Below are 72089 nucleotides of genomic sequence, written 5' to 3'. Positions count from 1 at the left end.
AAAATCAATATTACTCCCTTTCCTTAGTTGGACCTCTAAAATTGATTTGTAGTTAAGGTATGAAATTGCTACATGATCGATTTGAAATTCCCCAATAGATGAGTTGGTGTCTGCCAAATCTTTTGTTTAGAGCTCTTTTTGAAAATCATCAGTTTAAAAGAAAGAAAGAATAAGAAGCTAAACTGCCACAGTGATTTATTTTACATGCTCATTTGTAGTTAAGCCAGAGCGGAGGTATCCATTGCAAGGCAAGAATTAGTTGTAAGGCATTTTTGACAGAATATTATGAATATTTTTCAATTAGTCAATTTCCATGTAAATTCCAGAGATTCATTTTGCAATAGAGCACATTTAAATTAAGTAAAAATTTTAGTAATCTTGTGAATCATTGTTTTATGCAATCTAATTTACAGGTAGGTGCATTTCAGACTAGTTAAAATCACATTAATAAAAAGTAATTTGATTAAATAAGCTTTTGTTCAAAAGTAGGGCAGCTATGCCGATCCTAAATCTGAATCTGTAATCGCCATTTGAAAATCCAGACAGTTTTTAGATAATTCGCGAGAAATTCTGTTACAGTTTCAGCGCACAACTCGCAACAGTACAGATTACATTCAAATATTAGTGTCCATTTGTAGCTGCAGGCGCATCGCCGTCTCGCCCCACCTCAGCCCTTGGACAGGCATTTAACCCGTTAAATGTTATAATTGGAATAGTATGACATTATTTTTGATTTCAGCACAGTACGCCAGGATCCACATAGATCCGTTGTGGCAATACAAAAGTTTAATGCAGCCGTATTGAAACTTATAAACTACCCCAAACCAAAAAAAAAAAAAAAAAATACGATAAACTTACCCAAGTCAGTTCTCTCAAAATCTAAAGTCATAGAGACGATGTACCGAGCTTGTGTAAAACTTACATATGTGCGTATTACAGTAAATATTGCAAAGATGTTAGCAGTGGTAGGAAAATAGTACCTATATGTGAATGAAGACTCCCCTCCTAGAAATGTCACGCTCTCTTTACACTGCCGCCTGGATGGAAGTACAAGAGACTTTCACCAAAGAATTCAAAACTAATATTCAAACCCAATTGATGTATCATATTCCAGTGGGATCTCTTAGGTTGCGTTTGCAGTCTGTTTTAAGCCGATAAATGAGCAGACCTGGGGAGGAGGATGAAAGCGTCTTCCTTATGAATGACCCTCACCTTGCGCAGCCAAGCTTCTTGCTGTGAGTGTGTGATGGACGTCAGCTTGATCGGCAACGATATTCCAGTCAGCTCGTCACAGCTGTACTCACTTCAACTTACACTGCAGTAAAGCTAAATTCCAAAGCATATTTATGAAGAACACTGTAACAGCGGTTACTCTTGGGAGCATCAATTGTCAATCACTAACGCCCTCACTAAAATGTTTATAGATAACGTTTAGTCCAAGTGAAACAGTAATTATGGTGGAAACAGCACTTCGCCAAAATACAAACAATTAAGGTAAAGTTGTAAAATAGGTCTTTAATTCAATTGTACTATTCACATATTTTGCTTATTTGCGAAACACGGTCAGATGGTGGGAGTAAGGTCCTTGGCTATATCTGTCAAGGATTTCACAAATAGACGTATTTTTTCATTACATTTTAATTGAATAGTATTAAACGTAATATCCGTAGCAATGACAGTGAAAGGATTATAGCGATAAAATAGAGTACACTTCTGTATCAATGTATACCTACAAGAACCGTCAATGTCTTGTGTATTAAGAAATTTTATTCCAAAAGCTTACTGCTCCATCCACATTTTCATCGTCACAAGTGATCAGTCACATTGTCATTGGGTATTCTGTCGGGTGGTAAAATATAGTTGACTCATTTAATACCTTCCAACTTGTCTGGTGTTCGTACGAGAGACACCAGCGAAAAATTATGACCATAAAAAGGCATTTCAATATGCTGATTCAACCATCAATACCGTTATTTGACTGCTGTTCAAACTCGTAAATGTGTTATATTTAAAGAAGCACCACAGATATTGAATATCAATTTAAATCACGTAAAGCGAGCAAGGCGCAAACCCCTTTTACATAGCAACACAGTAACGCTGCAGAGTCAGCCAGCCCCATTCGTAGCTTACAACAGTAATGAACTTTTCACTCATTATACAGCCGACCCAGATTTGTAAGAAGAACAAAATAACAGGTGCGCAGAATAACAGACCAATATCTCTGTGCTCACCATTTGCAAGAGGTGAGACATTCAGGGAGGAAAGAAATTTTCCTTCAGAAAATCAACACGAAACTTGTTTATCGCTCGTAAATTAGCTCAGGCGTCTTTCTAGCTCTCATAATCTTTCAATTACTAGGTGCAAGAAAACAAGTTCCGTCTTCTAAGATTACCAAGATCGTTCGACAATGATCTACACTGCCGAATCATAATGAAGAATCCATTCATAGCACCTATCAGAGTAACGTCACTAATATTAAGCAATTTTGGCCAATAGAAAGTATTGTGTTATAACAACGATTAACGTTCAATACACGCCAGTTATTTCCATGAAGACAGTTTAGACTGAGTGTTGCCGATTCTATTATTTCCACAAACTTACTTTGGCTGAGTGGTTGGGAAGACGTTCAAAGTAAGTAAATAGTATGTTGACCTTTTGTGAGGTGCCAGCATAGACGGATGGTGTGTTGTAAGAACCTGCCGGACGGTCGATGGAGGCAGCTGTCGGCCGCGGAGTCGCTATTCGTTATAAACAGTGGTGACCCTTTGGAAACTGCTACAAGCTGCCTGACTTCGTGCTGAAGTAAACATTGGTGGCTGCAGCGATGTACAGTGTAGTTTCTAATAAACAATTCGCTGCTACAGGCTTGAGTCTGTGACAACTGGCAACAATTGCCAGCGGAAAGAAATCAATTTGTAGTGTTAATGAACTCGAAGGCCTGTGCCTTAGAAGCTAAATCATGTCTAATCTTGCTGCCACTAACCTGTATGTTTATATTGTTTACACTGTCAACCATATCGTAACTAATGTATTATCAAATTGTTCGTTTCTCTAAATAACTATTTTTTTATCTCTAATTATTTATTCTCGGGTAATATTTGTTATTATTTGTATTATCAACTTTTCGTTTCTCCACATAACTATTTTCATTTTTAATTGTTTTTCTCATGTAATTTTGTTAATTATTGCATAAGGCAGTCTCACTTCCATCCTTAATTAGCAACCCACCATCATACTTTAGTTGTTATCCTCATAAGTGCAATTAATATCACACTCTGTCATAACGTGCAGATTACTCCCGTTGTATTTAGCGAAATTCCTTCCCCTGCCAGCCCACGGCTACTTCCATAACCGTTGCAGACCTCGCTGACCTTGGCCGCAGATCCCGTTGTCTCCCTGGGGACCTACCCCCTCCCCCTCCCGGCCGCTTTCACTGCACAGAACTGGGAGGACACTCCCTCACCCCCCCCCCCTCCCTTCACACGCCTTCCGCATTCCTCATGCCAGACCCTCTTGTCACCGCTAACCACGACCCGCAAACACCGGTCGGCAGCCTCCTCGGGCAATCAGCACCCGAACGCACCAAGCTGCATATTGCAAATGCAAATGTCCAGTCTCTGCCAGCTCACTTCGACGAGTTCAAATATATATTTCAAACTGCTGATATACACGTAATACTTTTGTCAGAGACTTGGATCAAACCAAGTATTCCTACAACTTCCGTAAACCTAGATGGCTATATCTTTCTCAGGCACGACAGATGCAACAGACGAGGGGGAGGAGTAGGGGCGTACATACGCTCTGATTTGTCACCTACAGTACTACACACATCCGACAACAATGCAGATAAACAAGTGGAATATATGTTCATAGAGATCAAATCACTTAACAGAAAGTGCTTAATATGTGTCCTTTACGAACCTCCTAAAGTAGGTGGGTTCACCTGCTTTGAAACTGCCCTCTCTAGTCTCGAATCGTCATATGAACATGTAATTATAGCTGGTGACACTAACATTAATTTTCTGTGCAATAGTCCTTCCACTGGGAAATTTAAGAGGATGCTTTCGTCCTCAAATATGACGCTACTTCAGCTGGCACCTACTCATCACACTTTCATAGATATATTCGCAACGAAATCTCTGAACAGAATAATCCGCACCTCTCAAATATCTGCGCCTGGCATGTCTGCCCATGACATCATTTCCATGACGTATTCACTAGAATGCCCTAGAAAGAAACAAAAACTGTCTACATACCGAGACCTCAAACGCATAAAACTGAGGCACAAGAAATAGTTTGGGGGATGACCTCTACTCCCCTCATGGACATAAACGACAAACTCCACGATTTCACTAACAAAATTACTCAACTATATGACAAATATGCTCCAATAAAGACCAGAAAAGTAAAAAGGCAACCTGCACCTTTGCTGACTGATGAACTAAAACAGCTCATGAATCTCAGAAATGCTGCACATCGAGCATACAAGATACACCCTACAAGTGAAAATCACGCTGTATACAAGCAGAAACGAAACAAAGTCAGTCAAGCGGTGAGAAACGTTAAGCTCAGATATGCCCGTACATTAGCTGACAATAGATGTAGACCAGCTATCCTGTGGAAAAATCTCCGTAGTCTCGGTTTAGGCAAAATAAAAGTTGCAGAAAATCCCATGGTCCCAGCTGAAGAGCTAAACCGATTCTTCACATTACCTGCAACCAAAATTGATCCGCAAAAAAACAGAGAATCATTGATTACTTCTTTGGGATGAACGACTGTAGCAAAGAAAAATTCTATCTACAGCACGTCACTTGCAGTACTGTCAAGAAAGCCATAATGCGGATTAGATCAGCATCTACTGGACATGATGGTATCACTATCCAGATGGTAAAACTTATTATTGACCAACTACTGCCCTCTATAACAGACATTTTCAACGATTCATTAATCACAAGTGTTTTCCCTGAGGCCTGGAAACTGGGACAAATTAAGCCACTGCCTAGAAAGGACATCGCCACAGCAGCCTCTGACTACTGCCCCATCTGCCTTCTTCCTACACTATCAAAGGCCTTAGAATATATAGTTCATGACCAGCTCACCAACTACCTAACTACTAACAACCTACTAGACGAATACCAATCAGGTTTCCGTAAACATCGAAGCACAACATCCGCTCTGATAAAGGTGACAGATGACCTGAAACTTGCCATGGACAGACAAGAAGCGACTATCATTTGCTTCTTAGATTTCAGCAAAGCATTTGATACTGTCGACTTCGACATCTTACTACCCAAACTTAGCGGTCTAAATTTCTCACCAAGCGCAGTGCAATGGTTTCGCTCACACATGACGTCTCGTCAGCAACGCGTCCTGTCTGGGGATATAAAATCACAATGGCGGCAGGTAGTGTCAGGCGTTCCCCAAGGCTCAGTATTAGGTCCTATACTCTTCTCTCTTTACGTCAATGATGTGTCATCAGTCCTGACCTATTGCAAATACCATATGTATGCTGATGACCTTCAGTTGTATCTAAGTGCGAAATGAAGCAATCTCAAGAAAGCTATTGAAAATTTCAATACTGACCTCGATGCACTGTCAAAATGGGCACAGGACATAGGTCTAAAACTAAACCCATCTAAAACCCAAGCGGTACTTGTTGGTCACTCTAAGCTCATTAGCCCAAAACATCGGGAATCCGTACCACCTCTTATCCTAAATGGAACAAATATTAACTTCTCGCCCTCAGCAAAGAGTTTGGGAGTAATAATAGATGAAAATCTAAATTTGACAGACCACGTAACTGCAGTGTGCAAAAAAGCATCAGCATCCCTTCATGTCCTACGAAAATATAAAAAACTCTTCCCTTTCGATCTGAAAAAGAAATTAGTACAAACGCTTATACTCCCAATCATTGACTACAGCGATATTATCCTACAAGGCTCTCTCAGGAAAATTCCCGACGTCTAGAACTGGTCAAGAATGCCTGCGTCCGATATATCTGTGACGTTCGACTTTTTGATCACATTTCACCAGCATATGCAAAATTGTCCTGGCTGCGTGCAGACAAACGCAGAGATTTCCATACACTCTGTCTCATCTACTCCCTTATAAATGTACACTGTCCCTCATATCTCTCCTCGTCCCTAACACTCATGTCGGAACAACATGACAGAAACACACGTTCCCATCATAATAAAATCCTCTCCGTTCCACTGCATCGCTGAGTCACCTTCTCCAAGTCCTTTACAGTAGCGGGAACCCGACTCTGGAATAACCTCCCTCGTTATGTTAGAGAACTTAAAAACATGACCGGCTTCAAAAGACAGTTAATGACGTATCTACTTAAGCAACAGCAATGCCTTCCTCTGTACATGAGTGCACTTCACCTCATTACTTCCCTCTCTCCCCCTCCTTAAACCTCCCTTACCCAAAACTCGCTATACTAGTAAACATCTACTTTACACACCAAAATATTAATGTACATCTGCACAAACCTTCATTACTATTGCCAATTTTTCTCATGTCTGTCATTATTATTTGAATTTTTTTTACTGTTATTATTATTGCTTTCACCATAATCTGTATGTATAGCACCTGATGTAAAAATACTGCCAGCATTTGCTTTATTAGGTCTTAGTCATGTTTATCATTATTATTTGATTTTTTGTTATACTGTTATTATTATTGCTTTTATCATAATCTGTATGTATAGCAACTGTTGTAAAAATACTTCCGCATTTACTTTATTAGGTCTTAGTCACTACTCTTTATTCATATTGTCACTAGAGTAAGCTAATTTTCTCATTTAAACTATGTTCATGATGTAACTCTGATGTGTGAAATGCTGCATGTGTGGAACACTGGTCCAATGTAAGACAGGGCCTGATGGCCCTAATCTGATCAGGTTAAATAAATAAATAAATAAATATAAATAAATATATTTTGTTCACGGACAGGAGTTAAAAGTTATTTATATAAGTGACACTCCCTGAATCCGCATCCGAATTGTTATCTCCAACGAAAGACGGCTATCCTAATGACCACGGAAACCTGACGTCTGGCGACCGTAACAATGTAGACACTGTCAACAAAAAAGACTTGCGTCACAAAGGACTTCAAGGTTGCTACATGAAATATGTCAGCAAATGGGAGGAAACGTTTCTTTTGAGAGTCCATGTGGCACCCTCAAACTTCACTCACATTTTTTCTGAAGTATTCTCTCTTCTTCGTCTTTCTGAAAAATTTCTGGATTTGCTGGTCATTCACAGATCATCTGCCAAGCTTCTCTTGTCTCCCATAGTCTTTCATTTAGCATATCCTCCCGTTGCTGTTCTCTTAGAATTGCACCATACTTTACCTGACCCCTCCACCTTATTTGTGGTCTTGCAACAGTCCTTCGTCCAGATTCTGTCCATTCTAGTGCTCTTCTCAGCAGTCTTCCTGCCTCCAATCATTTAACATGGCCAAACCACGTAAGTCCATTACCCTTCATACTTTGTTCCAGGGGTTTGATCTGCAGAGTATTACATATTATTTCATTCCTTATCTTGTCCCTTCTCGTTTTACCAGGTATGCCTCGAAAGTACACGTCTGTTTCTTGTATTCTGCCAAGATCAAATCAAACATTCTGATCCGTTGGTCAGAATTGGCAGGTAGTATGACTTTTAAATTATGAGCTTCTCTCAACAGTGCACCTCTGTTCCTTGTGTTCTGCTTCGATCTCTCTTTGTCCAAGTCCACCGGCCGAAGTGGCCGTGCGGTTAAAGGCGCTGCAGTCTGGAACCGCAAGACCGCTACGGTTGCAGGTTCGAATCCTGCCTCAGGCATGAATGTTTGTGATGTCCTTAGGTTAGTTAGGTTTAACTAGTTCTAAGTTCTAGGGGACTAATGACCTCAGCAGTTGAGTCCCATAGTGCTCAGAGCCATTTGAACCATTTTTTGTCCAAGTCCAACATTCTGATCCACTGGCCAAAATTCGTGGATAATCTGGCTTTACACGTATTTTCCAATTTGTAATTATGTCTGTTAAACAATTACAGAATTTCGAATAATATCCTGTCCTCTCTGAAATTCCATCCACGATGTTTCCTTTCTTGGTTAATATACTTCACATATGAAATCAGTGAAAAAACCGTCTTGGTCGTGGGGTTATTTTATAAAAATGACCAGTTTCGGCCTAGGCTTAGACCATCTTCAGACAGCACGATTAGCTGAAGGTGACGATTTGTAGAACAGTCAATTGACCTCAGTCGCTGAAACTGTTCAACTTCAACTTCAGCTGATGGTGCTTTCTGAAGATGGCCTAAGCCTAGACCAAAACCGATCATATTAATAAAATAAACATCGCATCAAAACTGTTTTTTCGCTGATTTTATATAGATTTCCCAAACATATTACCAAAAATTTTGAATACTTCCTAGATACTTGAAAGCATCCATTTGTTCAATAGTTCCTCCATCCAAAGTACAGCCTACATTTTTTCGTTTTACCTATAGATCTTCATTACTTCACTTTTTGATATGCTTATTTCAGTGAATGCTTCTTTAGTCACTCTCTGCCAGGTGTGTAGATGTTCTTCCAATTTTTACTCATTTTCTTCCAACTCATCCCATCATCTGCATATGCTATGAGCTTCACATCATCTGATGGTGATCCTTGGCGAAATTTCGTTATGATGTTGCCCACAACATTATTAAAAAGCATTGTGAAAGCACTGTTCATTGCCTAAGCACTCTGTACGAAGGAAGCACTCCTCTTCTTTGGACCGTTAGCTATGGGGTCCACTGAAGTGTAGCACCACTAGTATTTTGGGGGATAACCTAAGGGAATATGCCTAGGTTGGGAGGAGGGATCTAGAGGTCCCAGGCACGTTGCAACACAGCTGAAACAGGTGCCCCTGCGTCTCCCACCACACTCCGCTATGCAGTCAGCCATCCGGGGGCTGGCTATCACGGCGAGAATACTAGCAGCCTGTGTCCTCAGCTCATGCCGTGTGCATCCTGGGTCCGTGTCTCATACTGGGCTCTGGGGTGAGCAACCCGGTGCTTGTGTGTTGCAACCAGCTTGCCAAGAGGGGTGTGTCTGATATGCTGTATCGGCACACTGCACATATCTGAGCATGATAATGTTGTACATGTCAGGATGTGCCTGAGGTGGAAGTGGGGTCTAAAAAAGAACAAGAGTTAATTTTTCAACTCCGGTCGGCAAACTGCCTCCCGTCCATTGAAAAAAAAAATTACTGATGACCTAGATGGGGTACATTAATGTGAGTCTAGCAGCCCTAAGGCGCAAACAGATTGTGCCGGGGCTCGAAAAGTGCACGGAGGCAACCGGCCAATGCGTCTGATCTCGTCGGGGGCCTGTCAATAAAAGAGAGCGATCCACACGCCTCGTTCACGCAGCTCGGCGCGGTGGGCGCCCACACGTGATCTCCTGGACCTTTCTGATTGCCTGCTGTAGGAGCTCTGACTAGGCAAGCGACGGTTCCCTAAGCGTCACCCCGTCAGCAGAAAGGTTGTTTTTCGTCGAGCACGTGAACAAGCCGTGGGATAGCGGCACATACTGGAAAAATCTTATGTGTCCCCAACCCAGGGCCCGTGCACGGCTTTGTGAAGATCCATTGCCATTCATAGCTCACGCATTTAGGAAAAAAAAAATCCCTTTTCTTTTATTGAAAATAAAGGACTCCCGTACTCAATCTGTCAGCACCTGTACATCTCCTTCCCCTTCTGCGGGAGCGAGGTTTTATGGTGAAAATTAGTTGTTGCTCATTGATAAAAGAAAACAATTTGCTCCCTTGGTCGGGTGTGCTAATATTTCCAAAAATGGGCGTGGGGTGAATATAAGTTTTAAAAAAACATCCATTTATACTGGAGTGATTTTACAACAACATAAAAAGAAAGTCCCTTTAAAAAAAAAGATATTATACAGGAAGATTGTTGATCAAAATCATAAAACATTTAGAGACATTGATCTTATCACATATAATTCATTATGATAATTTCCCATCATCATTACTGTATCAGAATGCAGATCTTAGCACTAAAAGTTAAAAGTATGTCAAAAGTTTCACAACATTGGAATGAAGTATTACAGATTCTGTTACTCATATATACTTCCAACGCTAAACGCGGTGTAGCAGAAGTGTAGATGCTGGCCGAACTGAATCAGCACTGATCGTTTGAAGGTTACAGGCGCCTCTAGAAATGTGTAATTGTTTGTGTTGTTTGGCAAACGTTAAATTCGTTGCTACATAGTGGAATCAGTTTCAGAATATAAACTAAAATATGAAAGTAGTAATTGTAACAAATTAGTTAATTCTACCAAATAAAAGTATTCAACTGACAAACGTAGTTAACATAAATAGAATGTGAAGATAGTAAATAATGAGATAAAACATTTAAATTCTCAAACTGTGAGGTTGTTTCTATGGTCAATAGTTTCAAAATAATAATTAAAGACTTATTGAAACACTGACAATCTAAAAGATTGCATCATATACAGATAATAGAAAGTTAAAACATGTTCATAATGTTACATAAAAGACATTTGCTTCTGTGTAGGGACACTGATTGCAGTTGGTTAAACACAAAGTTCTAACTGTTGATGGTATATCTTCCACATATAATACAGACAATCATTGAAAAATAAACAAAGTTAGAATCTTTGGTTCAGATGTGGTGCTGTGATAGGGTGGCCCATGTGCCACTGACGGAGAGTGGGGCAGCACAGGGCGCCGCGCAGCGTTGGATACACTGTCGTTCACTCAGGTGGGGATGGCGGCAAGGAGGGACATGGTGGCAGCTGCTTATTGTGTAGGCAGGTACTGAAACACTCCCCCCAGGGATTGTATCAGTAAAGTTTGCAGAGGTGGGCTTCAGTAGTAAATAGACTAAGGTTTCCTACATTCAGTGGTCATCTCTAGTACCTTTACCCATAGTTTACGTGATTAGATACATTGATACATGATAAAAATAAGAGTAAATGAACATAAGACAATACAAACTTTATTTCAGTTAAAGAGTGTATTTCACTACGGTAGACCATGCCTGACATTACTCTTGTCGAAATTCACCCTCGGGCCGTGCCTCGGGGACAGTTGGTTGTGTTGACTTAATGTGTTTACAATATCCTTTCTTATACAGGCACCAGAGAACGGCTCCTCCGACAATCAGGATTGGAACAGTCAGGGCACTAGGCAGAGTAACTGTATACAATTGTTTCTGTGTCCGGCAGGTAGCTATGTGTGCAACAGCTCGATCCAGGGCGACTTGGCCCTTTTCGTGAGCTAGTAATTCGTCAATTGACTGAACTAATCGAGCATCGGACTCGTTGGGTAGCCTGGGTACATTACTGGGTGATGGTGGTACCACCGGTACCTCAGGTAAATAAAGTAAAAGGGGTCCGAGGCTCAAATTTTTCACTTGTGTTAGGTGTGCTGACAGTTTGACAGTAGGTGTTATTAACTCACAGGTGGACATATTGAACAGTAATCCACTGTTATCTAGTGCGAAAAGATACGTCCGAGATAAGAAAACATGGTCATAGGAGGTACAAAATATAATAAACTATCCCCTACTGGTTTAAACCAAGGCTCACGCAAAGTCGATAACATACGAGGACAGGGGGGGGGGGGGGGTTGTTTCCTCTAAGAACAAGGCCACCTCACAGTCTTTAGTTCCAGTATGAATGGATAAGTTTGAACACATATAGTAATTAGAGTGATGGCACTGATGGAGGTCAATCAGCTGCATGACAGAATGTCTTTGGTGATCTTTGCTACTAGCTAAGATATCATTAGTTTGCACAAGTCACTTGCTTTCGTAGGGCAACCGAAGTAACCGGAAAGGTGTGTGATCGGTAGCATTCAAACTCGCAGTTGACGCATGTGATGGGTAGAGAAATCCGTGCCCACTGTCCTTGAGAAGTTCGCACAAGATGTACTGTAGCCGTCGCATAATAATGAGGTAGCGAAGATTCCTATACAAGGTCCCGTTGCATAACATTCCTAAATGTTTCGTACCGGTGTACAAGGTCAGTTGCCACGACACGAATTTGCCTAGTAGCAGCTAATAAACTGTCTTCAATATGAGTGAGGCGTAATTGATGGTGGACCAGTACGTCCCGATTTTGGTTAGTAGTAAAAGTTACTTGGCGTAGGGTTTGGTCCCAGCGGTTAGCGTCAGCATGGTCGGGGGTACCAAAGACAGTTTTGAGTATCGCACCTCCGGCATTGAACCAGGCTCTCTTAACCCGAGTTAGGGGCACAGTGTCGAAGATGCTTCATAATTGTTCTTGAGTGTTTAGCAGTGCTTGTTTTAAATCCCACAGAGTGCGTAACGTGGAAGTCTGCCCTGCTTGTTCGAGTAAAGGTTCACAGGCCAACAGGCGATTGATAAGTTGTTGTAAAGCTAGCTCTTCTCCCTTAATGGAGCTTAGTTGTACATCGACACGTATTACCGCTTGATTGGGGGTATATAGCAAGTTGTCCAAACGTTCAAACATGATGCCTGACGATGACGGATGATTACTAAAGGGTGGGAGACTGACAGCTCCAGTAAAAAGAATCAATAAAGCACAGCATCTCATCGTGTGATGTCTGGTCGATATTCTCCTGGTAGTTATTCAACAACTCCAATAGATGAGTGACACCGCCGAAGTGACTGGTGAAAGGACAGAGTGCATTCAGAAGAGAGAGAAGGCGTGAGAGTATCTCTATGCGACTGTATGTAGTAATGACGACAAAATATATCACAGCAGTGCGTAATAGTGTTTGGTTAATATTTACCATGCAACGGAGTCGGAGAGTAGTACGTTCCGATGAGGCGGATGCAGCTTCACTGTTAATACTGAACCGGCCAGTAAGTGAGCGGTCACGGGTCTTTATACAATAGCAAGTAGCCAAAAGAGGGTTGTCAGCATTGCTGACAAGTACTCGTAGTCAGCGATCACGTGTAGAAGACTGACACGGCAACTTCACAATCTGACTGAGTGAATTAGTCAGCGGAATAAACCCGCGGCTATGTAAGAAGTGTGACTGAAAGGGGATCAGCAGCGCCTACGTGTTATTTGTGTGTGTTTTTGTTTCATATATTAATATTTATGGATCTTCACCCTGGATATTGGTGCGATATCAATGAAAGTCCATTTGTTGAGGTGGAAGGTTTCTTAGCCACTAGATGCAGATAAACGGTTAAGCATGTTCATGGAAGTACTTGACCATGCGATAAAATACATGACTGCTTGTTTCCTTTACAGAGAAGGTTACACACAGGTAGAGAATGGCGGTAATTACATTTTGTAAGTGACAACAATTTTCAGAAAATTCCGTAGGCCTTTTATCTACGGAGCTTTTATTCCCGGGGTCACTGTTCAGATCGCTACAGCTACCCTAGACAACACATTGCGCATTATGTTGAAAAGCGTGTTCTGCGCGAACTGTAACAGGTTTTCGTGGTGAGAAATATCTAACGAATAATTTTCTCCAAATAAAGTGAGTAGATGCAAAAGCAATAACCAGATAGAGGGTTTAGCCGCCAGAAATGCAAACAAAACAAGTGCAGCTGAACCCTTTTAATACGTCTCCTGTAGTAGAGTTTATACTCTCCCTTTCAGGGGGTGGTGACTATGACTGTGTATACGTATCATGTGGATGAGGTGTCCGTGAATGTGTAAGGAACGCTGTGCGGGTGTTCATGAAGCGGTAACATGTAGTTCATACACTACGTCTGACAATATGTGGCTATTCTTCACTATGGGTTGCCAAAGCGAGATGGGACTTCATCATCATATATGCACCAGAGGTAGTGAGAGGAAAAACCGATGAGAGCGGCCGTAAAAGAGATTCTGTTGTACAAGGTTAGCGATTGCCAGATGGGCTAAGTAGTAACTAACTTGAAGAAGGACTTGTTACTGCTGTTATTCAGTGGTCGAGATTCGTGGATTAAGCAAACCAGTGCATATTTACGAGGAAAACAAAATGTTTCCTGGCATCAGGTAAAAGTAAGGCAGAGCATGGCAGAAAAGGATGAAATAGCAAGCATTTGCGGAGACATGGTTACGTGAGAAACATTGGCAACAACCAAGGACCACACTCGTTATGATATCAAGGCATTAAGCAATTAACAGCAAGACTGAAGTGGTGACAACACCCCAATTGCTTCAGGCAAATTGGGAACAGCAACTTAACAAGACAGATACTTCAGCTCTTTACTTCTATGAAAACTCGAGATTCGCTGACGTGACTGTTGGAGAAATGTGCCAACATCTGGCATAATACTCGGGTTCTAAGAAGGCAGCGAAATGACGCAGTATGTAATGACTGTAGTACAAGAAAGGCAGATCAACATTTTATTACTGTATAGCATTTTAAAGCTCAGAGTGACTTACTGTCCATTCTATGGATAAAGATTCTGAGAGGTGAAGCGTAGCTGCACAGTAAAGTTTACCGGTTACAATACGTACGCGCGTGGCTGCTGATCAGGCAGCTCGTGCCCGTACGCACACGTGTGTTGCGTGCTGCACTGCTTCACAGTAGTACGCTCGGGGAATAAAACGTCCCTCTTACACGACCGAGTATTGGCGTACTTAGTTTAACGAGTTACGCTGAGAGATAATTTATGTTGGCACTAAGAACTGTGTGGTGGCTCTTCCAAGTACGTATCGTATCGTTGCTACGACGCAAATTACGCGTCGCACTTGTGTTTAGTGTCACGAAAAGTCACGAGCAGCAAGGAAAAGTGAAAATGCGAACACGATGATTGTATTTATGTACTTTAAGGGAGGGATAAAGCTCTCCTTAGGAACAACCAAGTAAGCCCATGGTTACGTCTTTAAAATTTCCAACGCAGGTTTTCGCCTACTGTTGAAGGACACTGATTCTTCGCTTGGCTAGATAGCAGAGACACGATTCTCACTTCACTATAGATCGTCGGAGAATAGCTCAAACATGGACACTGCAACAAGGGAGGAGCGATACCTCGATGAGAAAAATGGCTGGAAAGACGGATAGGACCGGTATTGTTGGAGTAATTTACAGTACCACTGCATACTCATTAACAAAAGAAGAAAGACAGGATGGATCCGAGGGCTCGGCAGTAGAGTAAGTAATAAAAGGGGAGGGCTCCAAAAATTAACTGCAATCACAGGCGACTGCAGGTATCCACTGATTCGGCAGCACGGAATTGAGCATGTCGTGAGTTGTCAGTAGCGTGAAAAAACCGAGCCAACGAAATAGTTGTCCCTATTATTCGTTGTCCATTGTGAGTGCGAATCTCTCTCTCGCTGAACTAACCAGTTGGGATTCAGGCCAACTCAGCAGGCGTTCCTTTACCCTTGGCCAATTACTACGTAGCGCTTGGGCCCATTCCTGAGTAGTTCCCATAATTTACTGAGTCCAACCTATCAATATGACACGTCAGTGACTGTCAGATAGTCTTCCATCGCTGCGGTGGCAGCGAAACATTCCCACAGACAAACAGGTGTATTAGTCTTTATCGCGGAGCCGCTCCTTGTTATGCAAGATAGCAGAGTGACCGGCATGGCTTGGATACTATTTGATTCATAAAGGAAAGATAATAGTAAGTAACTATCTCATAATACAGTGAGGGGAGGGGGAGGGTTGAGACATGCCCCCGTGTTCCCTGCGTATACAAACTGAAGGTATACAACATAAAACGACAAAAAAATGCACTTATACAATATAATAAACTCACATGAGGCATAATGCAATTAGCAGCACAATAAAATAATACAAAACAATAAAATGAAATACACAGCATAAATTAGCTTATGACTTGGATCGGTGAGCAAGCATTGCAAAGCGACTGGAAGGCAGTATAATCGTCTCAGGACTAACAGATGTGCAATCTCCTACGAGTTGGCATTAAGACATTTAATTCCGGACGAATTACGTCACTTGAAAGGAGACTGTCATGGTCCATGGCTATTAACACTAAGGACATCCATTACTGGGTGTGTGAAAACATAACTTGTAATGCAAGGCGGCGTGATCGGTACAAAGTGCGTAAATGACGGTAATAGCAAATAGGAGCGAGTGGGACTGTGGTGATGTGAGTCAAATGTAATTCTTTGAGGTGTTAAATTGTAATAAAATCGTGGCAGTGAAATGATGAGATTCTCTCTCTTGTTTTTACCACCTATAACCCATGTCACACTCTCTAATGAATGGTTCTTTCTTTAAATCTACTTACTCTGTTATGGTAAAGTATGCATATTTTGTCTATAGCTATGCTATTCAATGCTGAATAACGACGGCTGTGAGGATACGTGAGCGTCTCGTCTTTTAATTAGTGACGCACTTGAATGGATTGACGAGATCCTCGCTTCCTATCCACTATCTAGCGAGACCACTGCTAAAGGAACAGACTGGAAAACGTTAGTGAAGAAAGAATACCCTATTGAGCTTGACTCGAAGTATAGACTTGCATGAGTAATTGCGCTGACCAGCTGTTATTAACTCTGCCTCTATTATGGTCAGTAGGTGTGTGTCTTTCTATCACGTATCTGCCTAGTCCTGGAGGCTTACCTGAGCACGTACTGTAGCACCACAGCGACATCTCGACGATCCATGACTTACCTGTGGCGCCTGTTCGGTGAGCCGCTGTTGCGATCAGTAAGACATAATTTTATGGGTATCGTATGTAAACAGTGAATAATTGTCTGAGTTAGCCTTCTATAATGATCACTTGTATGATAGCTAATGTGTTCTCTTGTTCATTAGCTAAGATAAATGATTATCTGCATTGTAGAAGACCGCAAATGTGTATATGTGAGACGTATTTACACTAGTAGTGCAGAATCCGTTTCATGGTGTATCACGGTAGTTGTGTATCCTGTAATTCTCATACGTTCTTGTTGAACGCCCTAGGTTGCATTTAAGACAGCATAAGAGTGTGAATTAGTTACAAGGCTGTAGATAAGGTAGGAATAATTTCGTTTACTAGTGTGTTTTATGTAAATTGCGTTTGATTAGGTATAAGATACTTCGTGTAGAAGTGTAATTCATCAACTAGGACGTGTGTATTTCATTAGATAACGTAACAAATGACAAAATGTGGCACAGTGATTCATTCGACGTAGTGTGTACTGGTGTGTGGGTGTGCGTGCGGCTGCGTGTCCAACGGAATGCGCTGCTCTGGCGCCTCCAGCAAGGACGCTCTATCAGTCAGCTGTGCGCTTCTTCGTACGCTTAGTTAGGTTTTATTTTTGCCTACGATGGCGTGGCCTGTTGTTTGTCACTATGTGGGTGAATGGCTTTAGTACACTAGTGTTTGACTATGCCAAACTAGTGAAGTTGCGCTACTCAATACTTCAACTCTAACTACGATTCAGATTCTATTCTTTTTAAAGTACTGCTCTCTATCGGACGATTCCGAGCCCAGCTCCCTTCAGTACATAGCCAGGTTGGATACAGAAATGCACATCGTAGTGGCCGGCTACACTAAGTTATGTATATCCGCCAATTCCTGAATGTGTATGTCGAAGGAGTACGCCCGAAGACGCCCAAGAGCGGCACTACTTCCTTTAACTTGCAACCGCGAATACCAATAGTCTCTTTAACGGCGGAACACAAAAACTTTTAATCCCTGTTTTCCAAGATAGCGGAGAAATATTATTGGACGCTATACTAACTGAGATGCATTACATTAGAAATGATTGAGTCCTCTACCAATTGCGTACTAGTGCCAGTATAGACAACGATCTTTCTATGTGGACTTGGACTATATAAGTTACTTTTTCATCACATAGTATTCAAGAATTTACGTTGAATATTCACTTGGTTTGTAACCTGGGAAAAGTTTTCACTAGCTTCTGCTAGGCAATCAATAAAAGTTCCTTTTAAAAGATAGCAATTTGTGTTGTGTACGTCGGCAGCCATCATTATGAAAAGGTGTACTTTATTTGAGCATTAGACAAAATGATTTGTGGTTAATAGCTATTGCAGCGATATTCAAAAGGGAAGTTACCAGTACTGTCGTATGGAGGATGACTGGCATAAATACTACAAGTGTAGTTCCCATAACCAGGTACCATAACACAGATCACTCCTCTTCACAGAACACTGTCCTTTCTACGTTCTTTTGCATACTCTCCAGCATTTCAGTGTAGGCATATGACTCGCTAAAACTTCGGTGCAGCTACCAACTCTCTTTCATTACAGTGGCACTAGTAGGTGTATTTTGTTACTGATAGTCATACGTACTTTGCATAGGTGTAGATGGACAGTGCAACGTGTGAAAAGAAATATCATTAAAATTGCTGTGGCCTTCCCGGCTGAATGTTAGGTTTGTACGTACTGCGTAATTATTTCTTTCGGTAATAAATGATTCCAAAGCCTCACTATTCTCGTCCTGTTACCTTATTGATACATAAATTAAACTCTGGGGTAAACTCCATAGTTCAAACATGGATTTGTACTCTCAGGGTGGGAAACAGAGAGAGAGATGTGGTGTGATATTTACGACGAGGCAGATGAAGGTAGTATGAGGGTGACCCAGCGATTACAAGCATTGGGTCTGATATCCTCTAGTGTGATACACAGGAACTGCAGAAAATGTGGGCAGTTGTAATCATTCCGTAACCTTAAGCTCTCGAGAATTTAATTACATGGGAGATACAAACAGTGGCTATAACTGATCTAATATCCCAGGATTGAGTTTTAAACTCGTGTTAGCGTAGGACCATGATAGTCTCGTATTATTTGTCAATTACTTTTTCCATTCAGGAAGTGGTTAGGAGCCCTTGCGACAAATTATCGTACTGTTTGAGCAGATATCTCCTCATCGAATAAAATTATACTGCCGTTCCAGCCCATACTTCCAGCACTTTGCTTGCTCACTACTTACTCTACACTTTGCACTTGCATATTAGTAAGCTACACTTAAGGCTGCAGCAGCGCATGCAACTGAACAAGTATTACATGAAACTTCAAATAAATATGAGTTAACAGCTACGCTTGACACACTACAAAACAAGATACAAACTTAGTCTCTTGACCTCAATGCATAAGGATGCTTGTTTCTTAAGGAATATGTAGGTCTGGCAGGTAATGGTTTTACCTTCTTTTTCTTTACTTTACTCACTGTAGGTCCTAGCATAGTTGATACACTACTAGGCGATGGATCAGGCAAAACGGTCGTAATGGAAGGTGCTTTTCCATAAAAGGGTTTCAGATGATCAAAATGTACTATCACTAACCGATCTGGCAACTGGATTTCAGCATTTACTGGAGAGGTTAACCGAATGATAGGATACGGTCCCTCACATTGAGGTGCCAACTTCTTTGTTCTTCCTCGTCTTACTGTTGGGTTGTGCAACAAGATTAAATCTCCAGGCTTGTAAAGGGGCATTACTGCATTCTTATTACTCAGCTGTAATTGTTTTTTGGTGGCTTTGGAATTATTGGTTTGAACTTGTTTCCAAATTGACTTAAAACGGCGAGCTAACCTCTTGACTTCAGTTATGTCCACACCTGGCGGCAGTTTGTCCAATTCAAAAGGTGAATTCATGGGTTTGCCAAAAACTATCTCATAAGGACTATAGCCTGTTGACTCATGGACACTGCTATTATAGGCTGAAGCGACTATATTGATATAACGATCTCAATCTGAATGCGTTTTGTTTACATAGTAACTTAACATTTTCTTAATTGTCCTGTGGACACATTCCAGGCGGCCATTTGCCTTTGGATGAAAGGGGGTGGTTCTCCACTTTTTGATTCCTAGAAGCTTGCACACTTGAACAAATAAAGCCGACATAAAGTTCGTCCCTTGGTCTGTTAGAACAGCGTCAGGGCTGCCGAAAGGCAAAACTAAGTGATTGACAAATTCTCTAGCAATTGTCTCTGCTGTCATATCAGCGAGAGGTACCAAAACAAGGTATCGAGAAACGTGGTCCATAATGGACAGGATATATTTATTGTTTTGATTGCTTTGTGGAAAAGGACCGACGAAATCGAGGGCAATATTCTGAAATGTTCTCGTCGTCTCTGGAAGGCTTTGCAAAGGTATTTTGGTCCTCGGAGGGGGTGCTCTTTGAGCGCAAGGTAAACAATTTTGAATATACTTTCGACATCTTTTTTTCTGTTTTTGCACCAATACCGTGCAGCTATCCTTGCATTTGTTGCTCTTCGCCCATTATGGCATACTTGCAAACTGTCATGGCATTGAGGTATTATTCTGGACAACAGTTCCTTAGGAATTACAACTCTATTACCACCCGGAGTCTTTCGGTATAAAATACCATCTTCAGTAATGAAATCTACACAGGTAATATACCTATGACACTCAACTTCTCGGCTTTGTGCCTCTTTCAGTTCCTCAATCAAAACGTCACTTATTTGAACTACCCTTACTTTACGACTCATGGCGTCAGGATTAGAATGCAGTCTACCAGGTTTATACTTAACCTCGTAGTCATATTCGGCAAGATTTAAAGCCTATCTAGTTAAACGGCTGCTAGGATCTTTCAAATTCAACATCCAAGTTAGTGCCGCGTGATCTGTAATTACTGTGAACTTTCTACCATACAAATAACATTTAAAATAGTTTATCCCGAACATAAGAGCAAGCAATTCCTTTTCAGTAGTACTTTAATTTATTTCAGCCTGATTCATCTGGTGGGAGGCATACCCAACAGGCCTTTCCTCTCCGTTATATGCTTGGCTAAGGACTGCACCCAGAGCAAAATCTGAGGCATCGGTTGCAAGAATAAAAGGTTTTTCAAAATATGGGTAGACTAACAGAAGTGAGCTTGTTAGTACTTCTTTAATCTTCTTTTCCGCTACTTCACATTCCTCTGACCACTCGAAAACTGCACCTTTTTTCAACAACTTGGTTAGTGGTTTAGCTATGGTGGCATAATCTTTCACAAGCCGGCGATAGTAATTATATAGGCCAAGCAGTGACTGTAACTCTTTTACATTGGTTGGCGTGGGAAAATCTCTCACAGCCTCAGTCAACCGAGGATCTGGTTTGACACCTTCAGCACTAATGACATGTCCCAAGTACTGGACTTGTGACTGTGCAAATGAACATTTTTCTATCTTCAGACTTTAATGGGCACTCTGCAAACGTGACAAAACACACCTCAATGTTTCTGCATGTTCTTCAATAGTTCTAGAAAATACAATAATATCGTCTAAATAAACTAAACATGTAGTGGGCTTTAAACCACGTAACAATAAATCAGCAAATCTTTGAAAGTTTGCAGGAGCATTCCTGAGACCAAATGGCATGCGTAAAACCTCATACAAACCCGAAGGCACAATAAAGGCGGTTTTAGGTCTGTCCTTGGGAGCTATAGGAATCTGATGATACCCTGATCGCATATCTAAAGTGGTGAAATACTTGCAGTTTCCTAATTGATCAAGGGTTTCGTCAATACGAGGCAAAGGATAAGTATCAGGTGTTGTTACTTTATTCACCGCTCTCATATCAACACAGAGCCTATAATTCCTCTCGAAATTGATTGGTTTCTTACAAAACAGAACGATTGGGGACGACCAGGGGCTGGCAGAGGGTTGAATAATCCCTGCTGCTAGCTGCTGTTGAACTGTGTCTTCCACTATTGGTTGTAAATGATAAGGGATCCTATATGCCTTTTGAGATATAGGTCTAGCATCCCCGGTGGGAATCTCGTGCTGTATGAAGTCAGTAGCAGGCAAATATTGCCTTTCCTCAAACAACCACGCAAATTCTTCCAATACGGGCCATATTAGCCTCTGCTCTGCTTTACGCAAATGCTCTAACGTTTCATTAAATTGCTTTTGCAAAGAGGGTATCAGGGTACGCACACTTCTAATAGGGAACTGCTCCCTATTTTGACTCATACCTTCATTTATCACTGAAAAATCATCATCTCCTCTTTTGACCACTTGCTAAAACTGTTCCACGTGCAATCACTATCTTTCTCAAACCAAAATTATCGACACGTATAGGTACACAAAACTTCTTTCCTTTTCTCTCTACAGCACATAAATATCTCTTCACATGAACTTGTAACATGTCCTACTCATCATTTTGACGGAGCGGATCCACAAAAACGATTGTACTAGTAGGCAGTGGAGCTTTGATATCAATCCATAGAACCTTGCCTGTCCCACTCTCACTGGTAACTGGGCGTAACAATTTAATGGGCCATGTACGCGGCTCTGTCGGATCCTGTGAGAGCGGCCGTCCCTCATAGTTTCCTTGCACGTTTTCGGTCGAACGCCGCCGAAAAAGTGAGTTTCCTCACCAAATCGGACGGTGTGCCTCCTATAATCGATTACCCCTTGGTACTCACTGAGGAAATCATTGCCTAGAATGATATCAAAGTCCCTCCTACGTTTCCGTTCAACCTTCATATTAAAACCATATGATTTTTTACTTAACTTAAAACTAACGAAAGATGACCCGGCAGGAATGATCAGTCCCTCACCCAATCCAGCAATGTGATAGCGGGGCGGTTTCTACCTCCGCTTATCGTGATAGGGGACAAACAGCACGCTAGTTTGTGCTCCCGTATCTACTAACACTCTAATTGTTCTACCCCTGAGTTTACCCTCTAGCAAAACATTTGCCACCTCATCGTTCTGCTGTTTTTTATACACCGGTTTCATTACTTTTATCGGGGGCGAGAGTTGGTGGCTGAGCCTGCCCCCCGACCTTTTCCCTGTTGGTAACTACCCCGTTGCCTATTTGTCTGTGGAACATTTTGCTGCCTTTGTCTCGTTACATAGTTTTGGGGGCATGTAGCATTAGTGTGCCCAATCTTGTGGCATCTGCCACAATACGGTGCGCGGCAGCCCGCGGCAGTATGATTAAACTTCCCGCAACGCTGACATTTTGCATCATTAAGAAACACGCGCCGCGACTCGTTACTTCGCGAGGGGTTACGAACAAATCTCCCTGCTTCCTCACGTAGCAGTGCAATTCGCACAGCCGGCCGCGGTGGTCTCGCGGTTCTAGGCACGCAGTCCGGAACCGTGCGACTGCTACGGTCGCAGGCTCGAATCCTGCCTCGGGCATGGATGTGTGTGATGTCCTTAGGTTAGTTAGGTTTAAGTAGTTCTAAGTTCTAGGGGACTGATGACCACTGCAGTTGAGTCCCATCGTGCTCAGAGCCATTTGAACCAGCAAAATCGCACAGCTTCGTGCAATGTAGTAGGGGAAGCCATTTTCACTTCTGTCCCGGTTTGCGGGTTAATCCCTCGAATGAACACATCTATAGCCCTTGCTTCTGCTCCCTCTATTAAAACTTCATTACAAGCCTGCCAGTTGCTAAGCACGTAAATGCGACACGATACCGTGCGTATTCGATCAGCAAATACTTCTAAATCTTCATTGGTTTTCTGTCGTAAGGTAGACAGCAAATCCCGATAATAACTGACACCTCTCTTATCGGAATAGCGCTCTGCTAACCCTTTAGCCAAGGCTTCAAAAGTGATAGCATCTCGCAGAGCGTCGACTGACTCAACATATAATCGAGCGCCTCCTGCTAGTTTCAGCTTCAGCACACTCAAAAGGAAACTATCAGGCCAGCCACAAGTCCTACCTACATCTTTGACACACTGCAAAAATGTCGTTACATTTTCGTTAGTTTTACCCGCGAAAGTCGGGATGAAATTTACGGCAGGAAAACTGCCAACAAGAGTGGACATAGGCGGAACTGTGCTAACTGCAGAGGCGCGACTAGTGCTTGCAGCTGCTTGTTCAATTGTAACTTTTTTGTTGCTTTCCGCCGCTAGCGCATTGCACTGCTCTTACAATTCCATCTTTTGCTCGGTTAACTGTCTTATCTGTTCCTCTAACATAATGACAGGGTCTGCGCCAGGAATTTCGGCAGCAGCTCCTGCCTGCTTATTTGAACGGGTGTCAGGCATGTTTACAAAATGGCTTCACAAACAACTCAAGGAATTGCTACAAAGATAGCGAGGCCAGCCTACTGAAATTGCTCGCGACTTACACTACTTCATTATGCTGGAGGCGGCGACGTTGGCAGCGGCGGCGAAGGCGACGTTGGCGGCGGCTGCGAAGGCAGACGAAGCGCCAGCCGGGCGTTGACTGCAGGCTGCGCAGCGACGCTACAGCGGTGGTGAGAAGTGCTGCCCCGGCAGCATCTGATACAGTGGCATCCGGCTGACCGCGGCTCAGCTGGCGGCGTGATGGTCAACGCGCGGCGATGTCGCTGTATCGCGTGCGTTAATGCTGAAATAAAAGGGACCACCAGGGCCGACGCGACGGCAACAGGGACAGCTGCACGTAATAATGCAGTGTCGTATCGGTGCTTCCAGCACCACAAGAAGCTAATTTACTGCGTGGCCCCAGGTCAAAGAAAATGTCCCGGCATCTAGCCGTAATTTCAATACTTGTTAGACCGCATGGTGGGTCAGATTCCACTTCACTGACACCAGTTGTACATGTCAGGATGTGGCTGAGGTGGAAGTGGGGTCTAAAAAAGAACAAGAGTTAATTTTTCAACTCCAGTCGGCAAACTGCCTCCCGTTTATTGAAAAAAAAAAAAAAAATTACTGATGACCTAGCTGGGGTACATTAATGTGAGTTTAGCGGCCCTAAGGCGCAAGCAGATTGAGCCGGGGCTCGAAAAGTGCACGGAGGCAACGGGCCAATGCGTCTCATCTCGTCGGGGGCCTGTCAGTAAAAGGGAGCGATCCACACGCCTCGTTCGCGCAGTTCGGCGCGGTGGGCGCCCACACGTGATCTCCTGGACCTTTCTGATTGGCTGCTGTAGGGGCTCTGACTAGGCAAGCGACGCTTCCCTAAGCGTCACCCCGTCAGCTGAAAGGTTGTTTTTCATCGAGCACGTGAACAAGCCGTGGGATAGCGGCACATACTGGAAAAATCTGATGTGTCGCCAACCCAGGGCCCGTGCACGGCTTTGTGAAGATCCATTGCCATCCATAGCTCAGGCATTTAGGAAAAAAAATCCCTTTTCTTTTATTGAAAATAAAGGACTCCCGTACTCAAACTGTCAGCACCTGTACAACGTGTTTATTTTGATAGACGTGTTTCCGTGGGCATTCGCTAGCAAGCAACCCTACCATAACAGAGAACGTTTGTAGCATTATGGGGAGGTCCCTCAAACCATTTAGGGATTTTGACGATGTAATGCACCAATTGGACAGAATTTAGTACGAAACGCCTCAAGAAAACATGCAGCAACTCTGTCAGTTAACGCTAAGCCGTAAACTTCTTCCATAATGCCAGAAGTGGACTAACACATTTTTGAATTGCTCAATTTGTGAAGCTCTTTCTCTAGAATAATTCACCCAAATCTCCTGATACTGTAATCATTCGTTTGTCTGTATATGTAATCACATCTACTGATTTCCGTCGCAGTCAGATAATTCCTTCCTCGCGCGATTTTTTGAGTGTGTGTCTGTGTTTGTATGTTTGTGTTTTTGTCTGTGTGTGCAATGGAATTTTTATGTTGTACAATGCTCAGGGACGTGGCAGATCCTGTGGTGCTGGTAAATTGGATTATTACTATTAAGGTAACACAGGAATACATATTTCTCGTATGTATCTAGTAACCTGAATGTACTCATCGTTATCTTCTGTTCTTTCCTGTTAGGGATTATTCATAACATTGTGGCGTTACACGAGTATGTGAACTATTCAGCTGCGAGAGGATGTAAGTATAATTTATGCTCCTTTTTATCCTCTCAGATTGCAATGATCGTTACAGTGCTAAGCGTACCTTCTAAGAATAACACGGTTGATATTTGCTTTATATTTTATATTCACACATAGTCAGAGGTTCAACGGCTGTCCTCGGCGTGAAGTAATAAGGAAATTACTAACGAAAACAACAATATTTCCACTACATAGACGCCACAGTTCGTTTTCCTTACCGTATTACGTCAGCAGTACCGGATTTTGTTCGACTTTGTCCATTTAGCCTTCCTATACATTGTCGGCACACATTCTATAGTCTCTATTTCATTTAACTCATCAACCAAGTCCTTTGACGTCACTGACAAAATTACTATCTCATCGATAAACGGCATACTTAATGGTGCTTAAGAATACAGGAATTTTGCGGTAACCAAATTTTATTTCCGCCTAATGTTTCAACTCTAAATCATCCAGCCATGTTCGGATTGAGCCGTAAAGACTAAAAGTAACGTATGTCCTATCATCATATGTGTCATGTCACTGTTTTAACATCACGTGAAGTCTACAGTTCTAACGCGTATAGACCGTTGAACGTATTTACTTACTGCAAGGTCGATAAAAAACACACAGACTACTTACTTCGAGAGTTGACCCAACTACTGAATGGTCGTCCTTACACAAGGATGCTGTAATCAGATTTGAAGCCCATGGCGCAATTTCGAGGACATTATGCTATGCCACATTATTCGGAATTTAGCACATTTTATCGATAAGTTGTGGACTTTGAGGCCCGATAGACTTTCGGTATAAAAGGGTCCATAAAACTTCGAATTTACTAAGGCAATCAGTGCATCACATTAAGTTAATTAATTTTTAAACCAAAGACTTTATTTCATTGTTTTACGCTATTAATTAATTTCGCCCTCTTGCGATTTTCAGGTCACATGTGCTGTTGGTGTCACAGCGAAAAACTGTGGTGACATACGGTAGTATTTTACCTTCCACATGGGTGCGTGAAGGAAGCTCCATTTGATGGTGTCTTTCACATAAATCTCGTATGATCTAACACCATAGGTTTGACTAAAAAATTCATTAAAATTTTTCAACCAAACCATGACTATAAAAAACGATATATAGAAGTATCGGTGTTTTCATATCTTGTTAAAGGTGTTGATTTTTCTAACGATGTAAAATGTTTTTGACAGTTGTTAAAAAGTAAATGGAATAATAGAAATTGTTTAAAGAAGCTAAAGCCGTAACAATTATTGATTCCTATAATTATACAAACTGTAATATTCACACGTTATTAGAATATGTATCTTACTTTTGACAAAGCAAGTAAGAAAGTAGGGAATTCACTTTGTGTTTTCAGCTCATGGTTGTGTGGGTAACCTTGGCGCCAAGTGGCGGGGAAGGAGGAAAGAAATGAAAACACAGCAGTCGTAGGTTGCGTAGCCTGCTGAGTGCGACGTTTGGCGATGTCAGAATTTTGTGAGGGCCATAACTGTGCGTAATCGAGCGAAAGATTGAGTGGCAGCGGTGTTTGTGTTTTAAAGGCGTCGTCAGAAGTGGCAGTTTGTGGGAGCCAAGGTGGAATTTGGAGCCAACGCAACGGAGGCGTGAAAACCCTAGCCATTATCTTTCTACGGTCTTCAACTGCTGCACCACGACAATCACGATAAACGTGGCAAGACTTTTTTTTACAACTAAGTAATCAGAAGTGTAACGAATATTACAGCCACAGACGTCACATCTTTTTGTTGTATCCATTAAGTTACTTAAACGTATCTGTTAAAGTGATTATCCTAAAGTCACAAACTGAATAATCGATTCCATATAATTGTTTGTTTAAATAATTTTGTGTAAACCTAAACAGTTAGATGTTCGTATAAATAGTATCAGAATCATGGCAATGAAATTTTGTCAAAAGTGCATTCAACTGGAAAGCGCAGTTTTAAAATTGTTTGTGTAGGAATAAAATAATGTGGTCAGATTGCTAATTCACTTAATACTTCAGATTTTCAGAGAGCTTTCACGTGATATTAAGTCATTCAGTGTTCATTAGTGCATCACTACGAATTTTAAAGATAGCAGCCATTGAGTTACGACAATACCTCACAGCTTGTATACATCTTGGTTCTATGCAGAACATTGAAAATTAATTGTAACATTATAATTTCATTGCAGTGAAAGTTAAATAATATTTGAAAGAATGCAGTGAAACTGCTCTTTCAATGCTGGGGATGACAAATTTGCACATAATTAGTATCGTCGAACAGCAATATTACACCAGTCTACAATCCGTTCGCTACTGTGGTGAAGATAAAACTGCAACTGCCGGATGCTGTGGCCGAGCGGTTCTATGCGCTTCAGTCCGGAGCCGCCATGCTGCTACGGTCGCAGGTTCGAATCCTTTCTCGGTCATGGATGTGTGTGATGTCTTCAGGTTAGTTAAGTTTATGTGGTTCTAAGTCTAAGGGGCTGAAGCCCTCAGATGTTATGTCCAATAGTGCTTAGAGCCATTAGAACTATTTTTTGAAAACTTTAAGGAAGGCAGAGAAGTGTTTATTTAATGTAATATCCGTTTTCGTCTGTCGAAATTATTGCAAATCGAACTACATTATACCCACAGCGCTTTGGAGATAGATCCGAAAGAAAAACAGGTGTCTAAAATGTACGATATTCCGTTAGGTTACACATTGTCAGTTCAGTAATTAGATATTGTTAGAATCAGAAAATAGCGACAGTTATATAGCGCAGATTAACTACAAACTGTCAGCTGAGCGAACATTAGGCTTTCGGTATCTGGGAACTGAGAGTGGCGATTAAGAGGGTGTTTTGTTACGATACGCAAGGCAGCAGTTACGTTGTGCGTTAACCGATCGTAAAACAAGACGATAGAGCGCTTGTTTTGCAGTAGCTCGTTAGGCATCAAAGAATTGTCTTTCCAGTAACTTAAAACGTTATTGTGTACCACGTTAAACGTCATAGAAAGCAAACACATCTAATATAACAGCTAAAATTGCTATTTTCGCAGTTAAAAAGAGAAACTATCAATGCTACAAAAACATTCCAATGTTCTTTGGCATGAGTTTGTTGTACTTTAAAAATAAAAGATTAATCAATCACACATGGACTCGGTGGATTCGGTTAATCGTGGTTACCGTGGCATGGTTTTTAAGACTTTTCTGTTGAAAAGGGGCTTGACTTCTAATATTCTAAATTAAAAAAAATAAAAGGCGAAATGCCAGGATAAAATACATGACGACAGCTAGTAAAGTAGAGGAATGATGGCAGTTCAGGATTTTACTTGGATAAATGTGAGACTGAAGTCATTGTATAGCGATATGAACAATACTGATGGCTGTAGAATCGCATACTCATTTCGCATTGTTAGAGGTGTCATTTGTGCTCAGGTAATTCATGTGAAAGAGTTTCCAACGTTATTACGGCCATACGACAGACTTCGAATGTGGAAGTATAATTGTAGCTAGACGCCTGTGACTTGTCGGATATCGTTAGGGGATTCAATACTTCAAATTGCTCAGTTTCAAGAAATTGTCAACAATTACAAATTTCAAGCACTACCTTTTACCATGGAAACGTTGTGGCCGACAGACTTCACTTAAGGCCCGAGAGTAACCGCGTTCGCGTAGAATTCTCAACCCTAACAGAAAAGCAATACTGCGTGAAATAACCGCAGAAGTCAATGTGGAATTACGACGAAGCTATCCGTTAGGGAAGAGCGGCGAAGTTTGACGTTAATGATCTATGGTAGCAGACGAGCGACGCAAGTGCCTTTGCTAACAGCACGACATCCTCTGCACCGCCTCTCCTACGTTCGTGACCATATCGTTTGTACCTTGGCGACTGGAAAAGCATAGCTTGATCACGTGAGTCCCCACTTCACTTGGTAAGAGCTGATGGCAGGGATTGTGCGTGGCGCAGACCCCACCAAGCCATGGACCCAAGTGGCATTGTGCAAGCTGGAGGTGCCTCCATAATTGTGTGGGCTACGTTTACGTGGAATGGACTGGGTCCTCTGGTCCATCTGAACCGATCTCCGACTGGAAATGATTATGTTTGGCCACTTGGAAACCATTTGTAGTACTCCTTATGCCGTGCAAGAATCAGAGCTATTGAGTAAAGAGGATAAATACAACGTCAAACCAAACAGGGAGGCTAGCATCCGACGGATTTCATAAAAAATTGTGAATACGTTCAACTATAGAGCGTGAGAGATCGGGAGAAGATTCATTTATCAGTTGGTGCTATGGCTGATAGTTCAAAAACATGGAGTTTGAACTCAGACTCGTCAAATTTGACGTTCTTGGAGTTGGAAGAGAAGTTTTTAGAGAATTTCTGGTCTGTGAAAAAACATGATAAGTTGTGGCAAGAGTTCGTCGCCGCAAAAATGCCAGATAGAGGAACAGAGATCAGAGGTCAGAGAGAATATGGTTCTCAAGAGCTGAAGGTGGAGCTTATTGTCGCGGATAGTATAAGAAGTGGATCAAATGGCTCTGAGCACTATGGTATTTAACACCTGAGGTCATTAGTCCCCTAGAACTTAGAACAACTTAAACCTAACTAACCTGAGGACAGCACAAACATCCATGCCCGACGTAGGATTCGAACCTGCGACCATAGCGCCTAGAACCGCTCGGTCACCCCGGCCGGCCAACTGGTATTAATGAAATCTAAAAAGAAGGGAAATAATGCCTGTAATATTATAAGTCATTTTGTCGATTCTGATAATATTCTGTGACAAATACTGTAAATATTTTCCATTAATCGCAAAGATAAACGATACTATATTTCAATATGTTCCATGAAAGCATGGAACTTGAAGTGTAATATACACACATCAAAAAGTTTCCATCATCCCGGTTCCCAGAACTCCTGAAGACACACGTTGACTATGGATATTGTATCACAGACACTGTCCCTTTGACTGTTCAGAGATGTCCATAACTCGCCCAAAGACGTAAAAAACCGCGCATGAGCACCGCCTATTAGACGGAGAGGGTCCGATAGCCGATCAGATCTAGTCATTCCACCAGGAAGGAGGTACACGGCTCGTGTTGTCTGTAGTTTTCCATGCCTAGAGGGTCAATATCGCGTTCGATCGCGTCCGAATTGTTACTTTGTGCCAGGAAGGGCTCTCAACAACGGAAGTGTCAAGGCATCTCGGAGTGTACCAAAGCGATCTTGTTCGGACATGGAGGAGATACAGAGAGATAGGAACAGGCCGTCCAAGGGCTACTACTGCAGTGGATGATCGCAACCTATGGATTATGGCTCGGAGGAACCCTGGTAGCAACGCCACCATGTTGAATAATGTTTTCATGCAGCCACAGGACGTCGTGTTACGACTCAAACTGTGTGCAATAGGCTGCATGATGCGCAACTTCACTCCCGATGTCCATAGCGAGGTCCATCTTTGCAACCACGTCACCATGCAGGGCGGTACAGATGGGCGCAACAACAGGATTTTCATCACGTTCTATTCACAGATGAGTTTCGAATATGCCTTCAACCAGGCAATTGTCGGAAAGGTGTTTGGAGGCAATCCGTTCAGGCTGAACGCCTTAGACACACTGTCCGGCGAGTGCAGCAAGGTGGAGGTTGCCTTTTATTTTGGGGTGGCATTATTTGGGGTCGACGTACGTCGCTGGTGATCATGGGAGTCGCCATAACGACTGTACGATACGTGAATGCCATCCTCCGACCGATAATGCAACGTTAGGGGCGGCATATTGGCCAGGCGTTCGTCTTCATGCAGGACAGTTCGCGTTCCAAAAAATGTTCAAATGTGCGTGAAATCGTATGGGACTTAACCGCTAAGGTCATAAGGTCATCAGTCCCTAACCTTACACACTAGTTAAATTATCCTAAAGACAAACACACACACAACCAAGCCCGAGGGAGGGATCGAACCTCCGCCGGGACCAGCTGCACAATCCATGAATGCAGCGCCTTAGACCTCTCGGCTAATCCCACGCGGCCCTTCGAGCTCCGATAGTGCACTTCTTGTGAATGACATCCTTCAGGATAACTACACCGCTCGAGTAGAGTGATCAGCATGTTCTCCAGACATGAAGCCTATCGAACATGCCTGGAATAGATGGACGACGTGACCCACCAACCACTCTGAGGGATCTACGCCAAATCGCCGTTGGGGAGTGAGACACTCTGGTCCAACAGTGCCTTGATGAACTCGTGGATAGTACGCCACGACCAGTACGTGCATCCATCAGTGCAAGAGGACGTGCTACTGGGTATTAGAGGCACTGGTGTGTACAGCAATCTGGACCACCAATTCTGAAGGTCTCGCTGTATGGTGGTACAACATGTAATGTGTGATTTCCATGAGCAATAAAAAGGGCGGAAATGATGTTTATGTTGATCTCTATTCCAATTTTCTGTACACGTTCCGGTTCTCTCGGAACGGAGGTGATGCAAAACTTACTTTTGATGTCTGTATGTACACAAGAGCCATGTTGCTCGCCCCTGTTTGCTGTCTGTTTATCGCCTGTTTGTTTTCTCTCTCCCGAGGATCGATGTATGTATAACTACTGTCTAAGCTTTAAGGTTATAATATATTGTTAACTGAAAGTATCTTACATTTCTTTTCTAAAATACCTCTCCCTCCTTATGAAATTTGTTTAAAGATAATAATAATAGTGCTGTCGGTTGTCCATCTGGCTTGACTGTTTAGGTGGCTTTGAGTCCACCATTACGTGTATTAAAATATATTTCAATGTTTGCGAGCTTCACTTGCAAAGGAAAATAATTCTAACAGCTTTTATGAATTTTTACAGTCAGTTTTCAATATTAAAATTAGTTAATATTTTTGATTACGAAACCTATTCAGAAATGCAATACCGCAAGGCTTAGGTGAAGTTTCACCTTGGGTTTAAGATTGGATCAAATGGCTCTGAGCACTATGCGACTTAACTTCTGAGGTCATCAGTCGCCTAGAAATTAGAACTAATTAAACCTAACTAACCTAAGGACTTCACACACATCCATGCCCGAGGCAGGATTCGAATTTGAGACCTAGCGGTCGCTCGGTTCCAGACTGTAGCGCCTAGAACCACACGGCCACTCCGGCCGGCCACGGTTTAAGATATTTTCAGTTAATTGAAAGCATTAAAAGTTAACTCAACTCTTAGAGCGATAAAATTACAGAAATTCTTCGCAATTAATTTAAAAATACGCAGGTGTCTGTGCCATTCTTTCTTTCTGTGTAACATTAGATTAATTTGCCGGGAAAATAAATCATTTCATACTCTATATTATCCAGGGTTAGCTGCAGGTTACGTTATGATATCATTAACTGAAAGAGAGGGTAATATTTCCATTAACAATAAATAACTTTTTGCCTGCGTATTGAGATTACGTCACGCTGCGTTTATTTAAGACGCATTTACTCGAGCTCAAAATGTACATGGTGTTCCAAAAGCAATATTCAGAATTTAAACTGCTACATTACGTTATAATCGCTGTAGGTTGTTACTGACGCCTGCGCGCGTATTTAAAACCGCATGTAACAATGTGCGCTGACTTATACGAAATAACTAAATTAATTTTAGACCACAACAGTTACCCGGAGAGAGGTAACGGTAAACAACGCAGCTCCGTTACAGACGCCAATTTTGGGGGCTAAGTGTAACGCCACCACCCATCGGAACTTCACGAAACTGTAGGCGCTGAAGCAGTAATACTCCACGATGTCCCACAACAAATTCCGCACTTCTTTAGCTGAAACTGACGGATAAAAACATGGGTTGCATTACTTACTGCAAGCCCCTCCTAAATATTTATTATCTCCCTAGTGGGCCTGAAAATAGTTTCAACCCCTTACATACCAACACTTTCACAATGGGATCTGTAATCTTACTAACAAATAGAAGAACAAATTCCCCGTCGGGCGTTTTTCCGATTTTCCTCACTATGCGTGGCTTATGCACATACCTTAAAGCCCAACGTACCAGCCACTTGATTGGTTATACACACGTCCAAAAAATTACGTTGCCCGTTCTCTCGGTCCCCATAGTGAACTGGAATTTTAATAACAGTCAATTTACTTCTTGCCTATATATTCGGCGCTCCCTCGAATTCTGATGTAGTTCGCAGCTTCACCTTCGAGGACGTCTCCCGCAGGTGAAGACGAAACGTTAGGGGAATATTTTACATGTTGATCACGGCCTGTTAGAGGGTTTCAAGTGAAGTTAATACAGCCCTGAAAGCCTATACTGTATGATCAGAAAAACCACACTTTTTCTTTAAGAGCTGTCAGTTTCTCACTTATCAGTTCAATCCAGGGGAAAAGATTTTAGGCTAGATCTAAAACTTGCCATGTTACCTGTGAGATATTTTACGTCATCTGGAAGAAGATCGTAAATTTTAGTTCATGGGAACTGAAATGATGTGTGAGTCACTGACACCATTTATAGGACGACGAAGGTGGTTTTCTGTTAGTGCTGTACGTATGAAACTCACTATTCCTCTCAAAATGTGATGGACTACTTATGACTGTTTTCATTAGTGGCAAAACTCCTTGTAATCGCAGTAGCCCTCGCGGCGTAACAGTACAGTGGCGCAGGTTTCATGACAGAGGCTGCTTCATACTAATACTGTGTTGCTTCGTCGAAATGTCACGTGTTAGAGTCTGCTTTGTATCTGCAATACATGGCACAGGGTCTTTCATAACAATGTCGTTTGTCCGAGGGTGCATTCTGGCGAATTTGTATTCCAGATGGTGCTTCATAGTACGTTGCATGGTGGCACAAGATGTTTCGTAACTCTTTCGCGTGGCTGAGAATGCTGTGGAACTAAATTACGTGGCAGAGGGTGCTTCGAACCAATGTTGCAAAGCAAAGAGTGCTTAATACCAGTGTTACACGGCAGACACTGCAGCTGCTTTGTACCGATATTGCATGGCAGAGGTTGTTCCTTACCGACGTTACATGGCAGAGGATGATTTATAATGATGTTGCATGGCAGAAGGCGTTTCGTAAAAAGATTTTTGATTGGGAAATGCTGCTTTGTAACAACATTACGTGTGTTAGGGTGATTTTGAATGATTTTGAACGGCAGAGGTTGCATCGTAATGATGTAACATGGCGTGGGGTAATTTGTACTGATGTTGTCTGGCAGTGGGTGCTACAAAAAGACGTTGCTTTGCAGAGACTGCTTCGTGACGATGCTGTGTTGCAAGAAGACGCTACTTACGAATGTTGTGTGGTATACGGTTGTGCATACTGATGTTGCGTAGCACAGGACGTTGCTTATGAGAGGTAGCTCCAGAACTACGTTCCGTGGCATAGAGTAATTCGCAATGAAGTCGTGTGTGGGAGAGTGCTTTCTGAGGGGATAGGCAAAATAATGTTAGCACCTGTACTTACTTGCTAATAGTTTATTAACGAGGAGTTGGACCCCCTTTTGCTCGTAATACAACTGCGATTCTTTTTGAAACACTGGCATATTGTAATTGTATAGTCTACAATGGAATGTTATGCCACTCTTCGATCAGAACCTATTCTCACTCCTGTATTGACGAGGGAGGCGAAAATATGCTCCGGAGTCTGCGCACCAATATCACCCACAAGGATTCGGTAATGTTCAGGTCTGGAGACTGTGTTGGCCAGGGAAGACGCTGCAGTTCAGTTGCATGCTCCTCATACCACCATTGTACTGTCCTGAAATTGTACTTCCTGAAATATGGCGTAGTTCTTGGAGACTATCATTTTAATCGTGTGGTGCACCTGATCACCTAAAATGTTCATATAATCGTTGTCTGTAATACGGCTTTTGAGAGTAATGATGGTACCAGCAGAATACAATGGTATGGCTGCCCACACCATTACAGTTCCGCTTTCATGGCTAGCCGTTGGAATCAAACAATCAGGATTGTATGCTTGTTTTGGCGTTCTCCAGACGTAAACCCGGCCCGATGTTGGAAATAACATAAACGTTAAGTCTTCGAACCATATGACGTGTTTACACTGATCAGCCGCCCAGGATTTATGCTCCTGACCCCATGTCTTACGCTTCTTTGCATTGGTTGCCGTCACTAATGGTTAGGGTACAGCAGCTCGTCCACGAAGATTCTCGGACCGTGTCGATAGACACGTGGTCTCGAAGATGACTATTGACCTCTGCAGTTACTTTAGCCACCATAGTTTTGTGTTGTTTTGACACAATTCATGTTAGCGTAAGACGATTTCTGTCACTTAGTTTCGATTTGTGCCCACAATTACATTTGCGGGATGATGTCTTTCCATGTTATGTGTAGGGTGCAAGACTATTGGAATAGTTGCTCTTGAAACATTCAATAACTTGACAGTCTTGGTTACTGTTGCTCCAGCTAATCAGGCCCCCAGCTATCCCCCCTCTTTGGAACTCTGTTAGGCCTCAGAATCCAAGTACGAAGTGCGCACTACTCTTAAACAACCTGCACTGATACGTAGTCCATACTGAACACGCACAGTCCAAGGCGACACGTTGACTATCAAACATAACCACCCCATTACTACCATGTTCACATTATTTTGCGTGTCCCCTGCATGTTACATAGAAAACAGTGCTTCGTAACCGTTGTACATGGCAGATGCTGCTTAGTGACGGCATTGTGGAGCTTAAAGTGCTACGTCACGTTATGTAACGATGTGCTTTTGACTGACATTACTTAGCGGAGTTTGATTTGTACCATCGTTGCATGGCAGAGTGTGCTGACCGCGCGTCGTACTGATTTTATGTGTCAGAGGGTGGTTAGTAACAATGGCACTAGCAGAGGGCACTTCATAACCCTGTTACGTGGCAGAAAATGCTTTGAAACGATATTGCGTGGCACAGACTGCTTCAAAACAATGTTGCATGGCTGAATGTGCTTCGTTATGATGTTTCAGGACAGAGGCGCTATATAGCAACACTGTGTACGATAGGATGTTTTGTAACGCTACTGTCTGGGGAGGGTGCTCCGCAAGAATGTTGCTTGCTAGTGTTATGCGTCAGGCGTTCCTTCTTACCGATATCATGTGGCAAGTGGCAACGGAAGTTTTGTACCAGTGTCACATAGCAGGGAACGCTTCGTAACAGTGTTGCTTGGCAGAGGGTGCTTGGTGAAAGTAATGACTGGCAGAAGCTGCGTCGACAAACTACCTGTTGGCTTCTGCGTCAGGTTCTGTAACCGGTGTTTGTTAGACGATTTTTCTCAAATTTAACCAGCACGAGTGGCTGTTATTGCGAATCCTTCACCCTCCATTGATGATGGAGAACTAGAGTCGAACTCGGTGCTGCAGATTATATGTGCCTTTCGTGCCAGCGTCCTAGGGCTTCCCTGTGGCGATTTCCGCTGTCGTTCAACTCTTGCTATCTGCATCGGTCGATCACTGCTGGACGGGAATCAAGGAACCATTCACCTTCAGGCTCTCCTCCTTCTTGTAGATGCTGCTGTTATGTTTGTGAATCTCTAAGGCTTCACTGAACAAGTGGGTGTCTTAGCTCTTCTCCAGAGCAAGAAGTGGATCTAACGGAAACCTGCACAAACTGTCAAATCGTCACCCTATCCGGGAAACAAGGATGATTAGTATGCTCGTAAATCGTGCAAGACGAATGTCTGAGCCACAGCGAGATGCACCACCGGAGTAGACTTCTGAGGTGCGATGGGTACACCGCCAGTAACATAAGAACTGTGACGGGATCTGTCACTCACCGAAGTGACACATCAGATGAAGATGTGTTGGGTACAGACTCTGTGTGACAAATCCCCAGGGAGGTGGACAGAATCTGCCGTATGTTGCACAGACATTGCATAAAGAGTATATTTAAATCGATAATGAAAGTCTGACACACATCCCCAGGAAGGTGGACAGAATCGACTGTATGTTGCGCAAAAACAGTTTCAAATGGGTAAAGTACAAAAAGAACCCACTCGCAATATCGAGAGTATACCACATTTCGTGTACATGAGGAATAGTCTGTATTGGAATGGCAGGATGATCCATCATCACCAGAAGCGTCGAACATAAACGGCATTGCAGGATGGGACAGGTCGAGGAACTGATAGTTGCGGAGCACGCATTATGTGAGAAAGACTGAGAAATAAAATTCGCCTACACGCGTGTTCTTCCTACGGAGAGGAGTTGTCGGGTTTGCTTCTTCAGGGATCCACAAACACGACAACCAGTTCAACAAGAAAGTGGAAAATCTCAAGGTGAACGAATCCTGGATCCTCGTGCTGCAGCAAATAACAGTTGCAGGTAGCATGGGGAGAAGCACAGCTGGAATGACCTGGGAAATCCCTTCAGATGTTGGCTCGAAGTAATGTAATTTGCTGCCGCGAGCTCGACTCCAGTGCGTCATCAGTAATGAAGGGAGAGGCATTGGCTATGTCGGCCACTCGTGCTACCGTAACGTCAGAAAAATCATGATACAAACATCATACCAAGAAGCCAACCCGCAATTAGTCAACAAGTGGTCACGACAGCCTCAATGATGCAGATGCTGCTTTGTCGTTATTTATCGTCTCATAGCTTGATTTTCAACAGATTTTTTTTGTGTAAGTGGTGCTTCATAACTGAGTTACGTGCCAGACGGTTCTTTGTAACGATTTTGAGTGGCAGAGACTGCTTTGTGTCAATGTTGCATGTCCGAGGATCCTTTGAAACGATACTGCGTAGCAGAGAGTCCTTCATACTGATGTTGTATGGCATAGGATACTGCATATCGAAGTTGCGTAATATAGTATGTTTCACATGCAGGTTGTTTGTTCATAATGATATCGTGAGGCAGACAGTGTTTCATAGTGATAATGCATGGCAAAGGGTGCTTGCTACCTATACTACGTGGCAGAGAGTGCTTCGTGACGACTTTACGTGCCAGGAGGGTACAGAGTGGGCTTTGTACAAATGTTACGTTGCAGGGGGCGCTGTGTACCGATTCTGAGTGTCGGAGAAAGTGCTTCATAACGACATAACGATGCTCCTTGGAAGAGGGTTCCTCCTAACTATGTTCATTGGCAGACGGTGCTGTGTAACGTTATCAAATTGCAGTACTGAATGGCAGAGAGTGCGTCGTGACAACGTCGCGTGCCAGATGTTGTATTGTAACGATGTTATGTGACAATGGGTAATTCGTAAATATGTTAGGTGTTAGTAGAAGCTCAGTACCAGTGTTACTTGGAAGAGATTGCTTCCTAACACTTTGCGTTGCAGAGTGTGCTTCGTGTAAATGCTGCATGGCAGACAGTGCTTTGTACCGATGTTACATGACACAGAGTGCATCGTGACTTTTTTGTAGTGGATGGTTCTTCGTGGCCATGTAGCGTGGTAGGGGTCAATCTTAACGAATTTGCACGTGGAGGGTGGTTTGTGATAATATTCCGTGTCAGTGAGTGTTCCCTACCAATGCTGTGCGACAGAAGGTACTTTGTACCTTCCTTGCATGGCAAAGGCTGCTTTGTAACGGTATTTTATGGCAGAGAGTGAAGATATATGGTGCGTGACGAATTGTATCGCAGTGGCTGCTTCCATAATGACGTTACCAGTCAGAGATTTCTACAAAACAACGTTGCTTCGCAAATCATGTTTCATAACGATGTTACGTGGCAGAAAATGCAACATAACGTGATTGTGTGGCTGAGGATGCAGCGTACTAATTTTTGTTGATAGTGGCTTTTATAAAATAAATAAAATAAAATAAAATAAAATGAAATATTAATTATTTTTTATCTGTATGATTGGCTCTCCTATGAGTCGTCAGGTTTTGATTATTCGGTATCAGACGCTTGACAATGGCTTTTTCGTAAAGGCAATGTTACTCGTAGTTGACCGTGAAATAAAACTGAAATAATCGGACTTCGTAATTAAATCGTTTCCAAAGACTGCTGCGGTAGGTGCGGACTCATAATCTAAATCTCAATATTACAATAATTTGCCAGCCATGCCAAAACGTCGTACAGAGGTGATTGTCTACTAAACAAAAAATTACACAGTTAGTTAAATCAGATATATTCAATGAATAAGCCTACTGTTCACAATCCTACTTACTTTTATAAATATAAATTCTTTTCAGAATCGAGTGCCTAGTATGGTTGCAACTCGCAGTAATTTTCTATATCATGAAATATGGCGGTGTGCCAGACAATAAACTAAAATACGTGCTTCTCGCACCACTTCAACGAGAGCTCTGCTTTTTTTTTTTTTTAATCAAACATACGACTAACGAAAATGTACTTTTGTTTTATCAGCGACACAGCGCTGCAGTTGTGTGCCATAGGCTTTATTTATTTGTCACTGATTATTTATTTAATTAATATCTCGCGTTTCCGAGGAAACTCACGCTCGGCATGCAAATGTGCCTTTATATTGCCCCCTGAATTGCGAGGCGAAAGGACACACCTGCAGGCGAGCAATTCACCTAAAGGCACAAGAAAATCTAAGTTATCTACAACTATTTACATGACTTACATTATACTGTATATTATACACAAAATTTGAATGACGCGCGTGCGCCGAAAAAGTTCTTATGTTGGCAAAACAGAGTGCGCGCATGCGCAGAAGCGTCTGTGTAACTACGGCACTGCCGTTATTTCGTAAATTTAGATCACGCGGCACAGTATTGCAGTTCATATTGTTCGTGTGCGCGCGCATTTCTTAGTCGTTGCACAAAGAAAATATTCCACCAAGATTACATATGAAGACTACATTCTATGACAGGTAACTTAGTTTTAAAATTACAATATTTGTTATAATACAATACAACTTTAGATTGTTGAATGTTCTTAGTTACATAGCATTGCAATGAAATGCTTCAAAGAAAAATGTCCGTATTTTTCAGGTGCGTTGACCTATACACATGGTGTCGTTATCACAGTTCATATTCATCTGCTGCACAATAATTTTTTACAGGTTAGTATCGTCGTGGTAAAGTTTTTTGATCACAGTAACATCGTTGTATAACAACGTGATTGATACATAAGCATGTCCATTTCCTATTTCCATTATAGTCGTTGTGATGCAGTTCGTTGTGACAAAAAGCATTGTTTATTACAGATCAGACGTGACCCGTCGAGTAATTAGTCCATATGCAGTTCGTTTTCGATATTCCGTGGAAGCTTGGTTGCAGAACCTCGGACGGCACATAGCTGGCGTCGATCCTTGGACAGTCCAGGTAAGCGTGTCCGTCACATTTCGAGAACATTTCATTCCCTGAAGTTCCAACCAAAATTCTTCCACCCGTCGTGTTGTTTTCTGGACAGGCACTTTGTGTCCATTTAATCCAGTTAACATCTTGAAGTTGGGTACTGTAGTAATGTCGCTAGACGATGCACGAATTATGCACTTCACATATTCAGTTTTTTTTTTAAATATAGCTCACCTAAATGTTCGTGGTTACTCATCGAAGAAATCGTTCATCGCGTTAATGTAATGTACGATGCATCATGAATGTCATTAACAGTTTCTTTCACATAGGTTTCTGCGTAGTTGCAGACTTAGTAATGTACGTTAATGTCCGTGAATAGTGGTTCACTACGCAATTTTTTTTTTTTTTTTTTTTTTTTTTTTTAAAAAGTTTTTCACATTTTGGCACTCGTTATCGTTCAAATTTTCACACAGTAACAGTTACATTATACATCAGTTTAAAAAAACATAAGTAATAATACATACACACGTCACATATTTTCTTAGCATAAACATAATACAGTTGCACATAAACATGTTTACATCATCATTACATAGCTATAGGTTATTACATTGTGTCATATTTGATTACATGAATTGCAGATATTTACATCCTCTTTAGCGGTTTTGCTGGGATATTATCGATGTTTTTTGTGATGTCATCTGAAATTAAGATAGGTTAGACACAACATTCATTACATCAGTAGGCAAGACCAGGCGTTTTCACTACTCAATAAATATTCAAAATAGTAAGAGAGAGAAAATGTTCGATTCCTCGCGTTTTGTGCGTGTGTGTAGAGTGTCTGTGTGGCCTTGACTACTGATAGATGCTTTTCGTGTTGAGAGATGTGCGTCTAATCTATTTCTCAAAGTAAAAGATCGCTTCACAGATGACGTCTGTCAGTTCGTCAGGTGTCATATCAAGTCAGTGGTACCTACAATAACAAATGTTCCGTGAAAAATTATCATGTCATTCACTGCTACGTAATCATAAATTTTACTTTAATATTCAGTCTTCTCGGTGGTGCCGCGGCGTTGAAAGAAAAGTTCTTCTGTCTCCAACTGCGACTCTGGAACGCTGAAATGAAAATTTCTATACTACTTATAATCTATGTTGTAATTTGTTTTAGTTCTTGCCACACAGCAGGTCGTTGAGATAACGGTACGTTATATGTCTTGTGGTAGAAGATCTTGTGAGGCTTAACTTCAATCTTGTACACATACGTGTTGATAACACCTAATCGTTTGGTAAAAACTTGTAAATATTTGGATAACACTTCCTGTAGTTTTATACGTTCATGTACACTGAGAGCTGTAGCTTCACTTATCTTATGATCAAGCAATGTTTTCAAGTCCATTAGCTCTCTGTCAGATGAGTGTGTTTGCATGTCTTGAATGTCTTTGTCAAGTACTAACTGTACCTTGTACCCTGTACAGTGTTTGTCATGCTTTAGAGTTCTCCTGTCCAAATCAATAATAATTACACTGCCTTTATCATTTAAAATACATTTACCTTTGGAGAAGTCTATAATGCAGTCCTTCTCGCTCATAACATCTATTCCTAATATGCAATTTGTCACAAGGTTTTGTACAACCAGGAATGGCCATTGTACGGTTCCATTACCTATTTTAACGTTTACAAAAACTTGCTTCGTAACCCTACATGACTTATTACCTAGTGCAGTAGTTATTTTACAGTTTTGGGCAGGAAACTCAGGCACAGGTTCCAATTCACACATCTTTTTATAAAAATTAAAAGATAAAACGCTCACAGCTGCACCTGTATCTAGGATAATAGTAGTTGGAATCCCACCTACTACACCAGTAGTGGATGCTAAAACAATTTCATTTGTGTTTAAACGACATTGTGTACTGTCTTGTAAAAGTTCATCTGATATATTGTTATTGCGGTTGTATCTTATAAATAAAACAGGTAGTTTTTGTTTAGAATTACTCGGCATATCATTATTCTGTTGTTCAAGTGTGGTGTCAAATAACTGATTAACATTGAAGCCGCCCCCCAAGGATTCTTCAGCCACGACCTGGGGCAAAGTAGTGACTGTTTCTAGTTTGTTGGATTATCATTTGTACTAGGTACTGACACAGATTGAGGTTGTGCATCAGGTGTCATTTCTATTATATTCACATTCGGATATTGCCTATTATGATCTCCAAACTTTTGCGGTTGTTGTTGCTGTTGCGCATTATAACTTACCTGTCGGTCGTAAGGTATGCTCCAATTTTGACCTGGTGACTGCTGTGGTAAAGCAGAGTTTGAATGAAAGTACTGATCGTTACGAGTCCAACCTTGATGCTGTCTTGGCTCGTAGTTATTATTATTTCTATTTCTGTTTGTGTTTTTGTTATTACCTTTGTATCCGTTGTTACCGTTGCAGTTATTACCGCGGTGCCTTTTGTATGGATTGCCGCATGAAATGTTATTACTGTTGTAACTATTGTTCGTATTGGAATACGCGTGTTGATTTTGATTTCCGTACTGAGACGGCATGTGAGTTTGCTGTTTTTGTTGTACCGCGTATCCAACTGTGGGCGCGCCAGAATTGTGTTGGCAAGCCTGCATGTTTTGCATACCACTAGTGTAAACATTGTGGCTGCTGTTTTGCCGCGCGAAGCGCTGATCTTCAAGTAACATGTCAACCGAATCTAAAGCTGTTAAAAAATAATCTGAATCGTCATCCGGGATATGTAGAAGTTTTTCCTTAATGTTGAAAGGCAATTTGGCCTTCAACGCTCGGAGTATATCACGTGTTGCGACTGGTTCGTCTAAAAAATGTCCCATGTTCAAGTATTTTTCAAAATATCTGCGTAAGTTACCATTTTTACTGTTAAAAGTTTCAGGTTCTAAAATTTGTCTCCTGAGTCGCTCCTGGACGGATTGCGACCAGAATTTGTTCAGAAAGGCACGCTCAAACTCTCTGTACGTGGTACATACGTCAGCTTGACTGTATGCCCAGACAGCTGCATCGCCTTGGATGTAACCGACAATATATGAAATCTTTTTCCGGTCACTCCAAGTGCGTGGAAATGCGTTACTAAAAGATTTAAGAAAAATCACCGGATGAATGGTTCGTTTCTCTGGGATAAAAGCCTGAAATTGCCTGTGTTTTATTAAGCTTTCTTCTTCCTTTGCATTATGATATGGATTTGTTCCACTGTAATTACTGCAATGCTCAGCTGGCGAGTAATTACGATAATGTTGCTGTGGTTTACCATGATAATAGCTTGTGTTTGTGTTTGCACATCGTGGTATGTGTTGTAGTCGTGGTGTGTTTTGTTCTTGTGTGTTTGTGGTGTGCGGTATGTGTGCGTCATACTCGAATGTATATTGGTTTCTGAACTGTACATTTTGACTGATATTTTCGTTACATTAAGACTGTGGTTGATCGGTGAATTGTCTCATGGGTGCAGTGACGGATTGTACTGCGTCACTAATCAGCTGTTTGTTATTAGTGATGTATTCCGCTACGGAGTCGTGCACAATTGTTGGTAAATTTTCACGTATGCATCTATCAAAATGTTTGTCTTTGTTCTCTACCCAATCATGAAATTCTTTATTAATATTTTGAAAATGAGCTGTGGCATCAGATTGTAAGATGTCAGTCAGGTGTTGTTCAACATCGTCAAATTTATTCTGCACGTCAGTAATTCGTTTTTCAAGGTTGTCGTGTACTGAAGGATATGTTTGAATTTGTTCAGTAAGAGCTTCACACGTGACATTAAGGTTTTTTAATTGTTTCTGTAAAAGTGCTACGTCATTTGTAGTCTTTTCTTGTCTCGTATTAAGCTTGGAAAATTTCGTACTGAGTTCAGTCATCTGTTCGGTCAGTGTGGCGTCTATAAGTTCCACACGTTTACACAAAGTGTCATTACATGCCTTGATTGCTATGAGATCAGATTTAATTTCGTCATTTTGTGTCTTTAACTGTTCATTTTGTGTCTTTAAGGTTGCCATGTTTTCCGCGTTCTGCATCCTTAAGGTTGCCATATTTTCTGCGTTTTGTTTCATTAGCATTTGTAACATGTTGGCAATGTTTACTGTTTGCAAGGTCTCTGCCCCCGCCGCGTCATTAGACGTGACGTCATGTATTAACATGGGCTCTGACTGAGACTTTGAAATTTTTGTGGTGGACGGCCTATTGTCAAAATTTCCGTTGACACTTGCGTCAATATTTGATGTATCGTCACTACCGGTTGCTGTCGTAAAGTCATTTTCTAACATTTGTCTCTCGTCCGAGTCGGATTGCGTCTGAATAGTACGTCTTTGCTGTTCCATTTTTGCGTATTGTTTTCTAGTTATTACCATGCCACACGTGCTATATATTTCAAGAAATTAATGTTTGACACTGGTTTTAAAATAAAATGCAGTTGAGCATGAATCGGTCGTAGCAACAATGGCTGTCTGTTAATTTAAAAATATAAACTGAATTTGAGATTATTGGTAATGGCTGCTGGCCATGTTACATGATATCGTACAGAAGTCGGCCATATTGTACACTCGTGTATTGGTATTGTTGCATACGTTATTGTTTAAGGAAAAATACTGAGAATGGAATTTATCACTGAAACTGTTATGCGGAAAAGAAACACTACAGAATTTTACTGAAAAGCTAATACACTGAATTATACGTCTGGTCAAGCCTGCTAATGCAAAGATGCTGCGTCTTACCTTATTTTGCTGGAAGCTTCTTTGCGTCTTCCCGCAAAATTTTATAATTGGCAAATATCTTCTGATTTTTTTTTATTTCTCATATAGTCAAGTCCAGGACCAGAAGGTTGATTTTTCACATGAAACAAAGAGAACAATGTAACAAATGACAAACTGAACAACGTCCTGTCACGGTCGCCAATATAAAATAAATAAAATAAAATAAAATAAAATGAAATATTAATTATTTTTTATCTGTATGATTGGCTCTCCTATGAGTCGTCAGGTTTTGATTATTCGGTATCAGACGCTTGACAATGGCTTTTTCGTAAAGGCAATGTTACTCGTAGTTGACCGTGAAATAAAACTGAAATAATCGGACTTCGTAATTAAATCGTTTCCAAAGACTGCTGCGGTAGGTGCGGACTCATAATCTAAATCTCAATATTACAATAATTTGCCAGCCATGCCAAAACGTCGTACAGAGGTGATTGTCTACTAAACAAAAAATTACACAGTTAGTTAAATCAGATATATTCAATGAATAAGCCTACTGTTCACAATCCTACTTACTTTTATAAATATAAATTCTTTTCAGAATCGAGTGCCTAGTATGGTTGCAACTCGCAGTAATTTTCTATATCATGAAATATGGCGGTGTGCCAGACAATAAACTAAAATACGTGCTTCTCGCACCACTTCAACGAGAGCTCTGCTTTTTTTTTTTTTAATCAAACATACGACTAACGAAAATGTACTTTTGTTTTATCAGCGACACAGCGCTGCAGTTGTGTGCCATAGGCTTTATTTATTTGTCACTGATTATTTATTTAATTAATATCTCGCGTTTCCGAGGAAACTCACGCTCGGCATGCAAATGTGCCTTTATACTTTCTGTATTGATGTTTCAGAGAATAGGATGTTTTGTAGATTTGTTATATGCGTAAATGTGCGAAAATATCACAGAGAAAATGTAGCTCTTGCTGGGCTGCCTCTGGACTCAAATACTGACAGCTGGTCGTCGTATATTGAGGAAACCTCCACTGCACTCGGGCTGGCTACGTTGCACTGGTTCTGCAGGCTGGGGGCAAGCAAGTGTCCACAGCTGGCGTCGAACTGGCGCTAGAGTCAGGCGATCTAGGCTGTGCTGTAGCTGACAGCTTCGTAGTTACCTTCATTGGCACGAGACGTAACTCTAAACGACAGTTAAACATGGGGCAGATAACTTTCCTGCTTCGTGAAGTACTTCTTGGCATGTGCTGTTCGAATTGTTAAGTTATATGAAAGTGCAGGTATTCAATTAGATAACTTTCTTGAACCGCGTGACTGCTACGGTCGCATGTTCGAATCCTGCCCCGGGCATGGATGTGTGTGATGTTCTTAGGTTAGTTCGGTTTAAGTAGTTCTAATTCCTAGGTGACTGATGACCACAGATGTTAAGTCCCATAGTGCTCAGAGCCATTTGAACCATTTGATAACTTTCTTCTCCGAATTTAAATCGTATTTCCGTATAACGGGCTATAAACGTAATTACTGCCATGTCAGACGAATCGTCCGGTCGTAGATACACAGTGACACCTGTGTAAAGGGGTGAGGGGGCGGGGGGGGGGGGCGCTCATTAGTAGATATTTACAGCATGACTCGAAAGTACGTTAACATTTGAAAATTCAACACTTCACGGAACAGTGTAGCCAGAGAGGTAAAAATTGATTCACATGCTTGAAATGTCACATGGTTTTACTGAAACAAATATAAAAGTGTACAAAATGACCAACAGCTTGGGCACCATATGGTACAAAAATAATAGCATAACTACTGACTTTTAGCAAAGACGATGTTATTTATAACATATGCGCAACACGTAGTCCGTCATTCATGACAATCCCTGTAATCGAACAGCACTGTACAGCATTTGCTGGCGCGCATGTGTCCCTTTTCCATTGCACCTCATTTTATACACGATTCTCACGTGGCGCGACTAACATATTGCTGCCCAACGCCATCTGTAGACAATTTTATACACTTGTTTCTGCTTTCAGTGAATCCCTGTTTCACTTCGGGCACTTTTGTCAATTTTCAAACCTCTACCTACATTAGTATGTGAATAGTACATTTTCAAGTGTCAAGGGATTTTGGCGTCACCTTGAAGAGGCGCCTCATCGTCACTTCTGGTCAATCGATACCGCATTCGTACGTGACTGCGAGTTCTAGTGGTATCCTGACCTATCACCATATCTGATCCATTCTTTAGCTTTGACAACACACGTTGACTAAAGGTACGAAACTATAGTCATGGATTTCCTCTCGAAAGTGATCGTTTAACGGTACTAGTTAGCATTCTCAGTGTTCTAGAGGTACAGTCCCTGTCTTCCCTTTTCGTTTTGTCCCCTATTTTTGATTTGGAATTATCAGAGAAGAACACAACTGTCAAATCTCCCCTCCCCATCGCAAAACGAAACAGATCAACTGCGTAACACTAAGCAGTGGCTGAAACGGTGATAGGCTATAGCTTATAGGAAAGAACGATAATGCTCCCTTCCACAGGTGGAGACATGAAACTCCTCACAGTAACCTAAACCCTACAGGGACAGAACGTAATTTCCGTTCAGTGACACGGAATCTAACCTCTAATAATTTAACTTGTGCCACCTTTCCCAAATCTGGAATGTAAGGGGGGAGTTATGCCAAATTATGGCAACCCAGTCTTCTGTCGCCGTTGTGGTGCTGGAGAGGTGGATTTCAGAAACCCAGCTCCATGTTGTTTAAAACTTACATCGCCTACTATAAAAGCCATGCTACAACTGATGTGCCTGTATCTTTGGACACTTTCAGCAAGAAAATGTCCTGGAACACCGCCCGCCTGTGCTTTGGGGCAGCTATACCTGATAACTATTTAACCATAGATAGAGATACTCCTTATCACTACCTGATGAATCTATTGCAAAAGCTGCCACCAATCTTTCTCCTACACAAACATTATAGTAAATAAATTTTTTTCTCTGATTATAGCCTCATGTTCTCGTGTTAGTCGTCGTACTTAATGGTGTTTTACTGTTAACAAAAATCCACTGCAAAATTATTGATGTTGAACAAACATTGCGTCGTGTAACATCAGTACTGATAATGAAATAATTTTCAGCAACCTTTTGAATAACTGTTCCCTTTATAGAAAGCCAGATCCAGAATAATGACGTAATATATTTCCTTCTGTTGAAAATTAGTGATCCAAAGAAAGTCGCAGCACAGCATCCCTAAAAAGTATTTCAGGGCTCTTTTTGTAGCATCATATTAATCTCATCCATTTATCAACATATTAGTTGTTACGCGAGCAATAAAAAAGAGAAAGCGAAAATGTTGTTGCGTGGCTTCCGCTGGTTATCCTGTACACATCCCACCGGAAGTCAATTTCTTCCGAAACTCGCTGCAGCATTGCAGGTGTAACTTGCTCAGTGTCGGCGTAAATTCTTGCTGTAAGTTCAGTTAAGAGAAGCCGGCACAGGGGGTACAAACACGACATCCTTGATGAAGCCCCATAAAAAAGGCGAGTGGTGTCAGATCTGGAGAAAGTGGTGGGGCTATGCAATTGGCGCATCACGGCCAATCCATTTACCTGGAAAGCGGTCACTGAGAAAATCCGGACGTGTCAGGTAGTGGGTGGTACACCATCATGCATGAAGTCTTTCGTTCTTCGTCACCTTTATCGATCTGTGGTATCATAACTTGTTGTAATATATCCCCGTTATTATCCCTCCCGTTGATGGTTCTCTCATAACAAAAAAAAAAAAAAAAAAAAAAAAAAAAAAAAAAAAAGAGAGGCTGTGCACTTTGATCTTGCTCAATGCGCAAAATACGTTCAGCTTAGGCCTATCACGAACATGTTGCGATGTTTAATGTGGATTTTCACTGCCCCAAATCCTACAGTTGTGTATGTTAACCTTGTCATTTAAGTCACAAATCGACTTGTCAGAAAAGATGATTTTGTCCAAGAATTGTTCATTTCCATGTAGTAGATTTCATATATCCGCAAGGAACGTCTTGCGAGCAATTTTATAAGTGTCTTTTATTCCTTGTAGGATCGTCAATTTGTACGGTTTCAAATCCAAACGGTTTCTCAACTCACGCCAAAGAGTCGTACGTAGGATTTGCAGTTCGCGAGATGCACGCCGAGTCGATAGTCGTGCAAAATGATGGGTGGGTTGCGCAGAAAGTGTCGCCGCTTTTTTCGCAAAGCTGGTCGTAGGTGATGCTCCAAACACGAACAATAACACTGTGCACTGACGATCTGCCGTGGAGGAACGTAATGCGTTAGGATAACACCATCACAGTCGTACACGAGAATCACCATAACTTTAGACCGCGCCATTCGCACCATCAGAAGAACAGACTCTGCTAACGGTATACTACGGCTTCCACATCGATGGCAATGGGTTCTTCACAGCGCTGGTGACTATTTTGAAGGACAGTAACAGGTGCAAACCTGTAACTCTTGTGTATCGGTTGTGAATAAATAGGAGCCACTACTTAAGTTCCAACCCTCGTATATGAATTTTCAAAGATTTAAAGTCCTATTTGAAACACCCTGTACAAGCCCTAATTGATTTCAAGGCATTTAGAACTAGGACTCACTAGTTTACCGAAAACTTCAGCCATTGAAGGACCCCAAAGCAGAATATTCTCCTTTCCTTGTATCATACACCCAATTCACTCGGCTTCCCTGGGGAAGAGGAGACTGATGATCAAGAAATTAAATCACAATAAACCCATAATCATATTCATCTAACCCTTTGTGGAACAGGCTACATTTTCTCCATGACACAGATCGCATGTGGTTCCTATGAAAGTAGTGCCGAGAAATGATGTAGTGTACATATGTCTACATTTCTTTTTAAGGAAGAATTATTTACACGGAAGTCTACAACCCAATAATAGGCTGATGCCCGTACATCTTATGTCTTCCTCAATATATGAAGACATGATGAAACGTACACTGAGATCACAAAAGTAGTAGTGTACATCCTATTATTGTGTCGGACATCATTTTGCCCCACGGAGTGCAGCGACTCCACGTGGCAGGGACTCAAAAAGTCATTATGAGTCCCCTTCAAAAGTTCTGAGCCATGCTGTCTGTATAGTAGTCGAAAATGGCGAAAGTGCTGCCCGTGCAGGATTTTGTGCATAAACTGACCTCTCAATTACATCTCATAAATGTTCGAGGGGATTCATGTCGGGCTATCTAGGTGGCGAGATCATTCACTCGCACTGTCCAGAAAGTTCTTCAAACCAACGTGAACAGTTGTGGCCTGATAACATGGCGCATTGTCATCCAGAAAAGTTCCATCGCTGCTTGGGAATATCAAGTCTATGATTGATAGAAAACGGTTTCCAAGTAGCCAAACATAGTCATTTCCAGTCAATGGTCGGTGAAGTTGTACCAGAGGATTCATTTCCTTCCATGTAAGCGTAATCCATACCATTATGGAGCCACCACGACCAGCTTGCACAGTTCCCTGTGGACAACGTGGGCCCGTGGCTTCGCAGAATATGCGTCACAATAGAACCCTGCGCCAGCTCTTACCAACTGAAATCGGGAGTCATCTCACAAGGCCGCGGTTTTCCAGCTTCTAGGGTCCAAACGGTAATGTCACGAGGCCAGGAGCTATGCTGCAGATATTGTCGTGCTGTTAACCAAAGCACTCTGGTTGGTCGTTAGATGCCGTACCCCATAAACGGCACGTTTCGACGCACTGCCGTAACCAATACGTTCACCGTTCGTCCCACATTGATATCTGCGGTTATTACTTATAGAGTTGTTTGTTTGCACTGAGATGTCTATGCAAACGTCGCTGCTCACAATCGTTAAGTGAATGTCGTCGGCCATTGCGTTGTCCGCGGTGAGAGGTAATGACTGAAATATGGTATTATCGACACTCTCCTGACGCCTGCGGATCTGGGAATACTGAATTCCCTAACGATTACCGATACGGGATGTCCCATGTGTCTAGCTCCAGCTACCATTTAGAGTTCAAAGACTTATAATTCCCGTTGTGCGATCATAGTCACGTCGGAAATCCTTTCACATGAATCATCTGAGTACAAATGACAGCTCCACCAAGTCAACTGTGCTTTTATTCCTTGTGTAGCGATGCTACCGCCATCTGTATATTTGCATATTGCTATATCATGAATTTCGTCACCTCAGAGTAATGCCTCCGAATTTTTAAGGCTTTTTTAATAAGACAAACTTTATTAACATTCTACACATTTATTCTTCATATCTAAGCGCTGTATATACTTTTAAATACAGTCATCTGGGCGAAGAACAGATTTCTTCCAATGAGAAGCTCTTGATTTCGTCACTGTAGAAGGTTTGACTTTGCTGACGGAGTCACAACGTCATCTCCTCTTGCACCACAACATCATCTCTGCTTCCACGGCTTCACCACTGTCAGAGTGAAGTCTTAAAAGGTGTACTTTAAGTTTTGGAAACATATGAAAATCGGAAGCGCCCAAGTCGGGATTGAATGGAGGATTATCGATAACACTGAACTGTGAGATATATCACAGCGTCGTGCGTGGTTTGGCGTTGTCATTCAGGAGAGGAGGCTCCATGTGTGAGCGAATTACTAGACTTCGAAACGCGGTTGAGGCACACGCCTATTCACGCAATCACGTAGGTACTTTACCCATCGCCACGTTACAAGTCAGAGCCCTCTACAGGCAGAGGGCTGCAAATATGTAGACATGAAGAATAAAGATGTAGAATGACAATAAGTCCTGCTTTATTTACAATCACTTTTCATCGGGCATTCTCTATTTGAACACCAACAGATTCCGTTCGGTCCATTGACATTGCAGTATTTCCTTTTAACTTCCAGCTATGATCGCTTGCTGCATTATTGCCGAGCAAATTACAAGATTCCGTGGAGAGCTGTAATTCGGACTCCAGAAAACGTAATGGGTCACTGAATGAATATAGATAATGTCGTTAACTAACACTAGCAATGTGTTTTAAATAATGTGTAGATAAAATATAATGCCCAAGAATGTAAAACTCAAACTCTGACTGAACCTTGATTAAAACAAGAAACCCAAAAAGTAACAATCCAAAACAAAGAGAAAAACTAATTAATAAACGAAAGGTTTTTCATTTCTGTATTATGAGCTTTAGGACCTTTTACAGAAAAAATTCGAAGAGATTACATTTTAGAACACCCTCATATGAATGAACTTAAAATATATTAAGTCATGGTATCATTTCTAGAAAATCTACAGCATCTGTTCCATTTTAAAGCTGCGTATTACATAGAAACCTGATGTAAAATGTGTTTTATGGGGACTTAACGAAGATAATGTGACTTGTGAATGTAAAATACTAAGACAATATGTGAGCTACACAACTAAATATTTAAGCAGGGTAGAGCACCTCGTATATCCAGTGAATAAAAAAGTAGAAAAATATTAAAAAGAAGGAGATAAACATCAGGACTTTATATAAAGTTCGATTTATTATCAACTCCTTAATTTTGAATAATATAAATGCCGTATGGCCAGCGAGTAATACAATAATTTGGAGAACACTGAGATTGGTGAGGAGCATGCTGGTAGAACACTAGCCAGAGTCGCGGTCATCTCTGAGGCACCCCTGACTGCTGGATGTCGAATAGCAGGAACGGTCTGCGGCCCAGGCAGATGAGAGCTTATCAGATTTCACACATTTAATGGGATTGAGCACCTCCTTGCCGGCCTGTGCTTTGAAACCCGGAAACGGAGGTGGTCCAATAACACGACGCTCCCTTAGCTTCACTTCTCGCTGCGAAGACTGTAGTGAAGTCGTGGGGGACCGGGACCCAAAAGCTCGGAAAGGGGGAGGTCCAGTAATGAGACAGCCTCTTAGTGAAGCTTCAGTAGGTATGGAGTGTTGCACGTCCCTGGAAGCCCGAGCCCTAAACGCCGGAAATGGAGGGGGTCCAGTGACAAGACAGCCCCTCAACATTGCATCACTCTGTGAGACATTTGATATGTACCTGGCGTCCCCAGGGACTTGTGACCTGAAGGCGCCGAATGGTGGTGGCCCAGTAATGCAAAAGCCCCTTAAAGTTGCCTCCCTCTGAACGGCTTCTGGTATGGTCCAGGCAGCCTTGCTTGGAAATGCAGGATACGGTGGGGGCCCAGTCAGGTCACGACCCCACAGATACATAAGACTCTGAAGATCGTCACTAGATTTTGATACCTTGTCCACTGGTTCATCAACCTGGTTGGAATGCAACATGTGATTCTGACTGTTTGCTTGGAGCTTACTTATTCGATCAGTTTCGACCTCTGAATATTGGCTCTCAACATTATCACCAAGGGATCGACTCACTATGATCTGTTCCTTCTCATCATCCGAATCGGGTCTTGAAAACTTCCCATCATTTATTTCAAGCTCCTTCATCAGCTGGGGCACATCATTCAAGTGCACGCTTGGAGGCACATCGCCCACAGCTACGATTGCACTATGGCGCACACTTTTTTGATTTCTATCGAACACTTCAGAGTGCTTCTGAATAGCGTGGAGGCTGTTTATCTCACTGATTTTATAGCCTTCCTCATTTAAATCGGGGCTTGCAATAGTTGCATTATTTGATTCAAGCTCCTTCATCAGCTGGGGCACATCATTTAAGTGCACGCTTGGAGGCACATCGCCCACAGCTAAGGGCGCACTATGGCGCACACTTTTTTGATTTCTATCGAACTCTTCTGAGTAATTCTGAATAGCATGGGGGCTGCTTATCTCACTGATTTTATAGCCCTCCTCATTTAAATCGGGGCTTGCAATAGTTGCATTATTTGATTCAAGCTCCTTCATCAGCTGGGGCACATCATTTAAGTGCACGCTTGGAGGCACATCGCCCACAGCTAAGGGCGCACTATGGCGCACACTTTTTTGATTTCTATCGAACTCTTCTGAGTAATTCTGAATAGCATGGGGGCTGCTTATCTCACTGATTTTATAGCCCTCCTCATTTAAATCGGGGCTTGCAATAGTTGCATTATTTGATTCAAGCTCCTTCATCAGCTGGGGCACATCATTTAAGTGCACGCTTGGAGGCACATCGCCCACAGCTAAGGGCGCACTATGGCGCACACTTTTTTGATTTCTATCGAACTCTTCTGAGTAATTCTGAATAGCATGGGGGCTGCTTATCTCACTGATTTTATAGCCCTCCTCATTTAAATCGGGGCTTGCAATAGTTGCATTATTTGATTCAAGCTCCTTCATCAGCTGGGGCACATCATTTAAGTGCACGCTTGGAGGCACATCGGCCACAGCTAAGGGCGCACTATGGCGCACACTTTTTTGATTTCTATCGAACTCTTCTGAGTAATTCTGAATAGCATGGGGGCTGCTTATCTCACTGATTTTATAGCCCTCCTCATTTAAATCGGGGCTTGCAATAGTTGCATTATTTGATTCAAGCTCCTTCATCAGCTGGGGCACATCATTTAAGTGCACGCTTGGAGGCACATCGCCCACAGCTAAGGGCGCACTATGGCGCACACTTTTTTGATTTCTATCGAACTCTTCTGAGTAATTCTGAATAGCATGGGGGCTGCTTATCTCACTGATTTTATAGCCCTCCTCATTTAAATCGGGGCTTGCAATAGTTGCATTATTTGATTCAAGCTCCTTCATCAGCTGGGGCACATCATTTAAGTGCACGCTTGGAGGCACATCGGCCACAGCTAAGGGCGCACTATGGCGCACACTTTTTTGATTTCTATCGAACTCTTCTGAGTAATTCTGAATAGCATGGGGGCTGCTTATCTCACTGATTTTATAGCCCTCCTCATTTAAATCGGGGCTTGCAATAGTTGCATTATTTGATTCAAGCTCATTCATCAGCTGGGGCACATCATTTAAGTGCACGCTTGGAGACACATCGCCCACAGCTAAGAGTGCACTATGGGGCACACTTTTTTGATTTCTATCGAACTCTTCTGAGTAATTCTGAACAGAATGGAGGCTGCTTATCTCACTGATTTTATAGCCCTCCTCATTTAAGTCGGGGCTTGCAATAGTTGCATTATTTGATTCAAGCTCATTCATCAGCTGGGGCACATCATTTAAGTGCACGCTTGGAGGCACATCGCCCACAGCTAAGAGTGCACTATGGCGCACACTTTTTTGATTTCTATCAAACTCTTCTGAGTAATTCTGAATAGCATGGAGACTGCTTATGTCACTGATTTTATAGCCCTCCTCATTTAAATCGGGGCTTGCAGTAGTTGCATTATTTGATTCAAGTTCCTTCATCAACTGGGGCACATCATTTAAGTGCACGCTTGGAGGCACATCGCCCACAGCTAAGGGCGCACTATGGCGCACTCTTTTTTGATTTCTATCGAACTCTTCTGAGTAATTCTGAATAGCATGGGGGCTGCTTATCTCACTGATTTTATAGCCCTCCTCATTTAAATCGGGGCTTGCATTAGTTGCATTATTTGATTCAAGCTCCTTCATCAGCTGGGGCACATCATTTAAGTGCACGCTTGGAGGCACATCGCCCACAGCTAAGGGCGCACTATGGCGCACACTTTTTTGATTTCTATCGAACTCTTCTGAGTAATTCTGAACAGAATGGAGGCTGCTTATCTCACTGATTTTATAGCCCTCCTCATTTAAGTCGGGGCTTGCAATAGTTGCATTATTTGATTCAAGCTCATTCATCAGCTGGGGCACATCATTTAAGTGCACGCTTGGAGGCACATCGCCCACAGCTAAGAGTGCACTATGGCGCACACTTTTTTGATTTCTATCAAACTCTTCTGAGTAATTCTGAATAGCATGGAGACTGCTTATGTCACTGATTTTATAGCCCTCCTCATTTAAATCGGGGCTTGCAATAGTTGCATTATTTGATTCAAGCTCCTTCATCAGCTGGGGCACATCATTTAAGTGCACGCTTGGAGGCACATCGCCCACAGCTAAGGGCGCACTATGGCGCACACTTTTTTGATTTCTATCGAACTCTTCTGAGTAATTCTGAATAGCATGGGGGCTGCTTATCTCACTGATTTTATAGCCCTCCTCATTTAAATCGGGGCTTGCAATCGTTGCATTATTTGATTCAAGCTCCTTCATCAGCTGGGGCACATCATTTAAGTGCACGCTTGGAGGCACATCGCCCACAGCTAAGGGCGCACTATGGCGCACACTTTTTTGATTTCTATCGAACTCTTCTGAGTAATTCTGAATAGCATGGGGGCTGCTTATCTCACTGATATTATAGCCCTCCTCATTTAAATCGGGGCTTGCATTAGTTGCATTATTTGATTCAAGCTCCTTCATCAGCTGGGGCACATCATTTAAGTGCACGCTTGGAGGCACATCGCCCACAGCTAAGGGCGCACTATGGCGCACACTTTTTTGATTTCTATCGAACTCTTCTGAGTAATTCTGAATAGCATGGGGGCTGCTTATCTCACTGATTTTATAGCCCTCCTCATTTAAATCGGGGCTTGCAATCGTTGCATTATTTGATTCAAGCTCCTTCATCAGCTGGGGCACATCATTTAAGTGCACGCTTGGAGGCACATCGGCCACAGCTAAGGGCGCACTATGGCGCACACTTTTTTGATTTCTATCGAACTCTTCTGAGTAATTCTGAATAGCATGGGGGCTGCTTATCTCACTGATTTTATAGCCCTCCTCATTTAAGTCGGGGCTTGCAATAGTTGCATTATTTGATTCAAGCTCCTTCATCAGCTGGGGCACATCATTTAAGTGCACGCTTGGAGGCACATCGCCCACAGCTAAGAGTGCACTATGGGGCACACTTTTTTGATTTCTATCGAACTCTTCTGAGTAATTCTGAACAGAATGGAGGCTGCTTATTTCACTGATTTTATAGCCGTCCTCATTTAAGTCGGGGCTTGCAATAGTTGCATTATTTGATTCAAGCTCCTTCATCAGCTGGGGCACATCATTTAAGTGCACGCTTGGAGGCACATCGCCCACAGCTAAGGGCGCACTATGGCGCACACTTTTTTGATTTCTATCGAACTCTTCTGAGTAATTCTGAATAGCATGGGGGCTGCTTATCTCACTGATTTTATAGCCCTCCTCATTTAAATCGGGGCTTGCAATAGTTGCATTATTTGATTCAAGCTCCTTCATCAGCTGGGGCACATCATTTAAGTGCACGCTTGGAGGCACATCGCCCACAGCTAAGGGCGCACTATGGCGCACACTTTTTTGATTTCTATCGAACTCTTCTGAGTAATTCTGAATAGCATGGGGGCTGCTTATCTCACTGATTTCATAGCCCTCCTCATTTAAGTCGGGGCTTGCAATAGTTGCATTATTTGATTCAAGCTCCTTCATCAGCTGGGGCACATCATTTAAGTGCACGCTTGGAGGCACATCGCCCACAGCTAAGAGTGCACTATGGGGCACACTTTTTTGATTTCTATCGAACTCTTCTGAGTAATTCTGAACAGAATGGAGGCTGCTTATTTCACTGATTTTATAGCCGTCCTCATTTAAGTCGGGGCTTGCAATAGTTGCATTATTTGATTCAAGCTCCTTCATCAGCTGGGGCACATCATTTAAGTGCACGCTTGGAGGCACATCGCCCACAGCTAAGGGCGCACTATGGCGCACACTTTTTTGATTTCTATCGAACTCTTCTGAGTAATTCTGAATAGCATGGGGGCTGCTTATCTCACTGATTTTATAGCCCTCCTCATTTAAATCGGGGCTTGCAATAGTTGCATTATTTGATTCAAGCTCCTTCATCAGCTGGGGCACATCATTTAAGTGCACGCTTGGAGGCACATCGGCCACAGCTAAGGGCGCACTATGGCGCACACTTTTTTGATTTCTATCGAACTCTTCTGAGTAATTCTGAATAGCATGGGGGCTGCTTATCTCACTGATTTTATAGCCCTCCTCATTTAAATCGGGGCTTGCAATAGTTGCATTATTTGATTCAAGCTCATTCATCAGCTGGGGCACATCATTTAAGTGCACGCTTGGAGGCACATCGCCCACAGCTAAGAGTGCACTATGGGGCACACTTTTTTGATTTCTATCGAACTCTTCTGAGTAATTCTGAACAGAATGGAGGCTGCTTATCTCACTGATGTTATAGCCCTCCTCATTTAAGTCGGGGCTTGCAATAGTTGCATTATTTGATTCAAGCTCATTCATCAGCTGGGGCACATCATTTAAGTGCACGCTTGGAGGCACATCGCCCACAGCTAAGAGTGCACTATGGCGCACACTTTTTTGATTTCTATCAAACTCTTCTGAGTAATTCTGAATAGCATGGAGACTGCTTATGTCACTGATTTTATAGCCCTCCTCATTTAAATCGGGGCTTGCAGTAGTTGCATTATTTGATTCAAGCTCCTTCATCAGCTGGGGCACATCATTTAAGTGCACGCTTGGAGGCACATCGCCCACAGCTAAGGGCGCACTATGGCGCACACTTTTTTGATTTCTATCGAACTCTTCTGAGTAATTCTGAATAGCATGGGGGCTGCTTATCTCACTGATTTTATAGCCCTCCTCATTTAAATCGGGGCTTGCATTAGTTGCATTATTTGATTCAAGCTCCTTCATCAGCTGGGGCACATCATTTAAGTGCACGCTTGGAGGCACATCGCCCACAGCTAAGGGCGCACTATGGCGCACACTTTTTTGATTTCTATCGAACTCTTCTGAGTAATTCTGAATAGCATGGGGGCTGCTTATCTCACTGATTTTATAGCCCTCCTCATTTAAATCGGGGATTGCATTAGTTGCATTATTTGATTCAAGCTCCTTCATCAGCTGGGGCACATCATTTAAGTGCACGCTTGGAGGCACATCGCCCACAGCTAAGGGCGCACTATGGCGCACACTTTTTTGATTTCTATCGAACTCTTCTGAGTAATTCTGAATAGCATGGGGGCTGCTTATCTCACTGATTTTATAGCCCTCCTCATTTAAATCGGGGCTTGCATTAGTTGCATTATTTGATTCAAGCTCCTTCATCAGCTGGGGCACATCATTTAAGTGCACGCTTGGAGGCACATCGCCCACAGCTAAGGGCGCACTATGGCGCACACTTTTTTGATTTCTATCGAACTCTTCTGAGTAATTCTGAATAGCATGGGGGCTGCTTATCTCACTGATTTTATAGCCCTCCTCATTTAAATCGGGGCTTGCATTAGTTGCATTATTTGATTCAAGCTCCTTCATCAGCTGGGGCACATCATTTAAGTGCACGCTTGGAGGCACATCGCCCACAGCTAAGGGCGCACTATGGCGCACACTTTTTTGATTTCTATCGAACTCTTCTGAGTAATTCTGAATAGCATGGGGGCTGCTTATCTCACTGATTTTATAGCCCTCCTCATTTAAATCGGGGCTTGCAATAGTTGCATTATTTGATTCAAGCTCCTTCATCAGCTGGGGCACATCATTTAAGTGCACGCTTGGAGGCACATCGCCCACAGCTAAGGGCGCACTATGGCGCACACTTTTTTGATTTCTATCGAACTCTTTTGAGTAATTCTGAATAGCATGGGGGCTGCTTATCTCACTGATTTTATAGCCCTCCTCATTTAAATCGGGGCTTGCATTAGTTGCATTATTTGATTCAAGCTCCTTCATCAGCTGGGGCACATCATTTAAGTGCACGCTTGGAGGCACATCGCCCACAGCTAAGGGCGCACTATGGCGCACACTTTTTTGATTTCTATCGAACTCTTCTGAGTAATTCTGAACAGAATGGAGGCTGCTTATCTCACTGATTTTATAGCCCTCCTCATTTAAGTCGGGGCTTGCAATCGTTGCATTATTTGATTCAAGCTCCTTCATCAGCTGGGGCACATCATTTAAGTGCACGCTTGGAGGCACATCGCCCACAGCTAAGGGCGCACTATGGGGCACACTTTTTTGATTTCTATCGAACTCTTCTGAGTAATTCTGAACAGAATGGAGGCTGCTTATGTCACTGATTTTATAGCCCTCCTCATTTAAATCGGGGCTTGCAATAGTTGCATTATTTGATTCAAGCTCATTCATCAGCTGGGGCACATCATTTAAGTGCACGCTTGGAGGCACATCGCCCACAGCTAAGAGTGCACTATGGCGCACACTTTTTTGATTTCTATCGAACTCTTCTGAGTAATTCTGAATAGCATGGGGGCTGCTTATCTCACTGATTTTATAGCCCTCCTCATTTAAATCGGGGCTTGCAATAGTTGCATTATTTGATTCAAGCTCATTCATCAGCTGGGGCACATCATTTAAGTGCACGCTTGGAGGCACATCGCCCACAGCTAAGAGTGCACTATGGGGCACACTTTTTTGATTTCTATCGAACTCTTCTGAGTAATTCTGAACAGAATGGAGGCTGCTTATCTCACTGATTTTATAGCCCTCCTCATTTAAGTCGGGGCTTGCAATAGTTGCATTATTTGATTCAAGCTCCTTCATCAGCTGGGGCACATCATTTAAGTGCACGCTTGGAGGCACATCGGCCACAGCTAAGGGCGCACTATGGCGCACACTTTTTTGATTTCTATCGAACTCTTCTGAGTAATTCTGAATAGCATGGGGGCTGCTTATCTCACTGATTTTATAGCCCTCCTCATTTAAATCGGGGCTTGCAATAGTTGCATTATTTGATTCAAGCTCATTCATCAGCTGGGGCACATCATTTAAGTGCACGCTTGGAGGCACATCGCCCACAGCTAAGAGTGCACTATGGGGCACACTTTTTTGATTTCTATCGAACTCTTCTGAGTAATTCTGAACAGAATGGAGGCTGCTTATCTCACTGATGTTATAGCCCTCCTCATTTAAGTCGGGGCTTGCAATAGTTGCATTATTTGATTCAAGCTCATTCATCAGCTGGGGCACATCATTTAAGTGCACGCTTGGAGGCACATCGCCCACAGCTAAGAGTGCACTATGGCGCACACTTTTTTGATTTCTATCAAACTCTTCTGAGTAATTCTGAATAGCATGGAGACTGCTTATGTCACTGATTTTATAGCCCTCCTCATTTAAATCGGGGCTTGCAGTAGTTGCATTATTTGATTCAAGCTCCTTCATCAGCTGGGGCACATCATTTAAGTGCACGCTTGGAGGCACATCGCCCACAGCTAAGGGCGCACTATGGCGCACACTTTTTTGATTTCTATCGAACTCTTCTGAGTAATTCTGAATAGCATGGGGGCTGCTTATCTCACTGATTTTATAGCCCTCCTCATTTAAATCGGGGCTTGCATTAGTTGCATTATTTGATTCAAGCTCCTTCATCAGCTGGGGCACATCATTTAAGTGCACGCTTGGAGGCACATCGCCCACAGCTAAGGGCGCACTATGGCGCACACTTTTTTGATTTCTATCGAACTCTTCTGAGTAATTCTGAATAGCATGGGGGCTGCTTATCTCACTGATTTTATAGCCCTCCTCATTTAAATCGGGGCTTGCATTAGTTGCATTATTTGATTCAAGCTCCTTCATCAGCTGGGGCACATCATTTAAGTGCACGCTTGGAGGCACATCGCCCACAGCTAAGGGCGCACTATGGCGCACACTTTTTTGATTTCTATCGAACTCTTCTGAGTAATTCTGAATAGCATGGGGGCTGCTTATCTCACTGATTTTATAGCCCTCCTCATTTAAATCGGGGCTTGCATTAGTTGCATTATTTGATTCAAGCTCCTTCATCAGCTGGGGCACATCATTTAAGTGCACGCTTGGAGGCACATCGCCCACAGCTAAGGGCGCACTATGGCGCACACTTTTTTGATTTCTATCGAACTCTTCTGAGTAATTCTGAATAGCATGGGGGCTGCTTATCTCACTGATTTTATAGCCCTCCTCATTTAAATCGGGGCTTGCATTAGTTGCATTATTTGATTCAAGCTCCTTCATCAGCTGGGGCACATCATTTAAGTGCACGCTTGGAGGCACATCGCCCACAGCTAAGGGCGCACTATGGCGCACACTTTTTTGATTTCTATCGAACTCTTCTGAGTAATTCTGAATAGCATGGGGGCTGCTTATCTCACTGATTTTATAGCCCTCCTCATTTAAATCGGGGCTTGCAATAGTTGCATTATTTGATTCAAGCTCCTTCATCAGCTGGGGCACATCATTTAAGTGCACGCTTGGAGGCACATCGCCCACAGCTAAGGGCGCACTATGGCGCACACTTTTTTGATTTCTATCGAACTCTTTTGAGTAATTCTGAATAGCATGGGGGCTGCTTATCTCACTGATTTTATAGCCCTCCTCATTTAAATCGGGGCTTGCATTAGTTGCATTATTTGATTCAAGCTCCTTCATCAGCTGGGGCACATCATTTAAGTGCACGCTTGGAGGCACATCGCCCACAGCTAAGGGCGCACTATGGCGCACACTTTTTTGATTTCTATCGAACTCTTCTGAGTAATTCTGAACAGAATGGAGGCTGCTTATCTCACTGATTTTATAGCCCTCCTCATTTAAGTCGGGGCTTGCAATCGTTGCATTATTTGATTCAAGCTCCTTCATCAGCTGGGGCACATCATTTAAGTGCACGCTTGGAGGCACATCGCCCACAGCTAAGGGCGCACTATGGGGCACACTTTTTTGATTTCTATCGAACTCTTCTGAGTAATTCTGAACAGAATGGAGGCTGCTTATGTCACTGATTTTATAGCCCTCCTCATTTAAATCGGGGCTTGCAATAGTTGCATTATTTGATTCAAGCTCATTCATCAGCTGGGGCACATCATTTAAGTGCACGCTTGGAGGCACATCGCCCACAGCTAAGAGTGCACTATGGCGCACACTTTTTTGATTTCTATCGAACTCTTCTGAGTAATTCTGAATAGCATGGGGGCTGCTTATCTCACTGATTTTATAGCCCTCCTCATTTAAATCGGGGCTTGCAATAGTTGCATTATTTGATTCAAGCTCATTCATCAGCTGGGGCACATCATTTAAGTGCACGCTTGGAGGCACATCGCCCACAGCTAAGAGTGCACTATGGGGCACACTTTTTTGATTTCTATCGAACTCTTCTGAGTAATTCTGAACAGAATGGAGGCTGCTTATCTCACTGATTTTATAGCCCTCCTCATTTAAGTCGGGGCTTGCAATAGTTGCATTATTTGATTCAAGCTCCTTCATCAGCTGGGGCACATCATTTAAGTGCACGCTTGGAGGCACATCGCCCACAGCTAAGGGCGCACTATGGCGCACACTTTTTTGATTTCTATCGAACTCTTCTGAGTAATTCTGAACAGAATGGAGGCTGCTTATCTCACTGATTTTATAGCCCTCCTCATTTAAATCGGGGCTTGCAATCGTTGCATTATTTGATTCAAGCTCCTTCATCAGCTGGGGCACATCATTTAAGTGCACGCTTGGAGGCACATCGCCCACAGCTAAGGGCGCACTATGGCGCACACTTTTTTGATTTCTATCGAACTCTTCTGAGTAATTCTGAATAGCATGGGGGCTGCTTATCTCACTGATTTTATAGCCCTCCTCATTTAAATCGGGGCTTGCATTAGTTGCATTATTTGATTCAAGCTCATTCATCAGCTGGGGCACATCATTTAAGTGCACGCTTGGAGGCACATCGCCCACAGCTAAGGGCGCACTATGGCGCACACTTTTTTGATTTCTATCGAACTCTTCTGAGTAATTCTGAATAGCATGGGGGCTGCTTATCTCACTGATTTTATAGCCCTCCTCATTTAAATCGGGGCTTGCAATCGTTGCATTATTTGATTCAAGCTCCTTCATCAGCTGGGGCACATCATTTAAGTGCACGCTTGGAGGCACATCGCCCACAGCTAAGGGCGCACTATGGCGCACACTTTTTTGATTTCTATCGAACTCTTCTGAGTAATTCTGAATAGCATGGGGGCTGCTTATCTCACTGATTTTATAGCCCTCCTCATTTAAGTCGGGGCTTGCAATAGTTGCATTATTTGATTCAAGCTCCTTCATCAGCTGGGGCATATCATTTAAGTGCACGCTTGGAGGCACATCGCCCACAGCTAAGAGTGCACTATGGGGCACACTTTTTTGATTTCTATCGAACTCTTCTGAGTAATTCTGAACAGAATGGAGGCTGCTTATTTCACTGATTTTATAGCCGTCCTCATTTAAGTCGGGGCTTGCAATAGTTGCATTATTTGATTCAAGCTCATTCATCAGCTGGGGCACATCATTTAAGTGCACGCTTGGAGGCACATTGCCCACAGCTAAGAGTGCACTATGGCGCACACTTTTTTGATTTCTATAAAACTCTTGTGAGTAATTCTGAATAGCATGGAGACTGCTTATGTCACTGATTTTATAGCCCTCCTCATTTAAATCGGGGCTTGCAATAGTTGCATTATTTGATTCAAGCTCCTTCATCAGCTGGGGCACATCATTTAAGTGCACGCTTGGAGGCACATCGCCCACAGCTAAGGGCGCACTATGGCGCACACTTTTTTGATTTCTATCGAACTCTTCTGAGTAATTCTGAATAGCATGGGGGCTGCTTATCACACTGATTTTATAGCCCTCCTCATTTAAATCGGGGCTTGCAATCGTTGCATTATTTGATTCAAGCTCCTTCATCAGCTGGGGCACATCATTTAAGTGCACGCTTGGAGGCACATCGCCCACAGCTAAGGGCGCACTATGGCGCACACTTTTTTGATTTCTATCGAACTCTTCTGAGTAATTCTGAATAGCATGGGGGCTGCTTATCTCACTGATTTTATAGCCCTCCTCATTTAAATCGGGGCTTGCATTAGTTGCATTATTTGATTCAAGCTCCTTCATCAGCTGGGGCACATCATTTAAGTGCACGCTTGGAGGCACATCGCCCACAGCTAAGGGCGCACTATGGCGCACACTTTTTTGATTTCTATCGAACTCTTCTGAGTAATTCTGAATAGCATGGGGGCTGCTTATCTCACTGATTTTATAGCCCTCCTCATTTAAATCGGGGCTTGCAGTAGTTGCATTATTTGATTCAAGCTCATTCATCAGCTGGGGCACATCATTTAAGTGCACGCTTGGAGGCACATCGCCCACAGCTAAGAGTGCACTATGGCGCACACTTTTTTGATTTCTATCAAACTCTTCTGAGTAATTCTGAATAGCATGGAGACTGCTTATCTCACTGATTTTATAGCCCTCCTCATTTAAATCGGGGCTTGCAATAGTTGCATTATTTGATTCAAGCTCCTTCATCAGCTGGGGCACATCATTTAAGTGCACGCTTGGAGGCACATCGCCCACAGCTAAGGGCGCACTATGGCGCACACTTTTTTGATTTCTATCGAACTCTTCTGAGTAATTCTGAATAGCATGGGGGCTGCTTATCTCACTGATTTTATAGCCCTCCTCATTTAAATCGGGGCTTGCATTAGTTGCATTATTTGATTCAAGCTCCTTCATCAGCTGGGGCACATCATTTAAGTGCACGCTTGGAGGCACATCGCCCACAGCTAAGGGCGCACTATGGCGCACACTTTTTTGATTTCTATCGAACTCTTCTGAGTAATTCTGAACAGAATGGAGGCTGCTTATCTCACTGATTTTATAGCCCTCCTCATTTAAGTCGGGGCTTGCAATGGTTGCATTATTTGATTCAAGCTCCTTCATCAGCTGGGGCACATCATTTAAGTGCACGCTTGGAGGCACATCGCCCACAGCTAAGAGTGCACTATCGCGCAGACTTTGTTGATTTCTATCGAACTCTTCTGAGTAATTCTGAATAGCATGGAGACTGCTTATCTCACTGATTTTATAGCCCTCCTCATTTAAATCGGGGCTTGCAATAGTTGCATTATTTGATTCAAGCTCCTTCATCAGCTGGGGCACATCATTTAAGTGCACGCTTGGAGGCACATCGCCCACAGCTATGAGCGCACTACGGCGCACACTTTGTTGATTTCTTTCGAACTCTTTTGAGTGCTTTTGAATAGCATGGGAGCTGCTTATTTCACTGATTTTATAGCCCTCCTCATTTAAATCGGGGCTTGCAATAGTTGCATTATTTGATTCAAGCTCCTTCATCAGCTGGGGCACATCATTTAAGGTAACGCTTGGAGGCACATCGCCCACAGCTAAGAGTGCACTATGGCGCACACTTTTTTGATTTCTATCGAACTCTTTTGAGTGCTTTTGAATAGCATGGAGGCTGCTTATCTCACTGATTTTATAGCCCTCCTCATTTAAATCGGGGCTTGCAATAGTTGCATTATTTGATTCAAGCTCCTTCATCAGCTGGGGCACATCATTCAAGTGCATGCTTGGAGGCACATCGCCCACAACTAAGAGTGCATTATGGCGCACACTTTTTTGATTTCTATCGAACTCTTCTGAGTGCTTCTGAATAGCATGGAGGCTGCTTGTCTCACTGATTTTATAGCCTTCCACATTAGAATCGGGTCTTGCAAACTTTCTGTCATTTGATTCAAGCTCTTTCATCAGCAGGGGCACTTCATTGAAGTGTGCTCTTTGAGGTTCATCGCCCACAGCTACGGGCGCACTATTGCGTGCAAATTCATGTCCAACCAATCTTTCTGAGTGCTTAGCAGTGAATTTGAGGCTCTTTGTCGGATTGATTTTATATATTTCGTTATCTGAATCGGGGATTGGATAGTTTACATCGTATGTTTCGAGCCCCTTCATCTGCTCGGCAACTGTATTTAAGTGCTTGAGTTTAGGCTCATCACCAATAGATCTGAACTCACTTACTTTCGCTGATAGTTCTTTGAGATCTAATATTTGAACGTGTAATGCCTTAGGTTTCTCATCATTGCTCATGGGTGTTGGCTGTCTACAGTGTTTTCCGTCCCTAACGTGGGATGATACACTTATGTTCACGATGTTCAGCACTGGGGCCCCGTTGTTTTCGCTGCAAGATGTTACTGCTGCGTTCCGGTCTTCCCCAGACCTCTGTTGGGAGAAAAAACAAGGTATAAGGCTCTGCATGGAAAAATGAGAGTTTGTGTAGCGTTAGTCGATTATTCCTCAATACTATTTTGCGTTCCTTTATTATATGGTTCTGAGACTATTTTTCCATATATTTTTCTACTGTAAGCGGATTTTTGTGTAATTTCTTAGTTATGTCTAATCTCTAACACAATACTGCGCCAGACCCCAACTGTGTTACGATTTGTGTAATGAATGTTATGAGTTATGTCCTCATTTCTTTTATTACGTTTCTCTTCGACATTGGCCCGAACTGTGGAGATTGGTTGCAGCATATACCTGAAGTGAATAACTACTCAACTTCCAATAACCGTGATCAACTCAATAGCAGGGCCCCATGATCTACATCTTGTGCATTGTTCCTACTGTACCTGTGCTAGGGCTGGTCTCACATCCTGTGGACATTAAATGACTTATTAATTCGTTGATTCGTCGCATTGAACATAGCCTGTCGTCAGAGAGAATCATAGGATATTTGCTGTACACCACTGTACACAATGATGAAGAGACTCACCTATCAGCAACTACTTCTGTAGCATGTATTGTTACATTGTAGTGTTATATTTCCGTTTAGGGACACACTGAAAGAAGTAGTTGCTAATTCCACTTCCTTGAAAATATAGTGCTTATGCAGCAATAATTATAAGTGGTTGCTGATTTTCGGGCACGGTTTGCTTTATAACTCAGATTGGTGCATAATTTCGGAACGTTTTTGTTTTGTGTGTTGGGCTTTGGTTGCTATGGGTTTATTCATCAATTGTCATTTCTTATTTGTACCTGACTGTACTGAGGTTACGCATTGTGATTTTGTCACCAGGAGGTAGTGAGAGGAGTTGTGGACGCCATTAAGCGGAGTGCCAAGTGAAGAAATCGAAATATTTCTCACATATTCTCCTGTTCCAGTTCATTAGAGATGTGACAGCAATGTAGGCAGCCAGAACGATTTGCGTCGTGTATGGTGACGTTTTAGGATGATAGGTATGACATTAGAGACACCCCACGTTCAGGAAGGGATTGATGAAGATGGTTTAAACGCATTAATCCTCAATAACCACATCAGGTTACTCGAGAATTGGGAAATTGAATGAACTGCGGATATTCCACCTTCGTGCGTCATTTGCATCCTGTGTTGAAGATTCAATAATCCGGTGGGTGGGTGTGCATGCTTTAGGCCAAAAGCACAAAACTCAGCGGATGGCCATAACTACATCTCTGCTTCCTCGTCATCAACGAGCTTGTGAACAATACCGAATATTCATATCCTATATTGTTACTGGTAATGACTAACTGCTTACGTAACAGAAAGAAAGGAATGGCTGAGCGAAAGAAATGAGCAACTTCTTCCAGAATGACTGCGAGCATTCACCAAAGGTAATGTTATTCATCTTCTGCAACAGCGACGATGTGGTGTGCTATGAATTGCTTTCCGCAGATGTAATCATCATTGTTGACATTTATTGTCTTGCAGACGCATTTCGGGTACAACGACCAGCACGACTTTATGAAGTTTTGCTACTCCTCGGTAACGCACGCCGGCATCCTGCTGGACCGACGAAAAACACTATGCAGAAGTTGGTCTGGGAAGTCGTCACACACGCAACCTATTCACCTGATCTTGCGCCCTGGGATTTTTCACCTCTTCCGCCATCTGTCGAACAGTCTACGAGGAACTTCCTTTCCGGATGAAAGTGCGCTTGCCGTTCGGTTTGAGGCGTCACGTCACGGACTTGGCGGCTCCTCCTGCCGGAAGTTCGAGTCCCCCTCTGGCATGGGTGTGTGTGTAGTTCTTAGCATAAGTTACTTTAAGTTAGTTTAACTAGTGTATAAGTCTAGAGACCGATGACCTAAGCAGTTTGGTTCTTTAGGAATTAACACATTTGAACATTTTTTGAAAGAGCTCTCCGAAAATCGCTCGAAGAGTTCTTCACCTCAAAAACACGTGATTTCTGCAGTAGCAAAATCGACAAATTGCTCCAGCGTTGGCAGACTGTTGTAAATGATGAAGGAGAATATATTATGGATGACTAAGGTCTATGTTAAGTCCCAAGGTGCTCAGAGCCATTTGAACCTATTGACTAAGGTCTCTGCTATGCATATCTGTCGTGCTAACTGAACTTACGGAAAACGCTGCGAATTTATGCACCTAACCAACATAAGATTATCAAATTTAAAAATGACTTGAGTTTCAGTTAAGGTGCAATATCCGTAATTATTCCGTAGAACGCCAGCGAATAAAGTTAGCAACGTCAATAAGCACACTTCCATTGAAGTCAGGTCAGGAAAACAGTACATTATTTCAAAGTGGCTTCTTCGCGAGTGTCTTAGCTAAGTGCACAAGTATTCGGCTGGCAGCGGTCGGTCGCCTTGGAGGGCTGCAGCCTGGAGTCGGTGCACAGAGATGGGTCGACATGGAACGCGAGACACAGGCTCACAAAAAGCTATCGTGTTTCGACCGGCCCATAGGCAAAACGTCCAATGAAGTATCTGGCTATGTAGCAATGGGAGCAATGAGGGAAGGGTTTCATAATGACTTTGGATGCAAAATTTTGCCAGACTATCAGAGTAAAACCCCTAAGTCGTTTTAGCCTTACGTAAAATCAGTAAGCTGATCCAAGTCACTTGTTGAGTCACTCAGGTACCATACTGGAGCAGAATCTGAATTCGACAGGGAGAAGGCCGAAATAATGACTTCAGCTCTCCGAAATTGTTTCAGGGCGATAGATAGTCATGCATCACGTCCTTTCAGTCATCCTACGGCAACTAAACGGAAGATTATGATATAAGTGATCGCGGAATTGCAAAGCAACTGCAATCGCGCAGTAGTGGAAAGGCATCAGCACCAAATCAGATACCTGCAAGAACGTACAGAGTCGATGCGGAAAAAACTTGCTCCTCTTCTAGCAGCAGTTTATCGTAGGTTTCTGAAGCAATGAAGTGCATCTAGTTACTGGAGAAAAGTGCCGGTCATTTCTGTTTGCAGGAAGGGTTGTAGAAAAACATCACACAATTATTGACCTGGTAGCGGAGTACCCTACTTTTCCCGAGTGTATAATTATTCCATTTCTTTTTATTAGCCCATCATCTCGATCCCTCTCTCTTTGTCCATCTCCTCCAAACTCCTCTCTGTCCGTATCATTCTCCTCCCACCACCCCTCGCCACTTCTGCCCACCTTCTCTACCAAGCACTCTCTGCCTGTCTCCTGCTTCCATCTCCAGAACTATGTCTTGTACAGTGATGTAATTTTGTAAGTACATTCAGTAATATAGGTGAATATTGTCCACAAAATTTGTCGTGAATACTGTAAGTAGTTAAATAGTAATAAATTAAAACTTCATTCATATCGCAGCAGGTTTCACGCATATAGGTGTTTATTACGTCATATATCCTGACCTGTGTGTTGTACAATGGTGTAATATTATAGGTACTTTGATCGGCGTATGCGGATAATGTCTGCGAAATTAGTGGCAAATAGAGATAGTAGCAGCTAAAATACATTTAGAAGTCACAAATGGTGCTGCAGTTTTACTGTATTATCAACGAAAATGTAGTAGGCGATAGTTTTTTCTGTATGATCAGCGAAAATAAGTAAGCGATAACCTTTTTTTCCTGTTGTCTATTTATGAGGGTCGTCACCGAGAAGAAGTTTCGTAAGGGCTTGAATTTATGTATAAAGTTTGTTGGAAGTCAGTAGGTTCTCTCATTCTCAGACACTGAATGAATCAAGTCTGTCACTCGTGTCGTGAGCTACATAACTTTTTCACTCGCACCCCTGCTCTTTCCCTTTCATAGGTATATTATTCTTGTCCCCACAGCCATTCTTTCCATACAGCAAGTTATATGTGTACCAAGTATGGCTGAAATCGGTTCAATGGATTAGGAGGACATGTGGAACATACATACATACTTACATATGTACATAAATAGATTCACAGGTACATCCAGTTTTATAAAATGTATGTATATTGCTGACCTCAGTCTGTTGCCGAATGATGGAACATATCTTATGATCACTTAGTATGACATTTTAGAGAGCAAAACTATCCTCTATAAAAATTAAAATGGATTATGCAAACAGAGCTCCTGCAAAAGTAAGGTCGTTCTTTTCCTCCATGAGATCCACAGTGGTGTGGATTCAGCATGATGTCTTCAGGAAAGCACTTCACACGGTCCCGCTCTGCTGTATATCGGAAAAAATACGAGCTTACCAAGTATCGGACTAGATTTGGGACTGTATTCAAGACTTCCTAGCAGAGAGAGCTGAACATGTCACTCTTAACGGAGCGAAATCGACAGATGTAAAAGGAGCTCTTGCCGGAAATTACATAAGGCTATTCGTAGATGATGCGGTTCTCTACAGGAAGGTAGCAACGTTGTAAAAGAGTACCGATTTGCAGAAGGACCAGCAGACGGTTAATGAATGGCGCAGGCTCTAGCAGTTGTCCCTGAACGCAAATAAATGTCATGCTTGCAGCATACATGCAACAAGAAATCGAATGGTATACAACTAACCCATTTATGACATATTGCTGGGTACCACACTCACTGTAAAACCATCCAGAGCGACCACAGGTGGAGTGACCACATAAAACAAATTTTAGGAAAAGCAGATTGC

Source organism: Schistocerca piceifrons, chromosome 2 (assembly GCF_021461385.2).
Source record: "Schistocerca piceifrons isolate TAMUIC-IGC-003096 chromosome 2, iqSchPice1.1, whole genome shotgun sequence".
Classification (NCBI taxonomy): Eukaryota; Metazoa; Arthropoda; class Insecta; order Orthoptera; family Acrididae; genus Schistocerca; species Schistocerca piceifrons.
This window is presented reverse-complemented; position numbering follows the sequence as displayed.